Here is a 72,089-nt window from a genome sequence, read left to right as displayed (position 1 = left end):
GACGTAAAGAGTAGATCATTCTCACATTCTTTTATACTAAGTAGAGCCTTTAAAAATTTTGATTATTTACTTCTAATCAGGGTAGAAAACAAATATGTCTATCAATAGTAATCCAGATAATCTCATATCTGGTGTTTGAAACTGGGATCTAATAAGTTAGTAATAACTAGAGGTAGGATAGCCAAGGTGCCGCTCATTGCTCCATTGTTGTAAATCCTTTGTAAAAAAGGTTCGGCAAACCTTTAACAATGCATTTACAACATTTGAACAATACGCGGCACACTCTGGGTCCGGGCTTTACTAATAACTAATAAGATCCAAAATTCTTCACCATTCTGTGAGTAACCTTGTATTATATATGTATGTGGGTGTTTACTTTTTTTTCTTTGGTATGAGAATTTCCTTTAATTTCAATCACAAGCCGACTCTTTACCGACTGAACTTTATTATTACTTTGGGTTCAATCATGATTATTTCTACCAAGATTTTTGAACATTTAATATAGGCAGAATCTTTCATAACTCTTCATGATCAAGGACAAGACAAGCAGAATGTCCAAACCATGATTCTACCGTTAGATTCGAATTAAAGCAGTGGTTCCTATTGTAGTTACACACCGATTGTCCTCGGTTGTGGTTCCCACGCGGCGCCAATACAAAAACGAGAGCGCGCGTGACCACCATCTTCATATACAACTTTCAAACACCGAGGATGACCTCTCCGTGTACCCAAACTGGAACCGTTTACGTCACCAACAACTACCATATATCCACACAGGGGAAAAAAGAAGATTGTCTATTATATATGTACATACACGTACATTCAACGGTCGATTTCACACGGTCGATAGAGATGGTTATCGACATGTTAATTGAACGGTAATCCTTGTTGCCCTCGTCAGGATGCACGCGATAACGACACTCATCCCACAGATTACACGATGTGTTTACACGATAAATCGAAAAGGCACTGACGGCCTACAAACAACAACATCCTGTCCACCGAGCTCTTGAGAAGCTCTGGCCGATTAGCGATCCGTTGATAAACAGGTACACTTCATTGACATTAATTGTGGTGGTTTAATATGACTATTACGTGTCATGTATACATACACCCAGAACTTGTCATGGTTCTTTATATACGCACTTTTTTAGTTCGATTTTCTAAATGAATGTTTGAAGAAGATGATGCATGAATGCAAGATTGCTTCATAAAAAGGTGTGGAAAGTTGATTGCTTGGAATAATAAGAACATTTCAAAGTAGCATATATAACCAAAGGAGTAGAGCAGGATCTGTAAAATGGATGATAGATAGACAAAGGACTTTCTAGAATGGTTTCCAAGAGGATGTATTTGAAAGTGGCGTAATTTCATTTTTATATTTCTGTTTAGCTTAATTCATAAATTATTATTACTTCTTATTACCAATTAATGAATCTTGGGAAAGTAGAATAAACGTATTACAGGCCACCAGTATTTTTAAATATGGTTAAATGCAAATATTATATTTAATTTTTTGCGAAATATTTCTCAAAATGAATCAAAGTGTAGAATAAAATAAGGAATGCCAAGTGAACGATTGATTAACTGGAGAAAATGTGTAGAATATAATCAATAGACAAAAGTTTAGCAAGATAGTCAGTAATGGAAGATGATGAGATGATAATTTAGCAGTTGATGAATAAAATTATGTTATAAACATCCATATTATGAGCCGAAGATTCATTTGCAACATTTGTGTATAAGAATCAAGAATAAAGTCAGACAGAATGTATATCTATTCTGTAATTCAAGGATGATGGAAAACTACCGAAGATCACTTTTCTCTGCTTTACAATACAATTACAAGTATTATTTTTAAATAAGTAATTATATGAATATTTAAATAATAATAATTGATTTGATTTTTTGATTTTTGATGAATAAATGATTTTTTACCACAGAAGGCAAAGGACGTACCCGTGCCATATTTTGTATGTATTTTTTAAAAATAAAAATAAATACAATTAAAAATAATGGATTTGAAGTATTTATGTGGGATGCGGTGCATCCGCTCTAAAATCGCCAGAAAAATTGAACGACAGATTAACGGACAGCTGCTTTAAATGCAATTCTCATCTTCTCGAATGATATATTGCACATCAGATGACGGGTAACCTTTCGATGTGCACAGATGCAATTATTAAAATGGTAATTATTAAAATTGAGTTGGATCGAAAGGTTACTCGTCATCTGATGTGCAATCTATCATTCGAGTAAACGAGAATTACGTTTAAAGATGCCGTTCTGTTAATCTGGCGATTTTAGAGCAGATGCACCAAACCCAAAAAACGGTATAGTTCGAGGAGGCTAGTTGATCAAATAATATTTATATGTAGGTTTTTTCTAATAAAAACTGTATCGAAGTTGACAACCACAATACAAATTTTCTACATAATGACAGTCTAAAGTATTATATAATTAAATAAGTGTCCAATTTGATTTATGAAACACCTTGTACAGTTTCGGAATCCATCGTCAATCGACTGCAGCCAATCACTCGGAATGTTCTCACAATAATAATAAACATCGGAGAGAGTGCACATTTTCCGCATCGTCCCGGGTACCGGTTTGAACTCGTCACCGAGCCAATTAACCCACTGATTCCCCAACTGCTACCCCATATATGTACGTATAATATGTCAGATAAATGTAGTGGATTGGGTGGGTTTGGCGACCGCAGTCGAAACGCTATGAAATATTAACGAGGCGACTTTGCCGGCACCGCGGTGTAAACTTTCCACTTGTATAAAGGCTGTGTGTTTTGTAGGTGTACTGTCAGGCTACGCCGGTGACAGGTGACACCGTACGACCTGTCAATGCCCCTCGACATACTGTCGAATGCAAAATTTATACGTACTCCGATTACCGCAAACTGGAACAATGATATCATTTAAATGTACACAATGCCACTAATACTCGCTTCAGTCTGTTTGTGTTTTATTTAGTGTCAGGCACCGCCCAGGTTATAAATAAACGCTATTGAAGATTGACAAAGCTATTGAGAAAGCATATCCAATATTAGATACACCGACGAAATCACTCTCATAGCCAACTCAAAAGAGGAAATGGTGGATCTACTGCATCGTCTCCAACATGAAAGCAAAATATTAAGACTCGAGATCATTGATGTATAATACACTAGATCCGCCCTCACGTGTTATACTGGTCTCCCTTTTGGCGCATGCAAAATACATGGCGCATGCACAGTTTCTCTTAGTAGGTAGGTAGGTACCACTGCGTCGTAGGGAAAAAAAACCCAACTTCCCCGCTAGTTAAACCCCCCGCACCCCTTAGTTAGTGAAGACAAGATCTCCGACCAAAATCACACGTCAGGGCCCATCTATGTGTATTATACATCAATGCTCGAGATGAATAGAGCGAAAACTTAGATCACGATGGTCAACTCGTGAGGACAGCTGCTCTATCTGATCTTGAAGTTGAATTCATATGTATATTTCGGATCAACGCAGTCAGACGATGTAGGGTGTGAGACTGAAAGAAAAAGGCAGAAAAGTTCAATGTTGAAAATCAATTGAGCTTAATTTCAAAAGACCAGGATATCACTGTGTATATGAAAATGCGTCTGGTTCTGTATTTCTATACGGAGTAGATACATGGATAGAGAACGGCAAAGAAAATACGCTTTTGAGATGTGGTGCTGGAGATGAATGCTTAGAACCTGCTGGTTAGTGAGAAGAACCAATGCTTCCATCCCGAGGTTGGCGATAGGAATCCTATGTATGGGATGTTATTCAACTGACCTGAAAAGACCTCTATGAATTGATTGACCAACGATAGTTCTATGATTGAGCGATGATCGTTCTATGATTGACCTATGATCGCTTTTAAGAGATGAGGGTTGGCGGTAGGATGTTATTCATATGTCTCGAGTGTATTTTCTAGTTCTTTTGGGCACATCGAGAGGCGAAACAAGGACAGCTTGGAAAAATTGGTCGTTTTGGGAAGCGTTCAAGGAAGCTGATGAAGATTAAGATCCCTAATAATATGGAGTAACCACTAGGAAAACTGTAGTTGAGTCACTGCAATCTGAGGGGTGTGGAGAGGGCTGGAGGATCATGACGTATCGCATTATGAAAGTCAGAAGGCGAGTAAGTAACGACAAAAAAGATTGAAGACCATATGAAGTACTTGATGTATTAAGTTTGTATGTCTAATGAATAGTGAAATTGTATATTTTTTCAATATGTAATGCATTTTGGAACATTCATTGGTTACTAAGGTCAAATAATAATGAATTAATATGAGGAGGCACCCAAAAAGCAATTGTAGTTTTGATTTTTGACTTATGTACGGATAACAAGGAAGAAATTATGTTTCCAATTGAGGAAAATTGGGGTATCGATGACAGCATTGAGCAACAAAATAATTACCAGGGCGGAAACTTATCAATATATACTAAGTTTGAACCACTAAATTCCAATATGATAATGATTTTTATTGGCTTTCTCTCGTCTAAGAGATATTATTGCATGAAGTCAGCACCAATATGTATAAAAACCAGTCGTGAATACAAAACATCCCCATGAGGCCCAAATTGAAAATTGAATTTCAATTTTAAACATCATAAACAATTATGATTATAATGATGAGCGCAAGCTACCAGACAAATAGGTTAAAACAATATTAAAATAAACACTAAACAACAAAAAATCACATTTTTTACTTACCGGAGTAGACTAATTTATATTTACTAGGTTTGAGCCACTGAATTCGAACATGACAATACTTTTTAATTAAGGCCAAATTTTACATATTTTTGGTTTTGCAGTCTTTGATTCAATATCTAGTATTGTTGTTCCAAAAGTGAGTATTGGAATCAATAGTCAGATGGTTTTTCTATAGATTTAAGTTCTTATTGCTTTGAAATACGTATAATTAATTATCTAGCGAATTTTAAAAGTCAAAAATATACTTTTTTAACACGTTTTTTTTCGTAATTCTATGAGGTAATTGCTCTAATACTTTACAAAGTTTTTATTTACTTAATCACATTTACGAGGATTGGCTTTTTAAGTCAATATTTTTTGTTTAACGAAACGTACTGTGTAATTGGAGCGGTAAATGATTTTAAATTTACAAAAATGCGAAAAGTAAAGACACCAATTCTCCATTGTCAAATTGTAAATTATGCATTCGGGATTCGTTTATTCTGATATAGTCGACTAGTAATTTTATTTCGAAGTTTTAAAAATGATCCAGATTTCAACTACTACTATATTTTTAATTCATTTAAATTCGATATTGTAGTAGTTACAGAAGATTCGTACGGCTAAATGATGACTCCTTTAACTTTTGATGATGAGAATATGGACAACATCCTCGTTTTTTGATGAAAAAATCGAAATAAATGACGTAATATGATATCTACTTTCTTCACATGCTTCCATTAGGAGATTTCTAGAAACTTTTCTTAATTAATAATACCTATGTACTAGTAATCTGGGAAGTGAACTGAGACGATTACCTACGCCACGGTGAGATAAAAACACGGTGCACATTTCTCTAAGCCTATTTATTCAGAACAATTGCAATCCATAGTAATATCCATTCATCAAATTTTGCATTATGCAAAAGCCCTTTCACTCACCCCGAGTCTTTACCTGGAGAGAGAGATCACCCACGAAAAAGATATCCGATTTCCCAACTAGGGCACTGTCTACGTATCCCTTTCAGGAAATTACATTGTAGGGATCATTCAGCGTGGTTGATGAGTTATTCGGCAGGTACAAAGGGCACTCGTCGATCCATTTATTCTTATATTCCATTCTATCTTTTTTTTTGTAACGCGGTCACTGAAGATGTTCCGCGGCCTAACGACCCGTGGGCGGCGGCGACTCTCTGTTTTCCATTTTTCTCGTTTTCTTTATATTTTTTATCGACGTTTTTGGTGTTGTCGAGCAAAATCACGGTGGTTTTTGTGATCTCGTTTTTGTGGAGTCACTGGGTTCCCAAACATTCCTCGGCTTGCGACACGCGTGACCAACTAATCGCCGCTGAATGCGACCGTTTCTTTTTCACCTTTTAAATTAATATATATGTACATACATATATATAAGTATAATATAACACCGCCGTACCACCGGAGAGGTGATCTTGTTTTTATTTACATTCATTCATATACACTTAAAATACCGCATCACTCGGCGTCTATCATCGCTGGTACGAAATAATATCGCGCACTAACATTTCGACCGTTGATATATCGACGGGTAATTTAAGAAATTTCAACCATGCTCTTCAATCTGGATTCGGAAATGGTGTTCAACCAGGCAGTCGATAGTCGAATAGGAGTAAGAATAGGCGGCGAAATTATAAATAATATCCGTTTCGCTGATGATACGGCAATATTGACTGAGTGTGCCGAAGACCTGCAATCGTTATTGATCGCAATTGATCAATCATGTCAAAAATGGGGTCTGTCTATTAATATCAAAAAGACAAAATCAATGGTCATATGTAAAGAAAAGACGGATCCATTAAACCTGAGTGTGCGCGGACAAATGATTGAACAGGTCGGACAATACAAATATCTAGGAGCAATGATCAATACGGACGTCAGTTCCGAAATGGAGATAAGAAGAAGGATCGAAATAGCAAGAAATGCCTTCGGCAGCATGAAAAATGTTTTTGTTGTCGAAGGTTGTCTATGAAATTGCGCTTAAGAATCCTGCACTCCTATGTATGTTTGGTCGGTGTTGCTGTACGGATGCGAAGCGTGGATGCTGTTAGTAGCATCCATGAACAGGATAGAGTCCTTTGAAGTGTGGTGTTACCGGAGGATGCTAAAGATCTCGTGGAAGGAGCATGTAAGACACGAAACAGTCCTCCAGCTTCTTCATAAAAAGAGAGAGCTTCTTGACACGGTGAAGCGCCGTAAGATGAAATACTTTGGCCACATTATTCGTGGCTCCAAATATGTATCACCTTATACAAACAATCATAGAGGGGGGAAATAGAAGGTGGCTTGGGAGAAAGAAAAGAAAAGCTCTCTTGGCTCCGGAAAATCAGGTCATGGATGGGACTCGGTCTCGAAAAGTTAATTGAGAAATCACCAATTCTCTCCGTAAACTTTGATCATGAGTATGGCAAAGTGCTCAATCTGCCTAGCGAGAGGGAGGCGAAAAGAAAAAAAAAAACGATCAGAACAGTGTGGACAAATGCGACAGTGTTGACGATAGACGGCATCGTGAACGAAGATGCCGTTTTTTCAAACGCGTCTATTACGATTACTATTCACCGTGTTAATGGCGGACGTCATTTCCACTTAAATTGATGACCTAACCGAGCAAAATGGTATAGTTTAAAAACGATCGGATAAGAAACCAAACTTCGTCACACGACAAAATCGTTTCCGAACTAAGAAGAGGTTAGTAACAAAAGAGTTTTTTTAGCGAATATATCTGGTTTTGGAAAAATTCTAAAGTCCTACTGGCATTTCAATTAGCAGTGATTAAAAATAAATAAACGCAAAATCATAAAAATTGTCTTTTAATTGTATGTCAACACATTCACTCAGTTACAAATAACTGTTTTAAATTGTAACTAATTTACTTTATTTCATTTTCATACTTCGTTTATTTTATCGAGGTAAGCCAGTTATCAATAGAATTTTTGTTATTAATCCACAAGAATAGTCGAAATATGATTTTTCTAAGTAGAATTTTATTTAATTCTCATATAAAGATAATTTAATATATTATCCCTATTAATTCAATTCAGATTCGTGTAAATACGAGTAAACACTAGTACGAAATTTTTGCTCGCAATTTTACCGATTTAAAGTTCAGCACACTTCCAATTAACCCTTTTAAACGAAAACAGCAAATAGTGTGGTCAGAACACTATCTTAATAAACATGTTTCAATAGAAAATACTCAATATAAAATAGTATTAACAGTGGGAAAAAATCCCAAGTGAAAATACGTACTTTTGACTTTTGATTTGAACTGGACGACTACTTAGAGAGATTTGAAAGCTGAAAAGTACTACAAATGAAAGATAAAATACCCGACTATAGATTCCAATATTCATTTTGAACAGGAAATTGACAGATTTTGAGACATCGACCGAACAACACCAAGATATAGAAAAATCGCGCGATTTATAAAACACATACATATCAACCAATCAACATTTTTTACTACCAGATTCGTGTTTACTGGGCATAATTCTATAAGAAAAGTCATATCTCGTCTCTGAACCAAAAAAAAAGTCGTCATTTGTCGAACAGTGTTATTTGCATCATAATATTGATTTAATTTGTATTTATTCAATAGATGGTGATTTTTATATAAAGTCTACATACAATTAAATTATAATTCAACTGAAACCATTAATAACGTTTTAATAATAATTATATTAATAATTGACTAAATCTAAGCATTTAATTCAAGCTCATATATATGTAGGTATATATGTATATAAATGTACATAGATTGTCAGTAAGTTATATCATCTCTCATCGACTGCTTCACAGACAATCTGTCAAAAAATACTTAGGATGTCCACTGAGGATCGACATCGTGAAAATGGCACGCGTACCGTAGCTCGGGCGCCATTCACACGTTTTACGTCCGTGGCGCATTAAAAACAACCCTCACTTCTTCACAGTTACGACACTGATCAAATATACATATAGCGGATAAATATATGTATGTGTGAGGGTCGAGTGACACCGTGATTTGGGCAATAACGAGGGTCTCCATTTCGCTCTGTCTCTCTCTCGGCCTCGTCACTGTTTTTAAGTCTTCGTCGTCGCAGTCGTCGTCGCGAATGTAAAGCCGCTGTCAGTAGCGAAGCGCGATAAAATATTAAAGCGGTCACAACCGTCCCCGCTCTCCCCCCACGTCAAGTAAAAAGGGTAAAACAAGGAGCGGGCGTCGCGTTGAATTGTTGATGGGGGTGGGCGGGTGGGTGGGTGGGTGGGTGGGTGGCCCTTAATTGTTAAAGCGACTGCACTCGCGCGATTACCGGTTGTCCCTCGTCACTCTACCCACCCACCCACTACGAATATTACCTGTGATGGATGTAAAAATATAATTAGATATAATGTGCCTAAGAGTGAATTTTAAAAAAATATATACGCACTGCTTTTTTTCCCCCCAAGGATAAATTGGGCATTATATTTATTTAAAACGTAGGGGAAACAGTACAGACTTCATCCATGCTTACTGGCAATTTGGATTTTAATTCAAATCTAATATATAATTTGGAAAGATACTTTGTATATATGTATGTATCTATCCTTCGTTCGTAAAAATCCGTGACGTCATCGAACAAATGAAGGTCTGTTCATACCTAGTTAGCACGTACCGACTTCAGCAGGTATCCGGCCGTGCGAAAAGTATTCTTTGGTACATTTTGTATGGGTATATTCATACCAACCGTTACGTTTACGCCACGGCAGGCTTACAGCAGTACCCGACATTTCCTGTTCATACTTTACAGCAACATCCGTCAACGTATCGTATCCGTTTTTTTGGCCATCGTGGAAATATACACGCGAATTACGTGCCATGAGTCTGTCGCTTTGCTGTTTCGGACCAATTATCGATAGTGACAGTTGACAGCTGTTCAATCTTTCGACATGGTTTTGGCGCAAATATTTAAAAAAAAATTAAATTTTTTACGGAAATATTTAAAAAAAAATTGTCCATCATCCACAAGCTCCTTATACAGTGTCCAAAACTCTCCTTCGGTTTTTCTATTTTTTAACATGGGATGCACATCAAAACGCCTCCGTGCTTTTTTGTTGCCTTCTTGAGCTTCTTCTTCCAACAACAGCGCGATTATACATAATTTTTCGTTCGATAAACGTCGAAAATTTTTTGCTGACTTGTATTCTGACGCGTAGCTACGAATGCACGTGTATGCATTCATATTGCAAGTACTCGACAATAAGTAAGCGATTACACGATGTAAGCAATATTGCGCCGTATCAACATGGCCTCTAATGTATAAGTAAGCCGATTTTGCCTTGCACTCGGCCAAATTGCTGTAAACGTGACGTGACCGCGACGTGTAGGTAGATATGAATAGAAATGTAATAGAATGACATATTTGAAACGGAGTCGTGCAGTTCTGAAGCCGTGCAGTGCTGTTAAGTATGAACAGACCTTTATTCGCTTTTTTCCGATTCAAAAGATTTGAAGTTTCCTGGGGCGTAGGCGCCGAGGGCGAAGCCCTAGGGGGCGTAGACGCGGGAGGCGTACATATAATTTTTTATAAGAGACTTACTATATATGTTTGTTTTTTCGTGACAGTCAATTTAATAAAAAAAAACAAATGAGTATTCAAATAAATTTATATAAAATAAAACTATTCAAATAAATTTAATAAAAGGTTTACTATTAGATTAGTCGTGTTTAAGCGGATTATATTACAAATACCGAGCGAAGCCATAACAAATTTATTATAACAAATAAATAAAAACATAAATTTATTATATCATAACAAATTTATAAACATACTTATTATATACAGCTAGTATATAATAAGTATGTTTCATTATGGTGTAACCAGCAGCGTAGACTAGTAGTTAGCATATCGTATGCTTTCGAACGTAGTGGTCACGGATTCGAGTCCCACGTTTTTGTATCCATCAATTTCAAGCTTTGACCACTTCTTAAAACTATACACGGTCTAAGCTAGAGTATCTAATATATAATTTTGAAAGAGACTTTGTATATATGTATATGTGTTATACATATTTCGATTCATAGACGCCGATTCGATTTTTTTTCGATTCGAAGGCCCCGGGGGCGAAGTCCCAAGGGGCGCCGGGGACGCCGCCACAGTCTGGTATACCTATGTACATATAATTTCGAAAGAGACTTAGTATATACATATGTTTGTTTGTTCGTGACAATTTGTGACTCCAGGTCGATCGTTTCCTATCAGAGTTTGCCAATTTTCTCTGATTTCACTGTTGAAACGGTTCCCGATAAAATTGGCTAAATATCCTTCGTACCTACTATGTCACTATTTGTGATTGATTAATGTACAATAATATTTATGTAATATTCATAGATGTCTCGTTAGTTTGCGAGTTTTTCATTGTCTTGTAATTCAGCGACTTGTATATTAAAAAAAAATGCGGCAATGTTTGTAATAGGCCAGGAAGGCGCATTGGGGTTACCTGTAATGCCTTCCTGGTATATATGTAAAAAATAAATAGATGAATAAATAATATATAGGTATATATAATATATGTATATGACCAACTAATTGTGAATACAGATCGCTTCGCCCGTAGGTAGGTCTCATATTGAAGATAAACCAAAGGTGGCCACAACTTAAAGCAGCAAGCGCTCGAATATACCACGAAGTCAATTACGCGAAACAAATGAAAGGGCGGAGAGGGACAAATCAGACCATCTTCTGGAAATGCAGTGGTGCATCACAAAGAAGTAATGCAGGTGGCACTTCTGAGCACGCGCCGAGACGCCTGGTCCGTCACGGTATCTTGGCAACTTGAGAGCACCTGCCCAATCCCGAGCGATGAAAAAATCCCAAAGGCCAGCCAACCGGACCGAGATCTCCTCACGCCAACCGGGGATAAATCTACCCCCGTGGATGTGGGGGGGTGGTTATCCGGATGCTGTTAACCGCGTCTTGCCCTCTGCTTGCGTGTGGCCTCCATTTCCGGGCCGCAGGCCGTCGCCATCCATCTTCTTGTTCCGGTCCGGGGTCCCCTCAGAGGAGCAAGACTCGAGCCTCCTACGACTTCCGGTGTGGGTCGTTGATAAGCGATGCTTGACCACTTTCCGGGACTTTCCCGGGACAAAGGTGGTCGTAACTCACGCTCAAAAGCTTTCTTACATTACGAATGGTAATCTTGTCATAATGTCTTGGGATTTATTACACACGCATTGTTTTCCAGTGCGTCTTTTGTAATTGTAACGTGGATTTATGCTAGTTTATTGTATTGTTTGAACTGTATGATAATATGCCGAAAAATATGTAGTAAGGGTGAAGGAGTTCAAAGCCGCTTTGGTAGGCAAGGCGAAAAGACGCAAGACAAGAGACTTTACCCTTGTATGGTATACATATGATAGATCTATCACTTTATCTTTATTAAGTACTAGTGGTTTTACCCGGATCCACTCGGTATTTTTAATATAAACCGCTTAAACATGACTAATCTAATAGTAAACATTTTATTAAATTTATTTGAATAGTTTTATTTTATATAAATTTATTTGAATATTCATTTGTATACTAAGCCTCATTCGAAATAGCTATATCACAGCTATCTTTCTAAGGAATATATATATATATATATATATATATTGCGTAATATAAACTATTAATCTTTAATTTATACCAAGAAGGCCTAAAATGTAACCCCAATGCGCCCTCCTGGCCAGAAACATACAAATATTATCAGTATTATACAAAGTAAATAAATATGTACATATCAATTAATATCCACAGTGACATCTATGGTCAAATTTGTAAATTTGCAGCATTTTATACAATTGAGCGAAATTCGAGATTGCTGAAAACTCGATATTTTGCGTGAAAATGGGTAAGGTTGCCAATATTTTGGAACCGTTTCAATGAAAATCAGATAAATTGGCAAATTCTGATAGGAAACGATCTTGGATTTGTGACCTGGAGTCACAAATCCAAGGTCTGGCCAGCAGAAACCAGTGGGATTTGAACCCGTGACCACTCTGTTCAAAGCATTATATGCTAACCACTTGTCTATTCTGCTGGTTTTGATTTGATATGGTGGTTGTAAATCCTGCCTGCACAGTGCTTTATCGGATGGCTCAATTTTCAGCTTATTAATGAAATGGTTGCTACCGTGTCTGAATTTGATGTGATATTTTCCACAATATCAAAGATTATTTTAAAATATGTTTCTGGTAACCTGCGCTCATAATTATTTTCATAATTTGATGTGATTGATATTTTCTCAAATTATGAAAATAATTTGATTTGATATTGGAATTTTGATATTTTCTCTTCCAGTCTGGCCAGCGGAAACCATTGGGATTTGAACCCGTGACCACTCTGTTCAAAGCATTATATGCTAACCACTGGTCTATTCTGCTGGTTAATAAGTCACTTCATTGAGCGATCGCTTTTCAACAAATTTATTTTATCTTTAAATATAATATGCCGTTAAGATGAGCAAAAGTGATGGTTTTACAAATTTTGTAGATATCCTTTTTGTAGATCCTGCTGTTAAGAGGAGAAATAAAAAAAAACAACTGATTTTACAAAGCAGCATTTGACAATGAACGAATATTTTGTTTTTACTAACCAATTAAGGTGGTGTAAGGGTGTATTTGCACCCCCTTGACCTGATTGAAATCAATCAAAAATACTTAATATGGGAGTAAAATAAATTCAATATTTATTTGGCCTAGTAAAATTTAATTGAATTATTTCAATTACTGAATACTTGATATGGGAGTAAAATAAATTGGAATTTGCATTTAAGATTAATTATCTTATGTATTATAGTTTTGGTGCACTTCAAAATTGAAAATTAAAGATTTAACCTACCAATAATAATAAGGACAGGTGTTTATAAGTGCACCTTGCAATCGAAACGAATCGGTTAAAAACCGACTAAAGCAAACCGCACACAATCACTACCTACCTATCTGAATCAATTATGTACATTAAAAAACACATTGCATTATTAGTACGGCTGCCCGCAACACCACATAAAAATATCGGAAATGCTTAGCATGTATTCGAGGAATATAAGGAGTAATACCTATAAGTACATAGTATTTTTACATAGATATATAACGGGAAGGCTTGACAGGAAGACCCCAATGCGCCTTCCTGGACAATTAATAACAAACAATGCAGCATTTTATTATTTACATAAATCACTGTATATCCAGAAGCTGAAGAACACGAAATAATAATTAATTAATTAAATAATTAATCCATTGAGACATCTTAGGATTTTAGATTTGTACAAATTGTACATTCAATAAATACAGAAGATTTGATTTGACAACAGGAAAGATGATTTTTTGCCATTTTTGAGGAACCGTTTCAACAGTGATCAGATAAAATTGGCAAACTCTGATAAGAAAAGATCGATTTGGAATCACAAATACCCCCAAATCTAACCAGCAGTATGGCGGATCGAAGCCACTGATCACTTGGTGCTAAACATACACGCTACCATTAAGCCATACTGCTGGCTAATAGTACTTACATATGTATGTGTAAGTTGTGAGTTCTCTCGTGTGAGCTTTTAAAAGTAAGATATAAGTCCAACTTTCTATTGTTCAAACTTGTTCATTTTTTTTGTATACATACATTGATGTATAATACACTAGATCCGCCCTCACGTGTTATACTTGTCTCCCTTTTGGCGCATGCAAAATACATGGCGCATGCACAGTTTCTCTCAGTAGGTAGGTAGGTACCGCTGCGTCGTAGGAAAAAAAACCCAACTTCCCCGGTAGTTAAACCCCCCGCACCCCTCAGTTAGTGAAGACAAGATCTCCGACCAAAATAACACGTCTGGGCCCATCTAGTGTATTATACATCAATGTATACATACTTTCAATTTTTGTGCAAACTATCGGCTTAACTAATTAAGTAGTTATGGATTGAAAACCGAATACTAATTTTGGAAGATTGAAATAAAATTGCATTTAAATAAGATAGGATTTCTTCAAAATCCCTAAAAATAATTTATAATACACCCATATATACTAACTTGAAAAAACTGCATGCCATATATAATATTCCGTTTGTTACAGACATCACTAACAAACTAACCAGTAGATTCTATGACAGAATCACTAATAACCATACTAACACACTTGTGAAGAGTCTCGGTGATTACAACAAAATGTCTAAATACTCTTCAGGTATAACACACAGATTACCTAAACACAATCTGCTTTAGGTCATCGACTTTAGAGAGTCTTTAATTAATATTATGTATTAGATGTATTATGAACATTTATAAGGATTGTAAATAGGTTTTTGAGCTCTTTTTCCTATTATGCTGTAGATTAACATTAGAATAATATAATACTATGATTACTAACTAAATTAAATTAAATTGTAAAATAGAAAATAATCAGTAGATCAGTAGCTATTGAAATAGATATAAGATGTATTGTGAACATAATTTCGTAATAATAAAAAGCATTTAAAAATCAAACAGGAGACAGTCCATTTGGAATTAATAACATTCAGATCTAGATAGACTTATCGAGAATCGAATGAATTTTTCGATTCGAATAGAAAACATGACAAAAACTATGAATTTATACATTAACTACCGTAGAAGTGTGACGTTTCTACTTTTATGGGTGTCGCTAATACGGCGTGCGAAATCCCCCGTCACGTCGTGCACGAACCGCATAAGAATGAAAATGGCGGAAAAAAAACACGTCACGATTTTTTTCTTTAGTTTTCATCGCGACAAAATCAAACTGTATTGCTTTCGGCGCGAAAATCTGCACCACGTGGCGACGAAGCACGTGATTGGTCCGTACGAAAGCGCGCATGTGCCCGCGAAGCGCTCTGATTGGTCGACGGGGGGGTGGTGGGGGTGGCCACGCAACATCCCCCGCCTCAATGTGTATTATTAATTTTCCACAACGGTACGGTTATTAAATTGCACGCGTGCTTTGTATGCTTAATTTAATTAATTATTTGATTTTTTTTTATTTTGATTATTTTTTGTTTACTGTTTTGTTTTTACCCTTTGTGTTTGCGTGCGTGTGTGTGTTGTGTAATGCTGGTGAGTTTTCCGTTTGACGTTTGTTTTGGGGGATACAAGTTTCGGTGCGTTTCCGCCGGATGTCGCTAGTGTGCGTCCGTTTCAGTTTCAGCCGAGATCGCAACCATGTCGCGTGTTTGGCATTTAGAACTAAAATAAGTGCCATTGTTTTTTGGGATTTGTATTGAAATGCATAATGATTGTATATGTATGAAATGAAAATAATTAAAAAATATATTGCGCTATTCAAAGACATATGTACATACATACAAAGATTTCAGGAACAAATGTAAGTATTAACCCTTTGAGTGCCGACGTCTTTTCTGTTGAAAGCCCGCCACGCTGAAAATTTCGCCAACATTTCCAGCTAGAATTATTTAGAAATCCAATAGAGAGCAGGTATAAAAATTGTAGCTAATCCAAACAAACCCTAGATAACTGCCGAACTGAGGATTTCGAGTTTTGTTATGGTGTGTTTAGACTCTCTAATATATCTTACAACAATATAAAAGTCTATTAATGAATGTATTTTTCCAAAACTAGTTCCGTCTTCTTCATTGTTGTTAAAATGTAATGCTCACAATCTGAATGCCAAGCCGCAATCTAAAATACTCAGCAGTTAAGGATTTCCATCGGGAAATTCTGCTATGATTATATCTTATAACTAGTCACCGGACCCAGAAGGTGCCGCGTATTGTTCAAAGGTTGTAAATGCATTGTTAAAGGTTTGCCGAACCTTTTTTACAAAGGATTTACAACAACGGAACAATGGATAGCACTGTGACAATCCTACCTCTACTTATAACCATAGCAGAAATTATAGAATTCAAAAATACAGAAATTATGCACTTATAAGAATTATAACTTATGTATAAGTGCAGAAACAGTAACATTGAATCCGTGTCATTTATTTGTCAACGTTTATAAAGACTCGCTTACACCGGAGTGAGTACCATATTTTGATAACTCTAAGAACGTGTTCAAAACAAAAATGTGACTTTCCAACTCAATTTACTAATGGAGTGACGCTGTGACGAAAAGCTTACCTCTCCATCTTAACCTGGTGCCAATTTAAAATCGAGGTGTATTTTCAATTGTAGACGGAGTATATTTCAACTAGTCGACTTTAGAGAGTCTTTAATTAATATTATGTGTTAGATGTATTATGAGTAGAGGTAGGATAGTCACAGTGCTATCCATTGTTCGGCAAACCTTTAACAATGCATTTACAACCTTTGAACAATACACGGCCCCTTCAGGCTCCGGTGACTAATTATGAGTAAAGCCCGGACCCAGAAGGTGCCGCGTATTGTTCAAATGTTGTAAATGCATTGTTAAAGGTTTGCCGGACCTTTTTTACAAAGGATTTACAACAATGGAACAATGAGCGGCACCTTGGCTATCCTACCTCTAATTATGAGCATTTATAAGAATTGTAAATAGGTTTTTGAACTCTTTTTCCTATTATGCTGTACATTAAAATTAAAATAATATAATACTATGATTACTATCCAAATTAAATTAAAATTGTAAAATAGAAATTGATCAGAAGATCAGTAGCTATTAAAATAGATATAAGATGTATTGTGAACATAATTTTGTAATAATAAAAAGCATTTAAAAATCAAAATCAATTGTAGACGGAGTATATTTCAACTAGTCAAAATATATTACAACTGAAATATTCCGTTTGTTACAGACATTAATAACAAACTAACCAGTAGATTCTATGACAGAATAACTAATAATCATACTAACACACTTGTGAAGAGTCTCGGTGATTACAACAAAATGTCTATACCCTTCAGGTATAAACACAGATTACCTAAACACAATCTGCTTTAGGTCATCGACTTTAGAGAGTCTTTAAATTATATTATGTATTAGATGTATTATGAGCATTTATTAGAATTGTATCCCTAAAAATAATTTATAATACACCCATATATACTAACCTGAAAAAACTGCATGCCATATATAATATTCCGTTTGTTACAGACATTACTAAAAAACTAACCAGTAGATTCTATGACAGAATCACTAATAACCATACTAGCACACTTGTGAAGAGTCTCGGTGATTACAACAAAATGTCTATACCCTTCAGGTATAAACACAGATTACCTAAACACAATCTGCTTTAGGTCATCGACTTTAGAGAGTCTTTAATTAATATTATGTATTAGATGTATTATGAACATTTATAAGGATTGTAAATAGGTTTTTGAGCTCTTTTTCCTATTATGCTGTACATTAACATTAGAATAATATAATGATTACTAACCAAATTAAATTCAAATTGTAAAATAGAAATTGATCAGTGGATCAGTAGCTATTCAAATAGATATAAGATGTATTGTTAACATAATTTCGTAATAATAAAAAGCTAGTCAAAATACATATATATTACAACTGAAAATACACTTCAACTGTAACATATTGAAAAACAAAACAACCACAAATTTATAATGCATAATGATCCCGCAACGAGATCTAAAAAGTTGAGGTCACGGCAGCGATTGCAACAAAGGTAGCAGGTGCGACCCAGGTGAGGTGAATCAGGTGCGAGGCAGTCTCGCGTTAAATCCGAAACTGCAGGAGAAGAACCATCGACCCGAAACGTCTCAATCTGCGTACATAAATGGACACCACAAGGAGTGACCGGTCTGTGGTCGTTTTGTGTGACCGGCAGACAGGTGCCCGCGGCTCTAGTACACCACCATTGTTACCTGAGGAATTCCGAAACCCCATTGTAAACGGATAATTACACGGGGGCCCACCGCGACGACTTGTTATATACTTGTCGAACAGCCACTATACATTATTGACTATTATATATGTAGGTACATATGTATATGTACAGGGGTGCCCTATGTATGTACTAGTCCAGGCACACGGTATCCAAGACTTTGCACATATCAGTCATAATACACGCTAATGCAAAGAAAATTTCTGCGCTATCTCTACATGAGAGAGTTTGGGCGCTATCCCTACTTATTTCCCAGTAAGTTTGTCATGGGCTCCTTGGGCTTTGACTCCTTAGCTTCACGTAGAAACAATCATCTTGGTAAGCTTTTTATAAAAATTCTAAAGGGTGAATGTCATCTTGCTGAAGTTTTGTGTAATCTTAAACTTAGGGTACCTGAGAAACTGAGAGAATCTCGCTCCAGAGCTCTATGCCTGCCTATTCGGGCCAGAACTAATGTGCTTGATGACTCACCCCTTTCAAGAGCCATTCGTTTATTTAACCTTGTGTGAGCCTTGATGTTTTTACTGCATCATACAGTTTTGTCAGGCAGCATATTTTAAATGACTATTTACACATGTTGTTTTCATTTTGTAATTTTATTATTTAGAATAATGTGTATGTATGTTGGTTTTATCTTTATTTATATACTCATATATTTTATATATATGAGTAATTTATCTTTATTTATGTGTTTATGTGTATATGCATGTATAATGTTTGTATGTATATGGATGCATGTATTGTATGTGTATGTGTATATGTATATGTATGTATATGTGAATATATATATATATATATATATATATATATATATATATATATATATATATATATATATATATATATATATATATATATGTGTAGGTGTGTATGTATGTATGTATATGTATATATGTGTATTTTTATATTTATGTATGTATGCATGTGTATTTGTGTATACGTGTAAGTATTTGTTTATATATGGATGGTGTACATACATATATGTTTGTATAATTGTCTTTGGCCAGGAAGGCGCATTGGGTTTACCTGTTAGGCCTTCTTGGTGTAAATTAAATAAAAAATAAAAATAAAATAAAATAATGCAGATGGACCGAGACTAATATATATGGATAGATCTTTGATATTATTTTATTTTATTTTACATATATATTGACGATTAATATAAAACAATACTCCGAAAATGTAAGTTTGTCAAAATGTATCCATATATGTCTCTATAATACTGTAGCATATGCTAAAAGAAGCCGCCGTTATAATTGGTTTTCGAAGATTATCTCCAAGCTTAAGTGCTGTCGGCTAACAATGGAAACCCCCCGAATGGACTTAGTGGTCGGTAACGGCACGCAGTAACTTTCCGCTAGAGTTCTCAGAACTGACAGCGCGAAAGCGTGGGACTGCATGCCGAGACCGTGGGACTGCATATCTAGTACGTGACTATAACAATAGGTAAACAAACGCGTCGAGGTAGATGCACTGAGCGACCTGCCCTTAATAAGCAGGTACTTAGGCCATATCAAGGCATTCTGGACGGAGCACTGGCAGTGCGTGGATCTCCTTAATCACCCAATAAATGCTGTGAAGCGACTTTGGCCTTTTATTTGGATCCTCCACCCACCCCTACGCAACAATACTTTGGTAAAATTATTCTTAAAATTGTATGTCGATGTTTGTAATTGGCCAAGAAAGCCATTGGGGTTAACCTGTTAGGCCTTCCTGGTATATAGATATGTTTGTAAAAATATTAAAAAAACATGTATTTAGCAGAATCGATTTTCCTTGGCCATTGCCGAGTGTACGCGTACTAACAAAGTGCGCATGCGCATATGAATATATTCGTAAGGGTTTGGTGCAAACGATCGAAAAGCGCCAGACAGATTGAACCACAGATTAACTGGATGGCTGCTTTAAACGCAATTCTCGACTTCACGAATGAAAAATTGCACATCAGATGACGAGTAACCTTTTGATGTGCACAAATGCAATAATTAAAATAGTAATTATTAAAATTGAGTTGGATCTTTCTGGTGAGTTTTTAATAATTTAATAAGGAAAAATTCGGAACTAAAGTACCAGTAGCACAGAACGTATACAGGGTAGGTATGTCGGGACTTCGGGTAGATTTCGCTTAGTGTAAGTGCGAGCAGTGCGCACGCATAAGGTACACGTGTCGTTAATCTGTGGTTCAGTCTGTCTGGTGCTTTTCGATCGTTTGCACCGCATCGATTCGGAAACGTCAAACTGTGACAATATCGACACGACAATAAGACGCAAGCAATATTACAACGTATCCTCGCGCTCTGTAATGTATATGCAAGCTGATTTTGCATTGCAATCGTCCAAAATAGCGTGCCGAAAACGGGCAGTGCTTTATAGTATGAATAAAAGTGGTATTTTTCGTGCCGAGCTGTTAAACATACAGTGTTGGAAAATATATAAGGACCTTTATACGTAATTGACCTTGTCTCAATATAAGTGTATTATGATGAGGTAGGTCGTCGGCGATTCTCAAAGATTCGGCACTGGGTTACTGTGTATACTTGGTTGGGTAGGTAAGTTTTTTTTTCGTTCCGGTTAACCCGGTTGTATGGCTGCGGTGACTTGCCGGTTTTTGTCGAATAACTTAATAAGACAGACGGTGTACGGTAGACCGAATGGATAACGCCAATTATATATAACTAGTGTTCTTACCCGGCTTCGCTCAGTATTTGTAATATAAACCACTTAAATATGGCCAACCTAATAGTAAACATTTTATTAAAATTATTTTTGAATAGTTTTATTTTATTTAAATTTATTTGAATATTCATTTGTTTATCTACGAACCAACAATAGTTACATATAAAGTGGGTCTACCTCACGGGCCGGAATGTGAAATTACCGAAAACGCAAATATCGGAAGGCAAAGATCGAAAATCGAAAGATCAAAAAAAAGGGTGCATGGTAAACGATACATACTCACGTATATACTCACTTAATTTGCGCGAGCTGGATACAACAGGAACAAAAGGAACAGGCTTTTCCTCCCGTATTCTGCGCGCGCACATTAATACGGGAGGAAAAGCCTGTTCCTCTTGTTCCTGTTGTATCCTGCTCGCGCAAATTAAGTGAGTATGTACCGTTTACCGAGCACCCATTTTTTTTGATCTTTTGACTTAAGATCTTTCGATTTTCGATCTTTGCCTTCCGATATTTGCGTTTTCGGTAATTCCACATTCCGGCTCGTCACGGAGACCGATATAAAGTATATATATATATATATATATATATATATATATATATATATATATATATATATATATATATATATATATATATATATATATTTTTTTTTTAAATTTAATTTTTTTATTAATCATAGTATTATATTATTCTAATGTTAATGTACAGCATAATAGAAAAAAAGAGTTCAAAAACCTATTTACAATTCTTGAAAATATATATTAGATTTGTTTTATGTGTGTGTATTTACTACATTTGTTATTAGTTCGGACCTTTTTTCGAGCTTCTTCATGGGTTGCGTCTTAGCTTGAACATACATATATGTAGTTTTTATAGTTTAACTTTTAACTGATGGTAATTGGATTTGGCAATAAGTTCACGGGTCACTTCGGTCACAGGTATGTCCTGTCTCCATTTTGTTTTCTGCTTATCTGTGGGTGCAAGGTTGGATAGAATAGGGGTGGTTTTGCACTGCCAATAAAAGAGGGCACGGCGGGGGTAGGAGAAGGGCAGGGTATCGTGAGTATTTAAGGCATCTTTACAATCGTAAGAAAGTTTCTGAATCAAAGTTTCGTCGAGTTTCAAAGTTCGAGCGTAAAGTTTTTCGTCGGGGCCGAGAGAGAGAGAGATAATGACGATGCCCCCGACACGGCTGATAACAAAAAACCCTTTATTAGCCCTCCGTTTCGGGAGGGCTAGGTGCCGATGGGTCCCTCTGATACGCCTACTTCCTCTCCTTAAACCTCCACCTCATCCTTTGCTCCTTTCCTCTTGCTATACCTCGAAAACGGCATCCTTATACGCGAATTGAACTACATAGGGTTTTTTAGTTGCTTTTAATTCTATTGATTTTTTTAGCATGGAACATTTAAAGAATTGATGTTAGACTTCAGTACATAAATGTCTCGATGATAAAGCTCGAATTTATCCAAACAAAATGCAAAAAGAAGTAGGGAAGCGTGGCGTGTCCCACAGGAGGCGACATATTGTACTATACGTATACAAGTATGTGAGTAATATGGAAGTAGCTCAAACATAATCATTATTTTGATACAGAATACCTGAGCGACATCCCTCGGGAGGTTCTAAATTAGGCTGGGACTCCCCCACCCCCCAGAATGTCGCCGCAAATTAGGACACCGACAAAAATTGTGGAATCTGAGCCTCGAAGGACCCCAAAACCACCCAGAGGACTGCCCGGGAACTACCGAAGTAATCCCTCATCGAATAAACTTGCGAGGAATATGAGATCAAACTCCAACTTTTCCATATATTTAATAGCAAAGCTAATCTGTACGTGCATACATACATATTGCTCTATATGCGACGATACACATTAAGAATTATCAATTATATATACATTATATATTTACATTAAACACGATATATGTATATATGGTCAAACATTGTACATAAGTATTATGCAAGGCAAATACAAACAATGATCAACATCTACAGAGACATCTATCGATAAATTTGCAGCATTAATAGACATCAGCGAAAATCGAGATGCTGAACAACTCGATTTTTCGCGAGAGATAGGACAGGGATGTCAATAATTTGTTGGAACTATTTCAATGAAAATCAGATAAATTGGCAAATTGTGATGGGAAACGATCGAACTTGATGTCATATATTTAAGGTCAATCTACATATGTATATGTATACATAAGAGCCGATATATCTTTGAAAATGGTGGAATACCAATCTTAAAGTCCAAAAAACACTATTTCTGTTTGACTTAATTCATATTACAAGCCACCAGTATTTTAAAATATCGTTAAACGCAAAACATTATATTCAATATTTTGTGAAATATTTCTCAAAATGAAGAAAAGTGGTCTTGAAGCACTTTTAAATATAATGGCTTATATAAGTAATCAAACTTATAAAGAACTTTTGAGGAAATGGCAATTATCATTTTTTTTACACAATCGTTTGAATGTCATATTGTTCGAAATTCAACTTAAAAAAAATGGTTATAAAATATTTATAATTAGACCATTTATTTTACGTTAAAACATTTTTTACGATTCTTACTATATAAAGATATGTTAACAGGAGTTAATAAAAAAGTATGATAAAATACGTAGCCAATTTCATTACTGTTTTTCGAGCAAATTGTACTTCAACTAATCGATTTTGGTTTACTCGTATTTTGAGCGATAAGACATTTGAGGAGTTGCTTTTCGAGTAATTGATGTCGAGCGATTGATTTTCGAGCGATTGTTTTACGAGCAATCGAATTCGATAACTTCACCGGAAACCCTAAGAAAGCTAATTATACGTTTTCAAAGATAAATATGCGGAAAATTCTGAATGAAAAGTATATTTTTTTGGAAACTTGTGGGGGGGGAGGAAATGAGGGGGGGGGGGATCTTGCTGATTCCTTATCCTTTAAAAATATATATGTACAAATATAGTACTTTCATAGCAGCTGTGAAACTGATATAACAACCTTCAAACCTGATCATTACTAATAGGGCAGATACAAGAGTGCTGCAAACAACAAACAAATAGGCACAATTGCCCTACTGTACATAAATACGTATGTACATATATACGAGTATGGATGCGGGGCATCCGATCTAAAATCGCCAGACAAATTGAACGACAGATTAACGGACGGCTGCTTTAAATGCAATTCAAATCTTCTCGAATGATAGATTGCACATCAGATGACGGGTCACCTTTCGATGTGCACAGATGCAATTATTAAAATGGTAATGATTAAAATTGAGTAGGATCTTTCAGGCGAGTCTAATAAGGCAAAATTCGATAAGTTCCGAATCTTGCCTTATTAAACTCGCCAGATAGATCCAACTCAATTTTAATGTGCACATCGAAAGGTTACTCGTCATCTGATGTGCAATCTATCATTCGAGAAAACGAGAATTACGTTTAAAGCTGCCGTTCTGTTAATCTGGTGATTTTAGAGCGGATGCACCAAACCCACGAGTATATACCCATATATATATGTAAGAATTTCCCAAATAAAAATTTCCCACCAGCGATTTTCCAAGGCTTTTCACAGTGTGCGAGGTCGTGGGGGGCATTACCATAATTTCACCGCTGATATAATTATTGTAGTCGCGATAAAGTCATCCGTTTAAGTGAAGAAACGGTCCACAGCGAACCATAGGGGGGGAGGGGGGTAGAAGAGGAGAGAAAGGGGGTAGTGAACGCGAACTGGTGACTCCCGTGCCGAACTGTTTAATTGTCGAGCGGGGACTGCGCCCCCGGGCCCCCGGCGGCAGTACGGCGATTATCGTAACGCGCCCTCCCCCACCCTTCCACACCCCTTTTCGCCCCCATCACCCATCTATAGCGGTGACCCCGCGGTTACGAGATCAAAACCACCCCACCCCACGGTGACCCTCACATCAGATTGTTTAAAATTTGTAAAGAAGAAGATCGTACTTGACGGTACTTTTCACTCCACTCTACTCATACATATGTACATATGGAGAATATCACACATTGGCTATTGCTAAGAATAACACTGGGATATAGCTTTTAACATACACGGTATAGCTATCAAGTAGGGTTTGCAATACCGGTATTACGGAAACTGGGATCTTGGTATTTTAGCCAATTTTCATACACTGAAATACCGGTTATCAAACGACGAAATACCGGTATTTTGGTATCAAAACATAAGCAAATTGATTTCAATTATGCACGATGATCCCACCAGGATTGAGCGATTCCAACATTCATGAACTGGCCTTTTTACTAACCTCTTATACGTTTCACATGGTTTTCGTGTAAGCGGTCATTTTTTATATCCCGTATCACTTATCCGATCGTTTTCATACTTTGCCATATGGCTCATTTTGGTCATCAATATAAGTTAAGGTATCATCCGCAATTACGATGGTGAAAAAATATCGTATTAGACACGTTTGAAAATACTGCATCGTATTACACGGTGACGTTTATCTGTCACATTCATCATTCACATCGGTAGTTTCATTACTTTTCGCCCTGCCATCTCGCTGTCAAATTTTAATTATTTAAACGCCTATAAATTTTTCTTTTTTCACTCTATATTTTATAAAATTTTCTTTATAGGTTCTCGTTATCTCTAATATATAAATATTTATAGTTTTGTGTAGGCTTGCTGAGCCAACGGTCTTGGGTGTTGCCACACCGGCCTTTATGCAGGGTGGCAACACTGTACAGTGAATCTGACAGAATGACGTTTAACCCATAACCTCAAATCAAAACAAACTTTCTAACCAATACAGGCTTAATATATGTACACAGATCAAACAGTGATAGTTTTATTTTTAGTTATTAGCTATCAGCTGATTTAAAAGTTCTACTCCGGTTATATAACTAGTAAACTAAAAATTTTAAAATAAAAACCCTGGTAAAAAAAACTTTTTTAAATACTAACCTTTTAGTTTTGTATATAATATTGAAGTGAAAAAAAAACTGTAGTAAAAAATAAATGTATTTAATAAAACTGTAGTAATAAGATAATGTACTGAAATATAAATAAAATAAAAAGGCAATTTAAACAATATTTCAACAACAAATGTACAAATATGTGGGATTTCATGATTAATATTTCAATCAAAGAGTTTTCAATGATTGGGGTTTCAATCAAAATTATGATCCCGGCTTAAACTAATGTAATTATATATATATTATTAAGAGGTTTGGGCTGATTTAAAATCATCACATACGTACATACATATATCATCACATGCGGCCCAAACCTCTTATTATTGTATTACTACAGTTTTATTAAATACATTTTTAAGGTCATATTTTAATTCATACATCTAACGTGTTTGTAAAAATTGAAATTAAAAATCTCTTAAATATTAATAATTTATAGGGAGCTTGGAATTGAGGTCGACGTAAATAAAAAATTATACAAATATATATTTTTTTTATTAAATTTATTATTAAACTGATGTTAAATTATTCCACAAGAATCACAATTCCATTGCTTTTTTAGATACCGGTTTTGTTATTTATAATACCGAAATACCGGTATTAATATTTTATCTGGCATTGCAAATCCTACTTACTATCAAACACTTAAAAAAGCATCACACACTAAAAATAAGCAATTAATCAATAAAACAATAAATTGTGTAATTGTGTAAGTATGGTAAAAGTAGAACTTTCGAGTTGAAAATGAAACTGAATAAATTTTATTCCACGGATGTTGGCAGTACTAAGCATAACTTTTCAACTAATAGAAATTTAGAGTTTGCTGCTGAAAATATGATTGAAATAAATTATAGACAGAAACGGAGAAGAGGGGAAGTCATGTAAAAATGTTGGCACGCATCTATTGACATTTAAAATATCATCCAAAAGGTTTTAAATGACTAAGCCCACACATTTCACTATCAATTCCGTAACAATGTCACACCAAATACATAGCACACTCGTCGCTTTAGAGCAATCTGTTAGACGAGTGTTTTTTTACATTTTATATTTTTTATTACATTTTATACCGGGAAGGCCTTACAGGCCAATTACCCAATGCGCCTTCCTGACCAATTACAAACAATACAGCATTTTTATTATACAAGTCGCTGAATTACGAGACACTGAAACCTCGCAAATTAACGAGACATCTATGAATTGTACATACATTTTACTGTACATTAATCATACTCAAATAGTGGTGACATAGTAGGTAGGAAAGATTTTAGCCCATTTTTAATCGGGAACCGTTTGAACAATGAAATCAGAGAAAATTGGCAAACTCTGATAGGAAACGATCGACCAGGAGTCACAAATATCCAGGTCTGACCAGCAGCACTACAGATATACTCAGAAAAATTATTTTCAAACGAGGTCAGCTTATGGGATCGAACCCGGCGCCTCTCATTGTTAGGCAAAAGCTTAACGATCGAGCTATGCTGCTGGCTAATTATAATTATAAATTAATTAAAAAAAAACAGATCCACACAAACATTTCTAGCTGAAGCTTATACGCACATGCATACATATACATGTGTACGTCTTCACGTTAGAAAGTGCATATATGCACATTTCACAAGTCGCAGTGGCAGCAGTGTCGTGTTTTCCACGGTAGTGTGCAAGTTTGGCGACAAGATAACGTCTCCTTTGGGATGCAAACTCAACCTCTTGGCGCTTAACACCCTGCCGACCGAAACTACCGCAGCTCCGAACTCAAATTCAACTATCGAATCCCTAGATATGTGTAAAACCCACTCACTATACATAAACATGTACATTGCGTTTAACTATTACACAACTTACTCCGACTCAATTGTTGGGATTCCATACTAAACTGGCATAAAAGTTTAATTAGACAACTATATAAAATTTCATTGGCACGCACTTTGATAGCAACTACTGTCATAATACAGACAATTCAGAAGCGTTTTCTGCGCCATTTATCCCATAACACTGGCCTCGTTCAGTGGCGTAGCTACCTAACAGCAAGGTCATGCAAAGCGTGAGGGCCCAGCTTGACAAGGGACCCAAATTTCTAAACACAATATGAAAAAATAATTATTATCAATCTAAAAATGTCGAAAGACAAAAATAAAACGATTTAAATTTGTTGGAACAGTTGCTAAGAAAGTGAATTTTCGTAAGTTTATGTTGTGCTTATGTTATTTTTTACTCTACTAATAACAGTGGCGAGTGTTGAAAGGTTTTTCAGTTAGTTAAAATTTTTTTTTTAATTTATAGCAGGAAGGCCTAACAGGTAGACCCAATGCGCCTTCCTGACCAAAGGCAATTATATATATTTGATTTTTACATTTTTTTCATTTTTTTTTCTTCTGATGTATTATTTTCCTTTTGTTACTTTTTTATTATTATTTTATTTTACCATGTTTTCTGCTTTTTACTAATTTTACTTGTTTTTATATATTTATTAAATGTAAGCCATTGTGGCGCATTAGGTTCTTTCTGTAATGCCACAATGGTCCAAAACTATTAAAAAAAATAAAAAATAAATATATATGTACACCATCCATATATACACAAATACTTACACGCATACACAAATACACATACATACATACATATATATATATATATATATATATATATATATATATATATATATATATATATATATATATATACACATATATATGTATATACATATATATATATATATATATATATATATATATATATATATATATATATATATATATATATATATATACACATATATATGTATATACATATATATATATATATATATATATATATATATATATATATATATATATATATATATATATATATATACACATATATATATATATATATATATATATATATATATATATATATATATATATATATATATATATATATATATATATATATATATATATGTATATATATATATATATATATATATATATATATATATATATATATATATATACATATACACATACATACATACACATACATCCATATACATACACACATTATACATGCATACACACATTATACATGCATATACACATAAACACATAAATACACATAAATAAAGATAAATAACTCATATATATGTACATATATATATAAAAATAAAAAATATCATACATTTACAAATAAAGATAAAACCGACATTTAATGGTCACATCTGTTTTGAATGAAATTAATTTTGACGTCTTTTCCCCGTTTTTTTTCACAGTTTACTTCGCGGACATGTATACAACACATCCTGAAAGTTCCATCGTAATCGGTTGAGTGGTTTAGGTGTCTATACGAGACAGACAAGCATACAAACAGACAAATAGACATTAAATTTAATATACGTATATAGATTCTGTATACATATGTGCCAATTAAAATTAAATAAATAAATAATAACCAGCAAATTAGACTAGTGGTTAGCATATAATGCTTTGAACATAGTGGTCACGGGTTCAAATCCCTCTGGTTTCTGCTGGCTAGACTTTAGATTTGTGACACCAGGTCGATCGTTTCCTATCAGAGTTTGCCAATTTATCTGATTTTAATTTAAACTTTTCCAACAAATTGCCAACCTTTCCCAGTTTCTCGCAACATCTTGAATTGGGTTTGGTGCATCCGCTCTAAAATCGCCAGACAAACGAACGACAGATTAACAGAACAGCAGCTTTAAACGTAATTCTCGTTTTCTCGAATGATAGATTGCACATCAGATGACGAGTAACCTTTCGATGTGCACATACGCAATTATTAAAATGGTAATTATTAAAATTGAGTTGGATCTTTCTGGCGAGTTTAATAAGGCAAGATTCGGAACTTATCGAATCATGCCTTATTAAACTCGCCTAAAAGATCCAACTCAATTTTAATAATTATCATTTTAATAATTGCATCTGTGCACATCGAAAGGTAACCCGTCATCTGATGTGCAATCTATCATTCGAGAAGACGAGAATTGCATTTAAAGCAGCCGTCCGTTAATCTGTCGTTCAATTTGTCTGGCGATTTTAGAGCGGATGCACCGCATCCCTTTGTATTTCGCTGAATTGTATAAAGTGCTGCAAATTTACAAAGAATTGACCATAAAATGTGTATTTTAATTAATGTGTATTTACTGAATTTCTCTGAATTGTTTAAAATGCTGCAAATTTACTTACATATATGACCGCAGATGTCTCTGTGTATATTAATTGATATGTATTTATGTACTTTGTATAATACTGTTACGTACGCCGCGGATTGAGCGAATTGCACTTAGACCAACGGATATCTGTTATCGGGTTAACTAAGTGCTCGCACTTACTTCCAAGAATTATATCTGGACTAAGTGCATTTAGGCTAAACAATGACCGTTATTAGTTATTTCTCAGAATCGGTACGGAGAGACCCAATGTCGTGGAGACCCAATGTCGTGGAGACCCAATGTCGTGGAAATACATATCCGAATACGTGACTATACAACAGGTAAGCAGATTAGGCGTCCTGAGAGATCTACCCTTTATAAGGCGGTACGTAGGCGATATCATGTCATTCTGGACGGAGCAGTGACAGTGCGTGTATCTCCTGAATCATCAATAAATGCTGTGAAACGACTGTTGGCCTTTTACTTGGATCCTCCACCCACCCCTACTCAATAATACTAATAATATTTGTATCAAATGTACAATGTTTTTGGCCAGGACCTGTTAGGCCTTCCTGGTATAAATTAAAGACAAAATAAAAAAATTACTCAAGTGTATTATCTTAATTTTTGAATACTCATACTCGCACTGTATATTTGAAACTGGATAACGACGAACATGAGAGCAGAGGGTAAGGGTGGGGGGTGGGAGAGGGGGTGGCGATGTTGAGGTCGCGGCTGAGGTCACAGGAGGACCATCGGGAGCCGAGGCCGTCACGGGGGCCCCGGGGAGCCCTCGCCGAAGGGGGGACCCAGCGCTCGTAAACCGTCTTAATTGTAAAAGTTGCGCAGCCCCACTCCCTTACACCACCCCCATTACCTCCTACCTACACCCTTCAATCCCACAAGATGACCCCCCTCCCACCCTACTCCCGTGTCTTCTCTTTTCTACCGCGCCACTGACTCCTACCACGTTTATTCATTTGAGTGCTTTCTAATAATTTCCATGTAGGAATTTGTTCCAAACCCAGAAGAGTGCGCGTATAAGCTATTGAGTTGGCAGTCTTGGGTAAGTTTAAGTTGAAAGACAGTTCGTTTCAATTAATTTATTTATTTTATAGTTTTGGACCATTTTGGTATTACAGGAAGAACAAATAAGGCTATAAAAAATGGCTTATAAAAATAGTATAATATAAATTTCGTAAAATATCGCAGTTCCCAATAGATAGACGCTCTCAGTCCAAAATCAAGGCAAAAAGTCAAAATTAGACAGCTGAAAATAAAGATCGACTGGTTCGAGCAGAAAGTCATAATACGTGTTGGCCATAGTACGCATATCGGATTATCAACATTATAATATAAACATATTAACATTCAATATATAACCAATGAGTGATGAATTAAATTAGCCAGCAGCATTTAGCTAGGTCGCTAAGCTTCTGCTTAGCGTCGAGAAGCGCCGGGTTCGATCCCATGAGCTGACCTCGATTGAAAATAATTTTGTATATGTGTAGTGCTGCTGGTCAGACCTGGATATTTGTGACTCCAGGTCGATCGTTTCTTATCAGAGTTTGTCAATTTTCTCTGATTTCATTGTTGAAACGGTTCCCGGTAAAATTGGCTAAATATCCTTCCTACCTACTATGTCACCACCATTTGAGATTGATTAATGTACAATAAAATGCATGTACAATTCATAGATGTCTCATTAATTTGCGAGTTTTTCAGTGTCTCGTAATTCAGCGACTTGTATTATAAAAAAAATGTTTGTAATTGGCCAGGAAGGCGCATTGGGGTTACCTGTAAGGCCTTCCTGGTATATATTTAAAAAAATAAAAATAAAATAAAATAAATCAGCTGATAACTAAAAATAAAACTATCACTGTTTGCTGGAACTACACTATAAAAAATGTGGCCTTGCTTTTTAGTTGGTGGAAAACTTATTCTAAATCATATTAACAATTAGATACAACATAACTTCTTATTGAATACTTATCTCGCAGACAACACTCAGTGAAGAGATGTACTTTTAGCTGTGAAATGTCAGATCTGACATATTTGGCCAAAAATCAATATATATCGTGTATTACCTTACAAGAAGCTACACGCCAAATTTGAAATTTATATATACATATGAGAGTTAAAACTATAAATATTTATAGATTAGAGATAACGAGAACCTATAGAGCAAATTTTATAAAATATAGAGTGAATTATAGGCGTTTAAACAATTAAAATCTGAAATAGCATATCAAGGCGAAAAGGTTGAAGGTAGATTATGGTAGCCTTACCCACCGTCATAAACGTCACCGTATCCGGGATTTTGGATATTTTTTACGCATTGTATACGATATTTTATCTCCAACGCAATGGCAGACGATACATTTACGTATATTGATGACCAAAATGAGCAATATGGCAAAGTATGAAAACGATCGGATAAGAGATAAAAATGACCACTGACACGAAAGCCATGTGAAACGTAAAGGAGGTATGTAAAAAAAATCGAATCGACGCCTATGAATCGAAAAAAAAATAAGTCGAATGTGTTGTTTATGAATTCCCAACCAATGTTGCATATTTGCATACATACATATGTATATATGTACATATGTATATATATAAATATATACAAATTCTCTTTCGAAATTATATATTAGATAATCATTTTTTTTTCGTTACATAAAACAATAATTTATAAATTGATATTTCATATGAGGATAAAGTAAAGTTTTAAAAGAAAAAGTGTTGTATAGTGTTTTGAACAAAAGTATGTAGTATCAGTTGACCGACAATTTGCGTCTCTGAGAAGCCGCTACGACAGACAGTACACCAGAGACTTTTCTGCTAATGTGAATGAACATGTAATAGTCATTTTAATATCAGAGATTTAAGCATCATTTGTGACTCGATCGAAATTGTGTGGATTGGGAAGCGCATGGTAGTGCACGGCTGGGCTTGCCTGCGTATAATCAAGATAGTGAGAATAATTTAGGTTTGAATTTGAACTAAAAATCTGATGTCGTGAGTCGACTTCCGCCCCCCATTCTCCCCAACGACGCGTCGAGGGGGCTCCATGGGGGTGCCTCGGGGGTGGGGGCGGAATTCCCAGGGGATTCCCCGAGCAATCTCGGCCACCGCCCCCACGCCCCACTCAATTAAACTTTAAGATGATATGCGTACAGACACGCACCAGTGCTAGATACTAATGCCGCTTGGAATTTGCACAAATATTATTTTTTTGAAATAATATGATAAATAATAAAAAAAAAATCGGATGTAACCAACCCACGACTTTGTATCTTTGTATTTGAGGAATATAAGAAAGTTACAAAACGAAATTCGATAACTATTATTCGATCTATTAATAACTGGCTTACCTCGATTAAAAAAACGAATTTTTGTTATTACTCCACAAGAATAGTCGAAATATGATTTTTCTAAGTGGAATTTTATTTAATTCTCATATAAAGACAATTTAATATATTATCCCTATTAATTGAATTCAGATTCGTGTAAATGCTAGTAAATAATGTTAGCGGGTTTTTAGCTCGCAATTTTACCGGTTTAAAATTCAGCACACTTTCAATTAACCCTTTTAAATAAAAATAAAAATAGTGTGGCCAGAACACTATCTCAGTTAACATGTCTCAATAGAAAATACTCAATATAAAATAGTATTAACAGTGGGAAAAAATCCCAAGTGAAAATACGTACTTTTGACTTTTGATTTGAACTGGACGACTACTTAGAGAGATTTGAAAGCTGAAAAGTACTACAAATGAAAGATAAAATACCCGACTATAGATTCCAATATTCATTTTGAACAGGAAATTGACATATTTTGAGACATCGGCCGAACAACACCAAGATATAGAAAAATCGCAAAAAAATTTAAACAACACATATGTATCTCCGAATCTCGAGCCAATCAACATTTTTTATTACCAGATTCGTGTTTACTGGGCATAGATTTATATAATAAAAGTCATCCTGTCTCTGAACCAAAATAAAAGTCGTCATTTGTCGAACACTGTAATTAAACATTCTTGATATTTATTGTGTATAATATGTATAATGATTTTAAGTAATAAATAAAAATTGAAAAAAATCCGACAGCCAGAAGTAGAGTTTTTGTCTTGTGTAAGTGTTCCTACATTTGCGCTCAATTTGTATCGAAAATGCTGTCATAACCGATATGTGTGAACGTGTTTGTATGTTTTATTATTGAATTTTGTTATTTATCCTTCTTATAGTCCTCAAATACACCTCAAATAAGTCGTGCATTGGCCACATCCAAATTTTTTCATACAAATACATATGCCACAGTGCAATGGCAGGTCAACCTAAATCTAAACTATAGATAACTTTTGTTTATGTATATTTATATGTATCCAAATACATTACAGTAGGTATACAAATACTAATGACAAACCGCATGCAAATATATGCTTGCAACAATCAACAAATTTGAATTTGCGAGAGAGGGAAACGTCACAACAAATGAAACGTCAAATAAATTGACATATTCTAATATCTGGATCTGGATTCAGATGTTGTCAGCAGCGATATACGTATTCGTATTTATTTTTCTGACCTGGCTGAAACTCGGACCAATCCTATCTACTAGTAAATAATCGCTTAACTAGCGGGCTATATTGTAATTATAACATAAAGAGTAAACCGATTCGATAGAATCAATGAAGCGGGCGGTTTTTTTTTCTTTGAATCTTCAAACATCGCAAGCTCCGAAATGAAAAGGTTGTCAAAAGGGGAACCCTTGGGGGTGTGCAGATCGAATCACAAAGGGCCATGGGCGTTTTGTTGGGAGACGAACGGACATGAGCATTGAGAGTTTTCCGTTGAAACAAAACGCAGGTGGGGGTTGGTTGCGAGCGCGAACAGAGGGCGACCCTACAAAGGACTCGCATTCAATATAACAACACTATTTCCTTTCAATTGAGCCGAAAGAGTTGATAGAATTAAAAAGGCAACGCCGACGAAACGCCCTCGAATCGCTACAAGCGAATCTCAAACATTTCCCAAGTCTGAACTTTTAACTATCGTATATACATATGTAACTAGCTGTCAGAAACAACGCGCAAGTTTCACTTTTACCGTGCGCCATCTCGCAAATCTGATTGAAAAATGAAAAATTTAAAAGCTCTTCCATTGTATGATTGTCAGGTCAAAAGTTGAAATTTATCAAACATTGAATAGCTGAATCCGGCATGCGCTGCAATGCCACAATAACGCATGCAATTCCCCTTCCCGTTCCCGTTCCCATTTGTCGGAAAAAGCAGACAGCGAACACGTTTGAAATTAATCAATTGTTTGTTTATTTTACCCTAACAACGCAGGTCGCGATTTAAAAACTTTTTGAAATTATTGCGTTGCAATGTTTCACTCATTCCCGTTTTTCCCGTTTCCGTTCCCATTGTTGGGCGATTTTTTTTGCAGTAAGCTTCCCGAACATCCATACAACTAATCCTGAAAGCTCTATCGAAATCGGTTGAATGATTTAGGAGCCTATATGGGACAGGCAGACAAACAGGCATTCATTTTTATACATATATGTAGATGAAAACGTAAACAGTTCCATTGAAACGTAATTTATGTAAGATATAATTTGGAAAGATCATTGATGTATAATACACTAGATGGGCCCAGACGTGTTATTTTGGTCGGAGATCTTGTCTTCACTAACTGAGGGGTGCGGGGGGTTTAACTACCGGGGAAGTTGGGTTTTTTTCCCTACGACGCAGCGGTACCTACCTACCTACTAAGAGGAACTGTGCATGCGCCAAAAGGGAGACAAGTATAACACGTGAGGGCGGATCTAGTGTATTATACATCAATGGGAAAGATACTTTGTATATATGTAACCTTCGTTCATTGGTTCGTTCGTAAATCCGTGACGTCATCGAACAAATCATTCGATTTTTTTCGATTTTAAGGATTCGAGGTCCCCGCAGGGGCGCCGCTGGGGGCGCTGATGCAGGGGACGCAGCCTCATGGGACGCCGCCCCACGGGGCACTGCCGGGGACCTCGAATCCTTAAAATCGAATGATTTGTTCGATGACGTCACGGATTTACGAACGAACCAATGAACGAAGGTTACATATATACAAAGTATCTTTCCCATTGATGTATAATACACTAGATCCGCCCTCACGTGTTATACTTGTCTCCCTTTTGGCGCACCCCATGGGGCGCTGCAGGGGGCGCAGCCGCCGGATTCTATCATCAATATTTCACAAGAAAGTGGATCGAATAGCAAAACCAAAAATATATTAAAACCAATCGGTTACTTTTCATTCAATTAAAAAAAATCCGATGTGACCTATCCAATCAAACCAATCCAATCAATCCTTGATTTATGAGGAATATAAAAAGTATATAAAAAAAAACTTGACAATGAAACATACACACTTTCACACATACCGGCTATGAGAGTATTTTCGATACAAATTGAATGGAAATGTAGGAAAACTTTCACAAAACAAAATTTCTAATTCCGGTTGTCGGATTTTGTTGAAATTTTATTACTCAAAATTACTATATATCAAGAAGATAGAAATAATTTAACAGGTCAAAATATATGTAATATTGAAATATTGTTTAAACAAAAATTATTAACTCCCGGTTTACGAATTATAACCAAAAGCTTATCAACTCTAAGTTAGCTCATAAAGCATATAAATATAAATTTTCAGCTGTATACGTCAAGTGGTGTGGAAAAAATCGTGTGGTCACAACAATTCTGACTTTTCTAAGAGGAAAATAAATGAAACGTAAAGGAGGTTTGTAAAAATTCCATTTCCAAACTTGTTGATTTTTTTTTATTTACATGAAATTAATAGAAGGATTTTTCTTAAAATTTTTCGTGATTTTTCGTATTTAAAGAGTTGAAAAAAATCGAACAAGAGTAAAATTCCACTTCCGGTTGACGGGTGGTCATCAAATGTAATATATGTATAGTTTAGTATTAAGCATAAACTTCTACATAGATATTAAATTTCAATTCAATAAACTGTAAGTTATTGGAGAAAATCACAGAACAACCTCGATTTTCTAGTGTCAAAGTACTATTTCCGGTTGAGGTAAAAATATTTTTAAAATTCTATTTTATGTAATTTATTATAAATATTACATGTTAATAAGTTTTAGCCCGATCCATAGCGGATTTGGAGATAATTGAATCCAAAAACTAAAAAAAAGAGTACACCTATGTATAAGAGAGCTACCACTTCCGGTTAACTTACAAACTTGAAAAAAATTTACTTCGTGTCGGTAAGCATTTCAGTAACTGGTACCAAGTTTCAGTTCGATAGGACTAATGGTGTTCAAAAAATCTCCAAAATAAACAGACACATATTTTCTAGACCAAAAAAAAACGTGATCAGTGATCGATTCTGAGCTCGAATCAGTCAAAATCTCGAGCTTGAATTTTCACATGATCACAAAACTTCATCTATTGTTCATATGTATGTAGATAAAGTAAAAAGCGTGGGCCACACTTTGAGCATAGCTGGATTGAGACATTGGCGCACACTACATACGAACGCGCTTTCAATCGTTCGAATATCAAATTACTTTGAATTGAAGAAAAAAAAAACCGGAGGTATCGGATGTGCCGATACGGTGACCAACACGCAACTTATTTCCATAATATACCAGGTCCATCTTGACGTAATAACATTTCAAAGCCGATACACTTTGAACAAATACTCGTTTCGTTTACTTTTAGCCATATCTATGTATGTATTAAAATGTCTATCAATCTAAATTGAGCACATATCGTATATTTTATGTCTTTACAAAATACTGTAGCATATGCTAAAAGGAACCGCCGTTATAACTGGTTTTCGAGGATTATCTCCAGGCTTAAGTGCTGTCGGCTAACAATGGAGACCCCCGAATGGACCTAGTGGTCGGTAACGGCACCCAGCCACTTCCCGCTAGAGTTCTCAGAACTGACAGCGTGAGATCGTGGAACTGCATATGTGGTACGTGACTATAATACTAGGTAAATAAACGTGTCGAGGAAGATGCACTGAGCGACATGCCCTTTATAAGCAGGTACTTAGGCCATACCAAGGCATTCTGGATGGAGCACTGGCAGTGCGTGGATCTCTTTAACCACCCAATAAATACTGTGAAGTGACTTTGGCCTTTTATTTGGATCCTCCACCCACCCCTACGCAACAATACTATACAAATCCACAGTTTTCAACTTAATTTAGTATACAATTTAATAGTATCTTGGATCATGGACCGTTTTTGGAAAGATCGTAATTGGAGTAATTTTTCGTTTGTCTCAGCAATGCCGGCTAGTTTTCTTATCAAATATTTGTAAAACTAGTATTTTATTTAGAACTATCTATTTCACTCTATTTTGGAGTACTATAAAGCTTGGTATACTAACTTGTGGTACCAATGACAGCGACCAGCGGCAAGCGAGCCGAAAAGATCCGCCTCGTCCGTAAACTCGGATTTTACCCAGATCTGACCAGCAGCACTGAAGAAATACTTCTAATCAAATGATTATTTTCAATCGAGGTGTAACTAGGACTCGACCCCGGGACCTTTCAGTTACTAACAGCACCTGTTGAAGGCTTAAGCAGCTGTATTATTCGCATCGTAATAGAGCCAGAGGCCAAGCGGAATTTGTCGAGCTTCCCAAAACAACCGATAGGCGTCGCCACTAGTCAACGGCGCTTAGTTTCACATCCGGTCGCCAGTCGCTGCAAGTTTGGCCACCCGTGTTACATTAAAATGTGAATATAAACTTAGTAGGTAGTCGTATTGAATTAACGATACGTCTGATCTGTTATCCGCCATAAATATCTATATGTATGTGCGCGTGGGGGCCCCCGTGGTGCTGCAGGGCCGGGCGCTGCGCCCCGTGGGGGCCCAGCGGGGGCTCCGACATGCACGCTCCAGCCGCATAACAACAGGGTGCACCTCAGGCCTTCTCAATTATTCATAGCCGCGGTTGCTTCAATTTATATTATTAGTAAGGACTTTGTGTCGGTCATGTAGAGCGCTGACTTACCGATAATAATTGATATACTTATAATTTCTATACCGATAATAATTGTTATACTTAATTATTCGATAGATTGGAATTTTTTTTATGTATAATGGTAGATTTATACATGTACATATAATTCTGCGAAATTTATAAACTTACTATTACATTTTGAAAAAATAAGGTATGATTTATTTTTATTTGATTTTATTTTACATATATAGGAAGACCTAGTGGGTAAACCCCAATGAACCTTCCTGGCCTATTATAAACATCGATTAATAATTTATAGAGCAATTTTACAGAGCATCATAGAGACATCTAGGGATAAATTTGAAAAACATTTGTGCATTTTTACAAGCTTCTTCTATACTTCACTTCGCTCATTGGTCTGACAATATATGTATATTATATCCTACATTCTTCCGATAGTTCTGAAACTCTGCCAGTTTGCGCGGTTTGGTCAAGAATAGATATTTAAATCAATCCAGCCAATATGATGGTGAAAAAATATCGTAATAGTTTATAAAATACAACAATTTTGACCATCTTGACGTCTTGTGGTAAGTCGACTTATATATTTTCCTTTCCGCCACTCTCTCGTTTTGTCAGATTTTAATTGTTTAAACGCCTATCACTTTTTCTTTCTTGAATTATATTTTGAGAATTTGCATTATAAGTTTTGATTATCTCTCATATATATTTTTACTTCACTCATAGTGTTACTAATAAATGTTAAATTTTTTATATTATAATGGTGGTAAATCGATATGCTTGTTATGGCCAGATACATCAGGCTCAACTGTCATTGTGACATTTTTGACACTGACATCTCGCTGTACGAATCGATCGATTTTTTTTTGTTTTGTTTTCAACTCGTTGACATGGGAAGTTTTTGGTTAAAGTATGCACATTAACCGGGGTGCATCGAAACGCCTAGAACGTCTTTTTGGTTGCATTGTTATAAATCAGCAAATTCGATATATTGAAAACTCAAATGCCAAAGTTGGCCAATTGAACAAATTGGCAAATTGCTAAAGTTGCCAATTTATTGGAACCATTTCCATGAAATAAGATAAAACGTTATATTTGAAGGATTGTTGAGTTTGAAAAACACTACTTCTGACTCAATTAACAAATTGTCATTAAAATCAGTTATTTTTATTCGATATGTCCAGAAACTCGGAAAAGCAGAATAAACGTATTACAGGCCACCAGTATTTTTAAATATTGTTAAATGCAAAACATTATCTAATATATAACTTCGAAAGAGACTTTGCATACATATACGTATGTAACCTTCGTTCGCTGGTTTGTAGACGACACATTCGATTTTTTTTTTCGATTCATAGGCGCCGTTTAAATTTTTTTCGATTCAAAGGATTCGAAGTCCCCGGTGGCGAAGGCGCCGAGGACGAAGTCCTAGGGGGCGAAGGCTTTGGGGGGGGGCGAAGGCTCCGGGGGGCGCCGGGGGCGACGGCGTCGATGGTGAAGGCGCCTTCGCGCCGGGCGGACCGCCGGATTGTGGTATACATATAATTTCGAAAGAGATTTAGTATATATGTATGTTTGTTTGTTCGTGACTGTCAATTTAACAAAAAAAACAAATGAGTATTTAAATTAATTTAATAATATGTTTACTATTAGATTAGTCATGTTTAAGCGGTTTATATTACAAATACCGAGTGAATCCGGGTAAAACCACTAGTATTTAATATTTCCCGAAATGAAGAAAATTGTACTTATGCCACTTTATAATATAACGGTTCATACTATATATTTGCAAACTCCTGGACCTGGACCTGGATTCACATATACTACATACGTCTGGCCAGCAGCACCAGGCCAGGGATTGAACCCGTGACCACTCCGTTGAAAGCATTACACGCTAAACACTGATCTATGTTGATATAATAATTAATAATCCAGATCGACTGTCTCCTGTCAGAGTTTGTCAATTTATTTTTTTTTTATTTATTTTTTATTTTACATATATACCAGGAAGGCCTTACAGGAAAATCCCAATGCGCCTTCCTGGCCAATTACAAATACAAATGCAGTATTTTTTATTATAATTCGTTGAATTGCGAGACACTGAAAAAACTCGCAAATTAACGAGACATCTATGAAAATTCTTATTGTACATCCATCAAATTTCAAATAGTGGTGACATAGTAGGTAGGAAGGATTTTTAGCCAATTTTTTTTTCCGGGAACCGTTTCAACAATGAAATCAGAGAAAATTGGCAAACTCTGATAGGAAACGATCAACCTGGAGTCACAAATCCAGGTCTGACCAACAGCATACTCTGAAAAATTCATTTTCATTCAGGGATAGAACCCGGCACCTTCTTGACGGTAAGCAGAAGCTTAACGTCCGAGCTATGCTGCTGGCTAATTTAATTTAATAGTTGACATTTCTAATCAAATCAGCATCCCGTGCCTCTCTCACAAACTAATCCGAATTAATTGATTATTGCAAGTAATTAACATGCTTGCAGTTTATATCGATTTCGAGCCATAGTGTCGGTTTAGGGTGACGTGTCATGAAACTATGATATATATTATATAACCATATACATATATGTATTTATATAAAAAATTGAAAACACATGCAACGTACAGCATCGAACATCCAATCTCAACAATTTAATTATTTTATTATTTTCGTATTGTTTCACATTTCAATACGCCGCTGCGTTATTTATGACTATGTCGCTTTATGATACACATACATATGTACATATATACATACATACAAAAACTACATACATGCTCGGACTGATTTGGCGGCGTGACGTCACGTTTTAAATTATTTTTCCGCACGAGAGAGCCGACAGGAGGAGTGATTCGATCTGAGAGAGACATCCAGCTGCGATGGACCGGTGGCACGCGGGACGCGAAACTAATTAAAGTTTGTCCCATTTTTGTCCCGGGCGGGACCGTGCGAGCATCCCGCGGGATCCGGATTATGTGCACGTCAGCGGAATCTGATTACTAGCGATCGATCCGCGTCTAGATATCTTTAAACAATATTCAATTGAGGTGCGTTTTTACATTGTTCGAAACGTGTCTGGGACGGGTGACGGAAACGGGCCTCACATTTATAAATACATCGCGAGTAGCCAATAAAGCCGCAGGCGAAGTTATATGTTCATAGACTAGTCTGTCGTAGATATCTGCCATGTGTCATGTAACTTCGATCAATCGGTCAACTTTGATTGGGTCATTGTATAATTGGGAAAAAAATCAATTTACAATATTAGAGTCAGATTGTGGTAAAATGTCAAAGTTGGAGTAGTATTTTTTTAGCGACCCCCACGTCTATTTTAATTTGTCTTATTAAAAGCCAATACATTGACTGCAATATATTCACTGAATGGTGCCATTGACATTTGTCACATCTCTCGTCATTTTCTGCACCACTTCCTAAGTTACGGAAGTCGCGACCAATTGAACGGTTGAGTTGATCAGTTAAGAATTTTTATGTCATGTTTATTTATTTTTCTCTATTTCTTTTTTGCCATTTATGCATTTTTATTTGTATTTTCATTTACTTTTTTCCATTCTTAATCTGTTTAGCACACTCGTCGCTTTGGAGAAATCTGTTAGACGAGTGTGCTTGATTAATAAAATAATTGATGTATAATAAAATAAAATAAAATATTGCCTTCAACACATTAAGTCAGTCAATTTCAGTGCTACCTTTTTTTTGTCAAAATTTGACCGGTATTACAAAATAGACAAGAATAGTAGTACCGAAATATTTCATTTATTTAAGAATACTTGGGAAAGACCCAACGGGTTTGATACTTGCAGTAGTAGAGAAATACAAATATTAAATAAGATAAACAAAACAAAAAACAAAACAAAAACAAAAATCAAAAAGAAAGAAAACCGAAGAGAACATATCGACCATTCAAAATAGACAAAAATAAAATACATGAAAATTACAAAATGGAAAACTATTTTAAGGAAATCATCAAGTTTATTTTTAAAAAGATTTAAGTTACTAGAAGCTATTAATTCGTTAGATAGATTATTATTCTAAATATTTTTTTGTAGTCTGAGAGATAAGTGTTAATTTTAAACGTGAGGAGGTTTATCATAGGACAATTTTAATGGTTATTTCTAATGTTATAAACTTATTTTATTTAATTAAATATGTATATTAGTTATTATATTTGTATATTAATTATTATATGTAATTAAATATGTATATTCATTTTGATTTTATGTTACTTGAATTGTTTTGAATAGTTTGTATGGAAGAATAACTCAACACTCAACATTATTTTTGACCTGCTATTCAAAGGAGCCGCTAAGTTGAATCATAAATTTAAATTTACTAGTTCAGTGGTTGCTTTAATGCTAACCACTAGTGATTTCAGAGCTCAAGCCTTGGATTGACCTCGATTGAATAGAATTTATTCCGAGTATTTCTGTAGTACTGTTGGTCATACTTAGGTATTCGTGACTTGATTGTTTCTTATCACAGTTTGCCAATTTATCTGATTTCATTGTTGAAACGGTTCCTCATCAAATTGGCAAAAACTATTCTATTTAGTATAGAAGAATGAGGCAACACTCAACATCCTTTTTGACTTGCTATTGCGTTGAATCATAAGTTTAAATTTAGCCAACAATATAGCTCGGTAGTTGCGTAAATGCTAACCACCGAGAGACTCCCGAGTTCCAGCCCTGGGTTGACCTCGATTGAAAATAATTTATTCCGAGTATTTATGTAGTACTGCTGATCAGACTTCGATTTTAGTGACTACAAGTCGGCCGTTTCCTATTAGAGTTTGCAGAGAATTTATTTGATTACATCGTTGAAACGGTTCCTCATCAAATTGACAAAAACTATTCTACCCAAAATACATATATCACCATTATTTGAATATTATTTCAAAAATTTAAAATCTATAAATTTATATTTGTACAGGTATGTATAGTAATATAGGTATCGCTCAGGGGCGATTTATAATTACATCATGGGAAAATATAAATTAAATAAAAAATAAAGTACATATTACATTTAAGTATTATATATATTATTTTTGACATATATATATATATATATATATGTATGCGTAGAGTAAATCGGTTTTTGAGCTCTTTTTCCTATTATGCTGTACATTAACATTAGAATAATATAATACCATGATTACTAACAAAATTAAATTAAAATTGTAAAATAGAAAACGATCAGTAGATCAGTAGCTATTAAAATAGATATAAGATGTATTGTGAACATAATTTAGTAATAATAAAAAGCATTTAAAAATCAAATCAAAATGATTCAACCATCGATATAGAATAGACTCGATATACTATTTTGACAATTAACTTTTAATTAATAAATATTTTATTGTTAATTATTAAAATGTTATCGCATTAAACTGCTCAAATAAATCAATACCAGTAGTACCGACAGTGTAGTCGTTTTCGATGGAACCGGTATTGAAAAATGTCGATATTTTCGAAATACCTAGTACGTACATGGCTACCGGAAAAATCCCAAAAATATTCTCCCACAACCTTGACCTTGAAGTCATCAAAAAAATGCGATAACACAAGCGGCAAATTCTCGCATTTAATGTGATCAACACGATCCGCACACATACGATGTTATTAATAAGCATTTTATAACGCCTTTGAACGGCACGCGCGGGATCGCGACATACAGTGTGTCCCACAAGTGCGGTTAACCCGACCCGGCCGATTTCGAATTACACACACACACACATTCGTATGGCCCTTGACTTATCATCGCGTTAAAAAGAAATGGCACGCGTTAATAATTAAGGGCGGCACGCGTGTATGGGAAAAGGGGCCGTCTCGGTAATATTGAATGTAGGCTTTTCGCCGCCCCCGGCGCGTTGCTTATGACTTGTTAAAAAAGCAACAAATATGTAAGGAAGTGGGGCGCAGGCCCAGAAGGGCCCTCGGGCGCCCCTCTCGCCGCCCATAAACAAAATTACCCGCCGAACAAAGGCGCCTCAATCAAACGGATGGCGCCCCGTGCCAAACTTGCCTCATTTTTACATATTTGACTTTGGCTACGTTTTCTCGATGACTGTCTTGGTTGTGAAACTGACTTTAGTACAGTTTGTCTGGTGAAGACACATAGGTTAGATTGTTTTTCATTTCATTTCCGTATATTTTGACATTCATAGCAAAAGTCAGTGTCTGTGTTCCTGAATGAATCGGTGGAAGCCTTGCGTCCCTTGAACGGTTCTGTTGTTCGCGGCTGATTGATAGCAGTGCGCGATTTTTACGCGACCAATTACTATATCAGATCTTCTTCTTCTTCTCCTCAATGCCCTGTCCGCATCCGGACGTTGGTGACCACCTCGTCGATTATTTGAAGATATCCGCATCGGTCTTCAGCGGTTCGGAACAGATTATCGGCGCTCATATCGGTCCACATGCGCATGTTCGAAGCCAAGACAACTTTTTCCTGCCAATCCATTTTTTACCTTCTTTTTTCCCCCGTGGTTATCAAACGCAGAAATTCGTATTTTGGACCCCGTATCATGTGTCCGAGGTACTCCATCTTTCTCCGCTTGATGATAGAAACAAGTTCCCTGGCTATCCCCATCATGCCAAGGACAGCTTCGTTTGATATTTTTTTGGTCCACGGGATCTTCAGCATACGCCTTGGACAGACTTGTGTTTATACATAACTGTTACGACCTATTTCGCCTTCCATTCAATGTAATGCTCTATGAGTTGCAATGCTCACGCACAGTCAGACAGACACGTACCAAACACGTACCAGACACGCACCAGACACGCACCAGACACGTACCAGACACGTAGACGTGGTCAACCGAGACACTTCTCTTAGACGAAATGTTCACATCACTGAGCAGTTCGGAAGTATAGACACGTGAAATCAGTCACTCGAGACCCACTCATACACACGGCAGTCGTCGGCACGCAACTTATGGGGCAATAAAGGAAAATGTATTTTAACTTACAATATATGTAAGACAAAGAGAGAAAGACGAATTTCATTTGAACATACTGGTTCCCGAACATAATCCTCATACAATTTCAAACACGGTCCTTTGAACAGGGTTCTTCAATCTCAAACACGCTTGTATACCCACATCTCAAAAGCTTCGATGCGCCTGATCATCTTGATCTTCAGAGTCCACGTCTCACATCCGTGTAGTAATACTGTCCAGGTGTAGCTCTTTGCGAATCTCAACCCTGTACGAAGATTGAGATGCTTGTTTGTGAGCGCCGCCTTCATTTTGATAAATTATGTTCTAGCCATCTTGATGCGGATTCTTAGATCTTCATCTGGGTTCATCTCTTCATTCAGCCACTTAACCAGGTATTTGAATCTTTTTACTCTTTCTAACACTTCTTCATCCAACGTTAGATCATCCTAGTCTTCAGAGTTCCCGTTTTACATACATGTAGTAACACTGTTATAGGTTAAATGGAAATGGGTAAAGGAAAAGGTTGCCAGTTTGTTGGAACATTTTTAATTAAAATCAGAAAAAATTGGCAAACTCTGATAGGAGTTACAAATCAAGGCCTGGTCAACAGCTACTAGTGAGAATGACCACTCTGCTCTAAAGCATAATTTGTTAACCACTAGTCCACACTGTTGGTTGGTATGTATGTATGTATATATGTATGTGAGGGCGAAATCACACGGGAAAGAATGGCACGTCGTGTGCTTGGCTCTCCGCTGTGGGGGTTCTCCTACATTTCTTCAAATATAGGATACATCGTTATCGATCAATGTCAAGCAAGGATAACAACAAGTATAAAATTTTACAGAAAACACTCCAGGGGGTGATTTTAGGACGGTATATGCTAGGCGTGTCAAGAATATGTGAAAGGCATACCACATTTTTCGCATATTTAAAAGTATCTAAAAAAAAACCATATGCTGCGTTTCTTCCTGTGTGATTTCGCCCTAAGCCAGCCCTGCATACATAGTACCTACATACATATATGTATTATGGTTCGGTAATTATTCTGTAAAAAGCGATCTCATGCAAGTCACTAAAATCTCGATTACGGAACATCTGGCACCCAAAAACTACATCAATCGAAAGCTTCCCACGCGAAATATTGTACTAACGAGAACTCGAGTACCAGATTTTCCATGATCGAGATTTTAGTGACTTGTATGAAATACATGGTCACTATCTATTTTCTTTTTTTATAGAAATGTACGTTATGGTAAAAATTATATTATTTAACAAAAGAAGAAATGAAAATGAAAGAAATTTTCAGTTACACATAATTTTTGCAATTAAAAGAAACCGAGATATCCTTTTGGAATTTTTTATTTTATTTTATTTGTTAATTTTATAAGTTTCAGAAAAAAAAATTGCACGAAAATCATATACCATGCTATTTTTTTAATATTGCTTCTACATATGTATATATTTTACATGTACACAAGAATTGTACATTCTACTACATACATACATACTATTGATAGTTATTTGAGGGAAAAATTGTTAAATTTTTGGATGTGCATCAATTTTTTTGCGGGCCGTCCCATTTTGAGTCCTGAAAAATATGGTAATCCCAATGTAACATATTGTACATACATATAATCTTTAATTGGGCTCAGATGTTATTTTTATATATTTATTCTTTGTTTTTATGAATTTCTACATCTGAGGCCTGTTGATTTTTCAATAAATAAATAAACGTATTATACATCTTACATATAAAACCGAAACGGCATCTGTAAATCGTTTCTGATTGGCTGTCATCAAAGTCGTGTTTGATTGGCAAGATTAGTCAACGACATTTGTGATTTGTCGGTCATTAGTTTAGCATTAATTTTTTCGATTCAAATAAATTTAATAAAAAAACTTTTGCCCTAAAAAAAGCATTTCCATTTCAAGTTACTTTTATTATAGCCGTGCTAAAACGGAGGAGATCGTCAAAAGTGAAACCGAGCGAAGCCGGGTATCACCACTAGTATTATATTAGCCAGCAGCATAGCTCGGTCGTTAAGCTTCTGCCTAACACTGAGAGTCACCGGGTTCGATCCCATGAACTGACCTCGATTGAAAAGAATATCTGTAGTGCTGCTGGTCAGACCCGGATATTTATGACTACAGGTCGATCGTTTCCTATCAGAGTTTGCCAATTTTCTCTGATTTCATTGTTGAAACGGTTCCCGATTAAAAATGGGCTAAAATATTTCCCACCTACTATGTCACCACTATTTGAGTATGATTAATATACAGTAAAGTTTTTGTACAATTCATAGATGTCTCGTTAATTTGCGAGAAAACTCGCAAATCCGAAAACTGAAAATTCGGCGACTTGTATAATAAAAATGCTATATTGTTTGTAATTGGCCAGGAAGGCGCATTGGGGTTTACCTGTAAGGCCTTACTGGTATAAAAAATGTAGTAAAAAATAAAAAAAATAAAGTGTCAAACGTTCCTTGAACGCGTTTAATCTATGTCTATAATGACATTTAAGGCATAAACACATCAAACGGAACATTCCATACGACAGCAGACATTCTGATTTATTCCCAAAAATCACACACGAAACAATCGGAAAAGCGTTAAATTTTCCACGGGAAAAACTTTCCCCGAACGGCAGCCGCGGGACGCCGTGTTAACCTGTTCTCTGCGGCAGCCATTATCGGTTGTACGGGACAATCGCGCGGTCAATCCGGTTTGATTCTTGGCCCCCTGGAAACCGTGGAAAGGGGGGGGGGGGGCAAGGGTAGTAACAACCACCACGACGTCGAATGGGGGGGTGGCAGTGGGTGGCCCGGGGAAAAAACCGAATGGTACGTTTTATCCGGCCGGTGATTGGCTGGGCGGCGCCGGGGACCCTCGGGGCCTATACGCGAGTCTGAATGGGCCCCAAAACGGTCGTAAGGCCCCCCTGCCGCCCCCGAGCCGAATAATTAGGGCTCTTTGTTTAGATAGCGGCAGTTTTATTTCTCGGCGGTCGGGGATATTACTGCATCAGACGAGGACGTTATCTATCTCTGTTTGAATTAGCCCTAGTGGGTGGGCTTGGGGGGGGGGGACGGGACTTGGCACCCCTCCCCGTCTGACTTTTGGGGTTTTCGGGTGGTGTGGTGTGTGGTAAGTTTTATGTGCGAGTTCTCTCTCGTTCTCTCTCTCTCTCGCTCTTTGGTCTTCTGTGTGCAGTTAGCGCTGGGACCCCCTAATGGCGTCGGAAAAACTCGACCGAAATCCGCAGATTACGCTGCCGTTTAATTTGCGATATGCACGATGGATGTCTCGGGCGACCAACACGATACTTTTTTCGCGTGTGCTGTGAAAATTAGCGTCGTTTCCACTTCGGATCTAGCCGGCGCTGCCCGAGCGTGTGTGCCGATGCAAGTGTTTTACTCAAGGCAACACCTGTGGTCAAGTTTTTGTACATATGTACTAAAAATTACGATGAAATTATTATTCGATACAATAGCGTCATCTATGGACAAACTGGTACAATTAAGAAATTCGATTTACATATTACGAATTTGCGAGAAATAAATTTGAAATTATATTTAAATAATGAGGGCAAATTTTATTTTTTATTTTTACATAAATTTTTTATTTTTACATTTTACATAGTATGTATGTATATACTAGAAAGGCTTGACAGGAAGACCCCAATGCGCCTTCCTGGACAATTAATTACAAACAATGCAGCATTTTATTATTGCATAAATCACTGTATATCCAGAAGCTGAAGAACACGAAATAACAATTAAATAATTAATTAAAGAATTAATTCATTGAGACATCTATGGATTTTAGATTTGTACATAATTTTTACAAACTATGCGTACAATAAATACAGAATATTTGTGACAACAGGTAAGATGATTTTTTTGCCAATTTTGAGGAAAAGTTTCAACAATGATCAGATAAAATTGGCAAACTCTGATAAGAAACGATCGATTTGGAGTCACAAATACCCCCAAATCTAACCAGCAGTATGGCGGATCAAACTCACTGATCACGTGATGCTAAACATATACACTGTCTAAGTGGATTTGTGGGTGAACAATAGAGACTCCGGATTAGACTAAGTGCCCGAACTAAGGATACGCTGGAGTTCTCACAGACCTGGGCAATTTCGTGCGTATACAATAGATTCGTCTGGGTAGACTTGTACGTGCCTAGACAATAATGGAATGGGGGAAGCTGTGTTATTCAACTTTTATTTTATTTTATTATTTTTATTTTTTTATTTTATCATACCTTCCAACAGGAAGGCTCGACAGGAAGACCCTAATGCGTCTTCCTGGACAATTAATTACAAACAATGCAGCATTTAGATTTTTGAACATAATTTTTACAAATTATACACACAATAAACACAGAAGATTTGTGACAATAGGAAAGATGATTTTTTTGCTAATTTTAAGGAACCGTTTCAACAATGATCAGATAAAATTGGCAAACTCTGATAAGAAACGATCGATTTGGAGTCACAAATACTCCCAAATCTAACCAGCAGTATGGTGGATCAAACCCACTGATCACTTGGTGCTAAACATTCACGCTACCATTAAGCCATACTGCTGGCTAACTTAACTTGTTCTTAATAAGGAGGTACACACGGATCAGATATTCTGGAGTGAGCTACGGCTCCGTGTGAACCTCCTGGATTGTTGAATAAATGCTATGAAGTGACTTTGGCCTTTCATTTGTATCCTGAATCCAGTGGTGTAGTCGGGCCAAGCCTGGTCGTCGACCTGGTACTTATTTTTTAGCCAGGTCACCACCCTGGCATTTGATTGATATAAACATTGTTTTTCGAGTACAATTAAAAAATATTTTGACTAAAATTTCATATAAAATTTTGTATTCCAAATATTGTGAGCAGACTCTCGTTCTAACACTCGATTACCACAATCGAATGGTAATCTGAGTACATTCAAAACTTAAAAGACGTTTAATGAACTTTGTTGGATTTTTTATCTAAAACCACCCAAAACTTATGAAAGAAAATATGCTTTGAACTATTGACCATACGCACTTGAGGATAGATAAAAGGGAACTCAGCTTTAATGAATAGTCATATCTAAATTCACATGTTAAAATTTGATAGTTTTTTGATATATGTATGTATAAGTTAATTATAAATTTTAGAGTTAAATAATTAAGATGTATTTTTTTAAATTAGCTTGATAGCTAAGATATATGTATATAAATAAATAAATATGTACATATGTACATGGTTTTCGTATTGCTAAACGCAAATTTTGCACAAACACGGGTTTTTCAAAATCAAAGATGTTTGAAGAGAGTGCATTATTGAGGTTTTTATAAAATATAAAATTAAGACATCATAATTTCAACAAGTAAGAATAATTGTTAATTATTATTTGATTTTTTTTTATAAATATTTTTACTACCTATGTACATATATTAGGATACAACTTTTTTTTAGTAAGGAAAAAAGCGGGGGGTGGGTCATAAAAATTAAACACCGACCTGGTTCTTTTTAATTTAGCACTACACCACTGCCTGAACCCAACGTATCTTGAGTTAGATTACCAAATTCGATAGTTTTAGTTTCAGACCGGATTTGCATTACGGAAAAGCACATTTTTTTATAGGGAAATTTCATTAAATTAAATGATTTCATTGGATACAGATATGTGATATCAATCAGACCATCAGAATGGTACGATTTGATCTGATAATCAAAACCAAACCAAATCATACCTCATAAGTTTAGTTGGAAACCGCTCGATTGTGCGATGAAATATAGGCGCGGTGACAATTGCTCGAAATCAATCGGTAACGGTCAACACACAGCGAGTACATAAAGGGATGGGGGTGTGGAGGTGGGTGGGTGGCTTTCACCATTGTGTATAGGCGCCACAATGGGGTGACCCAGAGGGTCATAAATACACTTCGGCACCGAACGGGTCACCCGACACTATCGTCGGCGATGATATATCGCATCTAGGGCTGCTGGAAAGCCTGGAAAATTCGCACCCCCACCCCCCTCTTCTAGCTCCAGGTTTAATTTTTCCGATCGGTATGTTTTAAAGTTATCGTAGAAGTTTTCCGGGGGAGTAAACAAAGATTTCCGAATAAAAGTTTGGTAATCAATTTTTGGCACGTGGGCGTCGACCATATTTCACGAAAGTTGTTCGGTATTTCACGTCGTTGCTTATGACGGTGCTAGTTCGCATTTTGCACGGTGAGATCAACCCTTTCGCTGTCGGCTCGTAACTCTTTCGACGACTCGTTCAATGGAGGTATAAGCTGGGGGGGGGGGAGAGGAACCTGGATGGGTGTTATTTTATTTTAAGCGCTGAACAAAAGACAGGACAATTTATTCCGACGTGTTTTTCAACTTGAAGTTTTCGAGACTTCAGTTCGGCTTTGAAAATGATAATAAAACAAAGTCGTATTCAATTTGGAGCACTAGGTACCAGCAAGCGCTGCCCGGCCGGATGAAAGTTAGAAATTAAAGCTCATGAACACTTTCAGGTCATTCAAAGTGTTCATGAAAATTAGAAATAATTCTGATTGTGAGGTCCTTCAGAGTAATTTGAACTCAATATGGAACTGGGCGACTGATAACAGTGAGCAAAAGAAAATCACGTTTTTGAGTTACCAGAGCGGAGACTAACCAATCTTTACTAAGTTTGACCATTGATGTATAATACACATAGATGGGCCCTGACGTGTGATTTTGGTCGGAGATCTTGTCTTCACTAACTGAGGGGTGCGGGGGGTTTAACTACCGGGGAAGTTGGGTTTTTTTCCATACGACGCAGCGGTACCTACCTACCTACTAAGAGGAACTATGCATGCGCCAAAAGGGAGACAAGTATAACACGTGAGGGCGGATCTAGTGTATTATACATAAATGGGAAAGATACTTTGTATATATGTAACCTTCGTTCATTGGTTCGTTCGTAAATCCGTGACGTCATCGAACAAATCATTCGATTTTTTTCGATTTTAAGGTTTCGAGGTCCCCGCAGGGGCGCCGCTGGGGGCGCTGACGTAGGGGACGCAGCCTCATGGGACGCCGCCCCACGGGACACTGCCGGGGGCTGCGCCACCCCATGGGGCACTGCCGGGGGCTGCGCCACCCCATGGGGCGCTGCAGGGGGCGCAGCCGCCGGATTCTATCATCAATATTTCACATAAAGTGGATCGAATAGCAAAACCAAAAATATATTAAAACCAATCGGTTACTTTTCATTCAATTAAAAAAAAATCCGATGTGACCTATCCAATCAAACCAATCCAATCAATCCATGATTTTTGAGGAATATAAGAAGTATATAAAAAAAAACTTGACAATGAAACATACACACTTTCACACATACCGGCTATGAGAGTATTTTCGATACAAATTGAATGGAAGTTGGGAAAAAAAATGGTTTTTTGACCTACGACGCAGCGGTACCTACCTACCTACTAAGAGAAACTTTGCATGCGTCATGTATTTTGCATGCGCCAAAAGGGAGACCAGTATAAGACGTGAGGGCGGATCTAGTGTATTATACATCAAGTGGTGGAATCTCGCTTGCACCAACGCCATTTGGTGTACGCGCACGGGAACTGAACGAGTCTTTCTATCGCAATTACCACTCGAGTTAGTCCGTTTAGATAAAAAAAAATATTGAGATAGAAAACCAATCCTTATGAACGTGGTGAAATACAAAATTGGCCAAATAAACGCAAAATAGCACGGAGAAAAAATCCGTAAAAAAATATATATTTTTAACTTTTAAAATTCGCTAGACAATTATTTATAAATATTTTAAAACAATAAACATCACAATCAATAGGAAAAACATCTGACTATTGATTCCAATACTCACTTTGAGCACAGCAATACTAGATTTTGAGTTAAAAACCGCAAAAGACAAAAAAAAGTAAAAATCGCGCATTTTTTTAAACGCTCATATCTCGTAAACGATCACTAACCAACAAAAATTATTATCGTATTCAAATTCAGTGGGTCAAACTTAGTAAGTTTTGTTGCTCAGTGTAATCGTTTACCGTTCAGTGTTAGTAAATGCCACATTATGTCTTTTTCTCGTTCTTCTAAGCCCATCTTGTATCAGTATGACTTTGGTAGAACTATATTTTATTTTATTTTTATTTTATTTAAAAAAAAAAATCAATACCACAGAGACTTGACAGGTTGCCCCAAAGCGTCAATGTGATTATAATACAAATAATAAAAATCATAAAAATTATAAAAAAACATCATAAAAAAATAATAAAAATCATAAAAAAATAATAAAAATCATAAATAAAAAAAACATCATAAAAAAATAATAAAAAACAGGTAAGAAATATGTACACAAAATAAAAACAAAGAAATAAGATTGAAAAATTTATATCGTGCTATTTAGGATGTGTTCCACCAACTCAACATAACTGGCATCGAAGAGGTCCAAGTAACGTGCCAGTAAGTTAAGGAGTCGAACAGCTCTCGAGAGGGGGGAGTTCATGAGCACATTTGATTTAGCCCTAATTGGCAAAAATATATCATGTTTTCTTAAAACTCTATGATTTTCCGGGGCCCAGAATTTTAGTTTCTTCAGGATAGCGGGATTGTGAATCTCTCCTCTAAGTAATTTTACGAAATGTTTCCCAAGAAATAAATCTCTTCTCTTTGCCAGGGAGTTAAAACCCAAAGATCCCAAGACAAAGGCACTAGGGAACAGATATGGATAAAATCCAAATGTCTTCAGATATAAAAATCTAAGGAATTTCCTTTGGACTCGTTCCAACATTAGAGAATAACGAAGTTGATAGGGAGACCATATAATGGAGCCAAACTCGAGCACACTGCGAACTAATATACAATATAAGAGACGAATGGCAGTGAGCCCTAGTTCGGACGAATTACGGATTACGAATCCAAGGATTTTTGTTGCCCTATCACAGATATTTTAAATGTGAATGTTGAAACTCCAACTATTTTAGAAGACTATTCCCAGATCAGATATAAATAATTCTCTCTGAAGAAGAGAATCATGAAATTTATACGGATATTTAATAGGAGAACGAGAACGAGAGTAAGAAATGACCCGACACTTTAGGATATTGAAGGGAAGTTTATTAACATTAGCCCATTTAAAAATAGAATTCAAATCCTCTTGCAAATAAAGAGCGTCAGGTAAATCAATTATTCTCTTATAGATTTTTAAGTCATCCGCATATAATAAAAATTTAGAATGGTGAATAGAAGATTGAATATCGTTGATAAATATTAGAAATAATAAAGGGCCAAGATTTGATCCTTGGGGAATCCCAGTAGTGGCAACATACATAGAAAAGCAACTCCCAAAATTAACGAATTGACGTCGATCCTGTAAATAAGAAATAAAAAGACTAAAAAGATTATTAGTAAATCCAATTAAACTTAATTTACTAACTAAAATTTTATGGTCAACTTTATCAAAAACCTTCTCAAAATCAGTATATATTACATCCATTTGATTATTACAATCCAAAGTGCTGGTCATGTCACTAGAGAAACAGTGTGTAGACCACTATCCACGAATGACCTTGGCATTACATTTGAAAGTAGACTAGGCAGGCCTGCTATAATTGTCGAGATGCCGACCGGGACAAATGGGAATTGAATGATAGAATTAAACGACTTTTGATTATTTAAAGTTTACTGCAAGATATTTTATTTATTCTTTTATTTGATTTTTTCACCTTATCTTCATTTTTATGTGTTATTTTCATTTATTCTTTTTTTGTTTACTATTTTTGTTATCATGTTTTTCTGTTTTTGCTTTTTTCTTTTTATTTTATGCATGTTATTATATTTTATTTTTGTGTTTTTTTCCTCTTTTTCCAATGTAAGCCATTGTGGCGCATTAGGTTCTTCCTGTAATGCCACAATGGTCCAAAACTATTAATTAGTAAATGAATAATTATTGCACACTGTGTCGCATCGCGTCGTGTGTTGTCTCGCTAGTGTGCACGTATCCTAAAATATATGTACATATGTCATCCTGCTCGTTTGTATAGCCTTGGTCTTTCGTTCAAATATGAACTACATATTATTTAAATTTAATAGTTTAAAACTGAGTTGACTCGATGAGCGCATCACCACCATAACTTAATAATAATATGCTAACAACCCAAAAGTTAATTTTGCATACGTATAAAAATTCAAAAATGAGAACGTACGCCTACGTGTGTTAATATTATGAATTTAATATGGAATCGCACCCACGGGAATCGTTTCCCGTATTCCTTAGAAATGATGCAGTCATGCGGTCGGAATACAAACGGCATCCTGGAATGAGCACCGAACGAAACAACCTCGAATAAACCATCCAACATTAGGAAACCAATTCAGTGACACTGTGATCTTGCGGGTGTAGTGGCGCGACGCGACACGACCGACTTCAATCGAGAAAAGGACCGACAAAGCATATTTATTTATATTTGGTTTATTATTATCTATAATATATACATATATGTAAGTATATAAAATTGAATTTCTGTTTGTCTATTTTAAATTTGTAAATTTGCAGCATTTTAAACAATTCAGAGAAATTCAGTAAATATGTACATATCAATTAACATGCACATTTTATTGTCAATTTTTTGTAAATTTGCAGCACTTTATACAATTCAGCGAAATTCGAGATTGCGGGAAAGGTTGCCAATTTTTTGGAACCAATCAGATAAATTGGCAAATTCTGATAGGAAACGATCGACCTGGAGTCACAAACCAAGGTCTGGCTAGCAGCGGGACTCAAACCCGTGACCACTCTGCTCGAAAGCATATTATCCTAACCGCTAGACCGCGATCTCTTCCGTTTTAGCACGGTCTTGCCAGCAGAATTTAGAAGGATTTGAACCCGTGACCACTATGTTCAAAGCATTATATGTAAACCACTATTCTGTTTTGCTGGTTATTATTTATTTATTTAATTTAAATTGGCACACATTAGAATATGTATATATATATATACATATATATATATATATATATATATATATATATATATATATATATATATATATATATATATATATATATATATATATATATATATATATATGTATATATATATATATATATATATATATATATATATATATATATATATATATATATATTTTTTTTTTTTTTTTTTTTTTATTTATTTAAGAACTGTACTGAAAGTATTCTGTACATACAGTAGTATAGAAATACAAATATCAAATAAGATAATAATAATAAATAAATAAATAAAAATCAAAAATAAAGAAAAAAAAATAGTATCTCAAAATAGACGAAAATAAAATAAATAAAAGAAAATACTAAACATAAACTAAAATTAAAATGTATTTGAAATACAGACATTTTAATGATATAAATAAAGATATGTAAAGACATATAAACATTTGTCTTGTACATTAATTATAACATTCAAATTGTGAAGGGACACGAGGTACAGGTGGTCAATGGACACATTTAGCGCTTCAAACCATATTTATTCCAATTATTTTGACTTGACTGATATCGACTATAATTACGTTATTAGAAAATGGCTAAGTAAGCCGATTTTGTACGAAATCGCCTTGACGATATTACATATGTCAAATAGTTTTGTGTCCTAACTGGTATTGTATACGCTTCTAGTATCGATACAGGTCTACGTTAGTGGAATCTAAGCTATTGTGTATTAGTGTAGTTCTGTTCTGGTGAAATTCGAGTGTCCGCAGACTAAGGGTTGAATCGTCGCAGTGCGGGTGGGTGAATGAAATGGGGGGGGGGGGGGTTGAAAGTGTGAGAGTGTGATGTTGTTTGAATTAAATTTTCCGAAGGTGGGGCCCATCCATAACGACGCCCCGAGAAAATATAAATTTGAAATATTGATGGCGTTTTTGATAGTCCTCCGGCCCCCGGCGCCTCCGCCCCGCTCGCGCTGGAGCCCCCCAAAGAGCACTAAGGGGGCCCGGACGAGGGCGCAGCTCAACAAGTCCGCCCCCGCCCGCCGAGCCCATAAAGAAAATTGTATTGTTATCTCCGAATGGAGATTATTTCCCGAAGATTTTCCATTCGGTTGTATCTCTACGCACACACACTCATGCTTATGCATGTATGTACGAATTTGGCATGGGTTTCGTTATTTAATGGACGTAGATGAATTTGTATACAATCTTAAATTCATTCGACTTTGAATAAAATATTATTTTTAAGGCTGACATGAAATTAGTACTAAATAAAAAGTACTGCAATATAAAAATTATAGTCCCGGCTTAAATGATAATCTTAGAGATATTTATTTATATGAATCAAAAAAAATATACATACATATATACTACATAGATGATTAACGTGAAGGATTAATGTAAAGGTTGACTTTTAAACTTCTGGGAATTGTAATATTTATATTTTGAAATCTCCATACTTCAACGGGCGGTTTCGGAAAGGAATTGATACATGAATTTTAATAAAGAGATATGTTATATATAAATATAATGTAAGGTAATTTATTGGCACGTGTATTATATTAAAATGTTGAGTGCGCGCATTACACGCTCACCGATCCAATCCGTTCACCCGTTCAAAACGATGAATTAATATATGAATGTGTGTGTGTGTGTGTGTGTGTGTGTGTGTGTGTGTGTGTGTGTGTGTGTGTGACTTTGGGGATGTGTTTATGTGTGAACGTATCTGATGCTGACGTCACCCGTTCCAAGTCAGGTGCTCAATATCAGGAGCACACGTCAGATGCTCAGGTCCCCACTTCCCCGCGTCTATTCAACACAATCGGTCGTCACGCCACATCCCTATAGCGGATGCTTAAAATGCAATGTGTGTTAAACAGATTAAGACTCGAGAAATTAGGTATTACATAATATATTAAATACATAATTATTACATACATACACATGTAAATCGAATGCAATTCGATCAATAACATATTTCATGTAACAATACGAATTTTTACAATGAATAATCATCCACAGAGACATCTATGGCGAGAAATCTAGTGAAACCTGAGATACAACAATAACTCTAGGTTTGCAATAGAGCATTGGAGAAGAAAAGCCAATTTAACAGGAACCGTTTCAATGAAAATCAGAAAAATTGGCAAATTCTGATAAGAAACGATCAACGAAAAAGGTCTGGCCAACAACGAGACTCTGGTGGGAATCGAACCTGTGACACCTTGCACAAAGAATACAATACAACAAGTTATATAAAGTTAATCGTATATAAAGTTAATCGATGCTGTTTTCAATCTTTTAAACTTGAAAACAGCATCCGTATAACGCCAGGCATTTTGGCTATGACTGAATTTGTGTTCTGGTATACATATATAAATAAGATAAGATTTTTGTTAAAATTATTATCATTTGGCATTAAATTAACGGCCGCATCCAATCTCCATACATAGCATACATAAATTCGCACAGGATAAGTTGATTTATACACGATGTATTTACCCAGGTAGATACACCTTGATTACCTTTTGGTAAATGGCAATTCACCAGACCCGGCAAGCAATACGTTACCGGATCTTTAATTAACTCGTCCGGTCCGTTTACTTTCCCGCTGCATTGTTACCCTACTATACTCCGGCCGCCATATTGAATCCCACACACACACACAATCAAACTGCAACTGCAAACGTCTTGCAAGTGCGGTTTCGCGGTCAGCTCGGGATTATCTCGACATCCACCCGGGATTATCTTGGGTAATTAGTGTGTCGGAAAACCACCCGAGAAGCAAGATGGCGGCCGCATTATGAATTTATCCTCGAGGCGATAAAAAGACAAGTGTGCGGCGGCCATCTTGTGTGTAAGATGGCGCCGGTGGGGTGTATTGTGTCGGGTTTGGAGATTGCGTCGGTCCCCGATCGGCCATTGTCGACGGTTGAGCAGTCCTGGAAGAGTGGTCCTCAACGGCCACAATAAGAATTATCCTGTGCGGTCGCGGACAAATACACAGCTCTAATATTCATTCGCGGTTCGGGTGTGAGATAGTAGGGTTTTAGTTATGTATTATTTGTATGTGGATGTGCCGTGTAATTCGGTTTGGCCGTTTGGGAAAATTCAATTTAAAAAAAAATAACCGAGTATGCGTGTGAAGACGCGCAATCTAAATGTCAAACTTTGGAGTTGAACGCTACTGTAGTACATTTCACGGATGTTTGCAGTAGTGAGACATATACGCAAATCCTATTGGGCAAATATATCTGCATCCAAATATATCGAACACATCGACGTATGTACACTAAAAGCACGGGTCTACCTCACGGCACCGAAAGTGAAAAGGTCGAAAAAGAAAATATCGAAAGGCAAAGATCGAAAATCGAAAGATCAAAAAAAGGGTGCATGGTATACGGTACTATGTATATATAATATATACCAGAAGCATGCAGTGAAATTATCTATCTTTTTGTCATACATACAGCCTTGTTTAATGTGCGCGCGCATGATACGGGAGGAAAAACCTGTTCCTCTTGTTCCTGTTGTATCCTTCTCGCGCAAATTAAGTGAGGATGTACTGGAGTCTTCCTAGGCATGCCGTTCCGTACAGTTCAGTGTATCTGCACCTTAAGACGCACTGAGGCACATCTGCGCAAACTGAGACACATCTGCGCACGGTGAAAGACAAAATTTCCACTTGAAATCTGCTGTAGTTCATTTCATGGATTTCTCAGTATGCAAGTCCTAATTAGTCAGAAAAAGCTAGATCCAAATTAATATACACCGACACATTGACGAACACCGAGAAGCACTGAGGCACATTCACGCAAACTGATACAAATCCGCACATTCTGGAAAGCAAACATTAAAATTGAACACTACTGTAGTTCATTTCACGGCTGTTTGCAGTAGGGAGACAAATATGCGGATCCTATTGATCAGATAAATCTGCGTAAAAACATGAAACACGGTGACACATTGACGTACACCAATACGTATGATAAAGATATGATAAGAAAGATATGATAAAGCTGCGTATAAATTATGACACACGGAGACACATTGACGAACACCGAGACGCACTAAGGCACGTCAACGCAAACTGAGACACATCTGCGCATGGTACAAGAAAAACTTGAAAGCTACTGTATTTAATTTTATGGCTGTTTGAAGTAGGGAGACAAATACGTGAACCTTATTGATCAGATAAAGCTGCGTATAAATTATGACACACGGAGACACATTTACGAACACCGAGACGCACTAAGGCACGTCAACGCAAACTGAGACACATCTGCGCATGGTGCGAGAAAAACTTGAAAGCTACTGTATATAATTTTATGGCTGTTTGAAGTAGGGAGACAAATACGTGAATTCTATTGGTTTGATAAAGCTGCGTCTAAATTATGACAGACAGAGACACATTGACGTACATCAAGACGCACTGAGACACATCACATGTATAAATGCTCTGTACTTCGTAAAATATACAGAAAAAAATACCCAGCTTCACCCAGGTCTAATTTTTCACTAGGCTTGCATTTTTCAAGCTTTGCTTTGTTCATGAAATAGACATTTAGTATGTCATAGAATAGATACGTGTCATAAAAATAATCGGATTTGGAAGACTGAACATATTTTTGTATACATCCCCAGCGTCGCCCAGTCCAAATTTACTATACAATACATCGAATGAAACATTGACCTTGTATACCCAAAGTGAGCACATACTCACGGCAATGTCACCGAGAAGAGGCAAATAAAAAAAAACAGAATGAAGTAGGGGTATATGTGGGGGGGGGGGGAGAGAGTTGAAAGTGGAAAAAGAAAATGGGGAGGTGGGTGGCGGTCGCGGTTTTTCCGCGTCCAGAGAGGCTGTTTCGTTTGCGGCCGGAAGCCGTAAGAGTTGCGTTATTCGTCTCCGGAGGGCATTTCGGACGTTTTTCAGACAAAATAAAAACACCACCGCCAGAGGAATTAATTCCGTGAAGTCGAGCCTTAATAACTGAGAGATCGTGCCACCGCACACTCATACGTACCGTACAGAGCCGTGCATACATCAACGCTTCAATTGAAAATCGACTTTAAAACCGGTCTCACACGTATATAAACACCTCCTGATTAATGCTGTCTACAATGACTGCTCAATCGGTGGAGCATATACTTACATATTAACTGGAAAGTGTAGTTTAATCCTCCCTCACCGAAGTGGGGTATGCAAGTGCCCCAATTTTTACGTTTTTCGTAATAACTATGTGGTTTTCAAGGCTATACACCATATATTTCTTGTATTCCTAGAATGAACTACGAGAAATTTATTTTAATAGATTTTGTATGATTTAGAAAAGGGGTACATCGTAAAAAAAATACATTTATACATTTCTACGTTCCAAAGTATGATTTAAAGGCGGTAGCGATAAGTCATGTTTTTGACTGTTCGATTGCATACATTTTCCTTTTCATTTGTTTATTTTGTATTTACCTTTTTCATTTGTTTTATATTTGTAAATTTCAATTTCTTCTTATATTCTATTTTATAACCTTTTCCAAATATTTTAATACTATAGTTTAATTGTGCAATGTTCTACATATTTTGTCATGCCTTTATTCTTTACTTTTTAATTCGTTTTCCTCATATTTATCTTTTTCATTTTTGTAAAAATCTATTATTAGACTCGGATGTTACATATATTATTTATTTACTATTTGTTTTTTTATACATATCTATGTACATCCTGTCTGTTGATTTTTCAATTAATAAAATAAAATAAAAAATACATTTGTTGATCGATGAATCAATGCGAGAGAAAGAGACAGCTTTATTTTCGTAAGCTATTGTTTTCGTTGCTTTTGGCGCGTGGCTATTGAGTCATGCAGTCGCCTATTGGCCTTACCTATATGCGTTTGCATGTTGATGTTTGTCGTTTTTTTTTAATATTAAAATGGTCAAAAACATGCTATAGGACTAATACCTTTTTATGTTGATGTATAAAATGAATAATAAGATATATATTGAACCCATTTGTATTGAGAAAAGCTGTATTTTGATTAAAAAATACTGGGGTCTTACTCGACCCCGGTTCGGGACACTCGTTCGATCTCGACGCTCCGTCCTTCAAAGGTTAAGATCAATCTTGAAACTAGACCTGGACGTTTATAATTACCCCGTAATTAGCACCATGCACAGTGACTACTCAATCATTAAACTATTATCAACAGATGACCTCAATTTGGAGACTTTCGAGTGGCTAAATCTGGAATCCATCGAAATGCAATCGAGTTCGATATGGAAACAAAAATTTGTTGATCTGAAAATGATTTGGAAATAATTGAAAGTGATCGATTAACGAAAATAATTTATAAAAATGAAGAAGAAGAAATAATGAGAACTTGGAACGCCGTTCTAGAAATCTTTGGCGATTTAAAAAAAACTAGCGAGGGCAATATGATCATTTTTCTCTTCCATATACTCGTATGTTTGCGAGTCATTATTTTCAGAAATGAATTTTATAAAATGTAGTTTAAGAAATAGAATGACTGATGAATCCAGTTGGTCGTGTGTATGACCAAAAGTGACGAAATATGAACCAGATATTAAGAATGTGTCATCGAATATACAATAGCAAAAATCTTTTGGAGGATTTTTGGCACGCGGACCCAAAATGGTTCGCCATTCCTGCTATAGAATAAAAAAGTGAATCAATATTATACAACATCAATCGTTTTAAATATAGCTAACGTTAATTGATAGACATAGGACCTTTCAGAAATAAGGCTCGTATTATTTACAAACAGATAAATAAATAGAATAAAAAAATGTAAATCCCTATATGGGGATGCGGATCGTGATTGAGCGGCAAATGCACGTTGTTGCATAATGCACGCGACAGGGCCGAATGCACCCTATCAAATATTTAACCTCCCGATACCCTTTTTGCGACGAGCTATGGCCGCTCATCAGCGGTCTTTCAACCAAAAACCCACCCCATCCCCATCCCCATCCAAACCGTTGACAACAAATTTAGCCTGTGTTTTATTTAAGCAGGAAGTGTTATGTAAACCTTCGAATGCATTATGCAACGGGTGCAATTAGCAACCTTCGACGCAATATGGTGGTTATTATGTACATTTACAGGTGCATTTTTTACATTCACCAGAGTAAATGTGGGTTCAAACTTTACCTTATGTACACTCGCCTTTACAGATCGCTCCAAAGCAACGAGTTTACTAATAGAATACAATCAATACGAGCATTTTGTACAATGCGAATTGATAGAAACATCGTCCATAACGAGATCTATGGAGAAAATTTTGCATCATTTTTATTATTAACCAGCAGCGTAGTCTAGTGGTGAGTGTTGTATTATTTTGTGAAAGGTGTCACGGGTTCGATTCCCACTAGAGTCTCGTTGTTGGCCAGACCTTGGTCTGTCGAGGTCGATTTGCCAATTTTTTTGATTTTCATTGAAACGGTTCCTGTAAAATTGGCTTTTCCTCTTCAATTTTCTATAAAAAAGTTATTGTTATATCTTAGGTTTCGCCAGATTTCTCTCCATCGAATGTTTCTGTGGATATTTATTGAATGTAAAAAAAATCGTATTGTTACATGAAAAATGTTATTGATCGTATGTTTGTAATGTCTGAATTTTAATTATTTCTTTTAATTTAATTTATAATAATGTATTTAATATATTTAAAATATAATTTCTCGAGTGTTAATCTATTTAGAGCACTCGCCGCTTTGGAGTAATCTGTTAGGCGAGTGTGCATGATTAATTTAAAAATAAAATAAAAATTATAGAAATTAGTGAGTCTCAAGATGCTGAATAGCTTGAGATTCGCAAGAGACATTGGAAAGGATATGCCAATTTAAAGGAACCGTTTCAATGGCAATTATATAAATGATAAATTGGCAAACTCTGATAGGAAACGATCGAACTGGAGGCACAAACCAAAGTCTAACCAGCGGCGGGACTTGAACCCGTGACCACTCTGCTCGAAAGCATAATATGCCAACCGCTAGTCCATGATCTCTTCCGTTTTAGCACTGATAAAATAAAAGTAGCTTGAGATGGAAATGCAGTCAAATGAGAATACCGTCGAACCATGAAAAAAAATTTCATTTGTTTTCATATTAAATTTATTGAAAAAAAATTAAATCATTTAAACGGCCTACCAATCGCAAACGTCTTTGACCAATCCAGCCAATTAGAAACGACTTTGACGACAGCCAATCAGAAACGACTTTGTCGACAGCTAATCAGAAACGAATTGCAGACGCCGTTTCGTTCGGTTTTGTATATAAGATAACAAACAAACACAATTTCGGTTTCGGCCATTTACGTAATTTTGTAAATGATCCCAAAAAGTATACTTCAACTCATATATGGATATAAGTAATACGTACACACATACATATACTGACTGGAAAGCTATTTGCAAGCATGCGTTGTCACATGCAACCGACTGTTAAGCCAATTACTGGTCTACTGTTCCAAATCCCATCACAAGAGGAGAAACGTTCAGACCGAGGAGGGACAGTGCAAGGAAGGGAGATGGAGGGGGGAGGGGAAGAGGGACGGTAGCATTCGCTAAAAGTAATATCTCATAAGTCTCGGCTCCGAAAACCTGGCCGGTTGGATGCTAAGTGAGAAATTGTGTCCGCAATTTGAGTGTGTCCGTTTTAATTGAAACTTTGTGACGTTTTGCGAACGAATCGAATCGAACGGTGCGCCATTTTGTAGTTTCGGCGACGCCATTAGCGAGCCATGAGGGGAAGGGGGGGGGGGAATGGGGAAAATTGTCACCGCAAACCCAATTAGCAGATGAAATCGTTCGATTGGAGACAGGTCTAATTCGTTTTGTGTACATGATTTTTATATTTTTAAATCGGTGAAAAAAATTGGGCGGGAAAAAGTTTTTAATTAAATTTGCACCGTTCGTTGCTGTTTTGGTACGAGTTTATAAAGAGGGGGGTTATGAGACGTACCTGTGTATGTTTGACAGGGATTTGAAGTAGTAAAAATATACTACTCCGACCAATGATGTAACAATGGGAAGAGGCGACGGGGGTGTCGATGGCCCGGGCGCACTAGTTTTGGGGGCGCCACAAAGGCAAAATATGTTTTTTATTTATGTTTTCTTATATTTTGTATTATCTGTTAAAGTTTGGATTAGTTTTCCTAACAATGTGGTATTTTCTGCAAACCTCAAGAGGGCTGGATACCCGAAACCTTAATTTTTTTGCCGTTCCTTTCTTCGATATATACATATATTGAGTGAATGTGACAATATATATCAATATATATATTGAGTGAATGTGACAGTTGCGCTTCGACCAGATAATGCCTATTTTAAATCGACAAAATTGAGGTTTCGTATTCTCCAGTTTTCTCCTCCGAAACTGGACCAATTTTAGTAAAAAAATTCATCATCGGTATGAGAAAGATATTTTCTATGATTGTATTTTCGTATATTTTTATAAATCAACCGTTAAATTAGCACGCTGGATTCTTTTCGTGGGTGTAAAAATGAGGCGATTTTATAGATGTTTGGTGGCTCCTAGCTCCTATAAAAAATAACTAACCAAAAAAATAAAAAAAGATAAAAACTTGCCTATGTTTGATATCCATAGCATATTAAAAAATAATCTCTCTAGTGCCATAATTGAGGAAGGGAGAATTGTAATACGTTTGTATGGACAAGGCGCTGGTGTCCAGCCCTCTTAATAGTAACGTATCAAGCAAAACCGGCATCTTTGGGCCACTGTGGAAGTGTTCACGCATGACATGACGTCATAGTAGCGAGTTCATGCGTACAATAACGTCATGTTATCACAATATTGACTCGACGCAAGCAATATTGTCTCAAATTTGTCTCAACGTGCTAAAGCGTGTGTTTCTATATAGTATGAATAGAAACTGTCGTTTACGTGAGCTGCTGTGCTGTGCTGTAGCCGTGAATAGACTAGTATAGTATAAATAGACCTTTATAATGTAAGATATTTGTTCGCATGGGAATGTATTGTCATTCAAGAACTCAATATTTTTAAATAATTTTTATTTACTTAAATTTAATTTAATATATTTTAATGATTTGTCAGATGTCAGATTAAATTTAAGATGTAAATTTAAGATAATTTGTTAGATGTCAGATTAAATTAAATTTAATATATTTTAATGATTTGACAAAATTGTACTTTGTTCATTTCTCCTACATTGAGAAGCTTTTTCTGTTCAAGACTTTCCAAGGACAATGAGCTAAGAACCCAAAGGTTATCTTCTTCTAGATCAAAGCCCCGCATTGATACATATATTGGTCACAAATCCTCGCATTTGATGAAGCCTAAGTTATATTGATATGTACCTAACTTCATCAAAGTTAGAAAAAATATCCAAAACTGGCGATTATTTAATACTTTATGTAGCTTGACAATGTGCAGAGTATATAGATAGTCCTCAATTTGAACTTAACATAAGAAAAATTTAAATATATAAATACTGTGTTTCATATTGTATGTATACATTGGGTATTATTGAGTCACTCTTAGTGAGTAATTCAATATTAATTTTAGTTGAGTAAAAAAATAGATGCGATTTAAACGTGAAATCGTATTAAGGGTGACCTGTTATGATACTGCATATGAAAGTATAGGAAAAATAATTAATATTCGTATAGTATCCAGGAATAGATGAAGTTTGAAGTCAATAGGGGATTATTTTTAGAAGGTTGGGCACATTTGAATTATTAAGTGGACGCGATGAAGGTTCGTTTATATTTAAAGCAGGATAAGACTGACGGGTGTAATTTACCCGGGGTAAGATTGTCGAGGTGCCATTTTTGACCTCTCAGCTTCCGGCTGTGGATCGCGTCGAGCTGGTGAAGGAGTTGTAATGTTGAGGCGCCTTACGAGCGTCGAGGCGCCTTTTATGGCGTCGTGTACGCCACTGTGGGAAATCGCCAGCATATCATATATTATACATATGTATATACAAAAGTACATACGAATATGTATGATCTATGTTGATATTCTATCGACCGTTTTTTGACCGATACTGTATTGAAAAATAGAAAATATTAGTCAGATTTACATATACATATGTTATATACAGATACCAGGAAGGCCTTACAGGTAAACCCCATCATGGCCAATTACAAACATCGATATACAATTTTAGAATGATTTTAATAAAGCATCATAGGGACATATATGGATAAATTTGACTAATTTGATAAATTAACATTTTCACAGCATTTTTTTTTTGAACAAATTTGCAGAATTTTATATGAATCAGCGAAAGTCGAGATACTGAAAATTCTAAAATTGCGTAAAATTGGTAAAGGTAAAGGTTGCCAATTTGTTGGAACCGTTTAAATGCGATAAACAAATATTTATACAACAATACGAATTTTATACAATAATCATCCACGAGATTTTTTTTATTTTTATTTTATTGTTACAAATCAATATACACTCGCCATTACAGATTTGCTCCAATGCGACGGGTGTACGTTAACGAAATACAGAATACATAAACAATCAGAAATCAGAAATAGAGTAATACATATACAATCAGAATATATAGCATATAACGATTAATCAGAAATAACAATCATAGAGACATCTATGGATTATTTTTAGATTTTTTTTTGTATACAATTTTTATAAATATAATAAATACGAAATTATATAGAGATATCTATAGATTTCAGATTACTGTGTATAATTATTACAAATTATACACAGGCAGATTTTATGACAACAGGATTAGATCTAATACCAATTTTCAGGAACCGTTTCAGCAATGATCAGATAAAATTGGCAAACTCTGATAGAGAAACGATCGATTTGGAGTCACAAAACCCCCAAATCGAACCAGCAGTGGCGAGGACTCGAACCAGCAGTGGCGAGGACTCGAACCAGCAGTGGCGAGGACTCGAACCTTTGACCTCAGTGGTGCTAAATATATACGCTACCACTAAGCCAAACTGCTGGTTATAGGGAGAGAAACCCAGCGAATCCTGAGATATAACACAATAACTCAAGATTTTGCGAGAAAAATGGGGAGGGAAAGCCAATTTTGCAGGAACCGTTCGAATGAAAATCAGATAAATTGGCAAATTCTGATAGGAAACGATCGACCTGGAGCACAAACAAAGGTCTGGCCAGCAGCATCCAGTGGGACTCGAACCTGTGACCACTATGTTCGAAAGAATTATATGATAACTACTATTCAATGTACATATGTTCTGTTAAAAGAGTTGTCTTAAAAACATACTAATTTAAATTTTTTTCCTTAAAACTTTTCATCCCCCGAAACGAAATATTTTATTCTCTCTAATTCCGGCCTAAGAGTCCCAATGAAAACTTATTGTTTTTGTAAGAAACTTCAAACCACGTTGTTTGAAATTCTACGTATGTACATATATTTTTGTATAGCAAAGATATCACATGTATGTCGGTAGTATACCTAAATAGACAAGTCTCATTTAAAAACTGTACATTTGCAAATCGATAAAAGCAAAAAAAGAACATTATTGTTTTCGTGTGAAATCGTATGTAATTCTACGTATAAACCCAGTAAATGAATAGAATATAACCTCATCTACGGTCCAATTTAAGGGTACAACGAGGCATATATCAAACTTAATAGCTCTTAATTGAAAACTGTAGATTTGCATACCGGACATACAAATAAACATTCATCTTCATATATTATTGTATATATTTTAGTATAGGATTTTAAAAGCGTATTTAATCTTGAATACCGACTTTACTTAATTTCAGCAAATTTTCCAGTAGGTGTTGTGTGTGAGGGGGTGGTTTGGGGTGGTTGTTGTGTGTGAAATCGGAACGTGGCGAGAGTTCCACCCCCGCTGAGGGACCCGTCTGGACCTCGGGAACCGGTTCGGCTATTATCCGGGAAAACTACCCCTAATAATATCCATTTTATGGACGTCAAACGGGGACAATTTTACAGTCGCGACGTCTGGTCGCAAACGACAACTTTTTAAATGACGACACATATCTACATACATTCATACTCTACACATTGTCAAGCTACATAAATATCTTTTCTAACTTGGGTGAAGCCCGGTATATGTATGTACATGTATGCCACGCTGCTGGCTAAATGTGCACTCTGAATGATTTGGCCCGATTTACTCCCCTATAGCGACTATTATTCTCCTTATGAAGCATTGAAATTTAAATATTGAACTCGTTCAAATATTGACTATTATTCTCTTTATGAAAAAATACATTTCGATAAACAAAGTCGCAATCAAAACTATAAAGTGTAAAGCATACATATGTACGTATGTAGATGCATAAAATTTAATAATAAAACTAGTCGCCAAACTTTGTTCCCGTAGTTCTTTTGTTCTATGGTGAAACTTCAGAAAGCGGGAGGGTGGGTGGGTGGGTGGGGTGGGATGTAGATATGAGCGTGTCGGGTGGAATATTAAAATTAAAAGTGCCCGAGGGGTGATTGAAAGAAGGTAAGGAGTGAAGTTATCGTTGTTGCGGCGAGCGCCCGGGGGGTCCCGAACGAAGGGGTGGGGGTGAAAACTACCCCACACTTACTTGCTCGCTTGCTTACTTTTAGGTATACACCCCGGTTATACTCTCGACCGGTTAATTACGGCCCTGCGACCCGATAACGGACGAATTATTGGAGATGAGGGGGACGGTGGGGTGAGGTGGTGAGGGTTGGACATTTATTTGCTAAAATCTGGAATTACATTTGTATGCTTTGTTGGTTTGAGATTTGTTTTTGTTCGAGGGCCATTTTTTTGATGAGTTTTGTGAACACGACAAAAGTCGACCTTGAGATTTTGACTGATTTGAATCTAGTATCGATGCTTGATCGTTTTTACGATTAAAAAAAAGGTCAATCTTATCAACTGAAAATTAATATCAATGATGACACATTTCAACCGAGGTCGATAAAAAACTGTCAAATAATAATACAAATTAATTTAAATAATAAACCGTACAATACTATTTGTACGACTTCTAATCTATGTACATATCTGAATTTAAAATTCACATGTAGATATGGCAAAATGACAGTACATGGATTTATAAGAATTCTATATCGCGAAAAATTCAACAAGCTTACTCCATTGATGAACTAAATATTTCAAATTCTGAAAGGAAACGATCGATCTAGAGTCACAAACCAAGGAATGGCCAGCAGCTTCTAGTAGGAATCGAACCGCGACCACTTCGCTCGAAAGCATAGTATGTTAACCACTAGCCATAGTGACATTACATAGTACCATAACCATAACACAAATAAAAGTATATTAAACATTCGTGCTTGACATATCTATCTATTACATACAAATATGTATATAAAAAGCAATGTTTGTCTGTGACGTATGCGTTCCTATACCATTCATTCAACTGATTGCGATGAAACTTACATGAGTTATTGTCTGCATGTCCGTAATGGGAACGGGATCAGGATCAGGAACGGGAATTGCATGCGTTATTGTGGCAACCATTCAACCGATTGCGATGAAACTTACATGAGTTATTGTGTGCATGCCCGCGATAGTTTCTGGAACGGGAATTCCATGCGTTATTGTGGCATTGCAGCACATGCCGAGTTCAGCTAGTAGTTGATAAAATCAATCACAAGCGTTGCACCACAACCACTCCACCAGTTCAGCGCAGTTTACATTAAACAGGTCAATTTTACCAGCAACCCGGTTGCGGAGATATATCGCTCTAGATATTGGAGATTATATGTACTTCACTGTAAGGGCTGCAGCCCTAAGCCCATATGGATATGGATCATTTCGAATGGGTTTGCTACAAC

This window comes from Arctopsyche grandis, chromosome 6 (genome assembly GCF_051622035.1).
Source record: "Arctopsyche grandis isolate Sample6627 chromosome 6, ASM5162203v2, whole genome shotgun sequence".
NCBI classification, from domain to species: domain Eukaryota; kingdom Metazoa; phylum Arthropoda; class Insecta; order Trichoptera; family Hydropsychidae; genus Arctopsyche; species Arctopsyche grandis.
Note: the sequence above shows the minus strand (reverse complement) of the source record.